This window comes from Cryptomeria japonica, chromosome 8, assembly GCF_030272615.1.
Source record: "Cryptomeria japonica chromosome 8, Sugi_1.0, whole genome shotgun sequence".
Taxonomy (NCBI): Eukaryota; Viridiplantae; Streptophyta; class Pinopsida; order Cupressales; family Cupressaceae; genus Cryptomeria; species Cryptomeria japonica.
In genome coordinates, this window is record NC_081412.1 from 621,099 (window position 1) to 693,187 (window position 72,089).

The 72,089-nt window shown below is 34.4% G+C and overlaps 1 protein-coding gene across 1 annotated transcript; it reads right to left on the reverse strand.

Moving 5' to 3' along the window:
* Positions 1 to 38,830: 38,830 nt before the first annotated feature.
* LOC131028857 (uncharacterized) lies at positions 38,831 to 45,398 on the reverse strand. Its single transcript, XM_057959223.2, has 6 exons — positions 45,112 to 45,398; positions 43,329 to 43,461; positions 41,664 to 41,767; positions 41,357 to 41,528; positions 41,064 to 41,204; positions 38,831 to 40,915 (listed from the first exon to the last, which is right to left on the reverse strand). The coding sequence occupies exons 1-6, from the start codon at positions 45,162 to 45,164 to the stop codon at positions 39,095 to 39,097; spliced, it is 2,424 nt and encodes an 807-aa protein (XP_057815206.2). The 5' UTR covers positions 45,165 to 45,398; the 3' UTR covers positions 38,831 to 39,094.
* Positions 45,399 to 72,089: the final 26,691 nt, after the last annotated feature.

Below are 72,089 nucleotides of genomic sequence, written 5' to 3' on the forward strand. Positions count from 1 at the left end.
TCAGGCATGAATCAAGGCACAAGCATGATCTCCAATCTTTGATGTCTCTCCCGTAGCTAGAAGTCTTTCTTTCGATTAATTTTTGAAAAAGGGACATGAAAAGTCCTCCCTCCCCAAGATTTCTTGTCCTCAAGAAATGCAGATTAGGATGGTTAAGTCTCTTTATGATAATGCATTAAATCACGAGGTAATGTTCATAGTATAGGAGTTGCAAACTCTTGAATCACTTGCAAAAGCAAAGATGTCATCCACAAGAGAGTATCAAGAAATGATCTTGCTTGAATATTGAAATATGAGATAATGACCAAATGATGATAAATTGGGATATGTTACAAATTTATAATGACCTTGTTTATATAGACAAAATGTGATGTAGTATGAACTACTAACATGACACAAACATTAAATGACCTAGGACAAGAAGTAAATTAAATTAAAAAGACAATATATTGATAAGATCTCATCTAGACAACTAAGACTTCTAGAAATAATACATAGGACCTAAGTTAACATGTGAATGAGTAGCCACTAGGTATGTACAAGGTACAATACCCTATTCAATCTAGTACATATACCATATATCTTGTATTTATTAGATGATGGATCCTCTACAAAAGAGTCTTATGCAAACCTATATGTTCAATTGTCTCCATGTCAATATTATGAATGACACTATAATACCCATGTGATCTAGATATCACACCTTTCCACATTCAACTTTAATGAAATAGTCAAAGTAACCAACTATTCATATGTTGGTGATTTAAAATATCAACAAACTTTCACAAGATCAAATGTTGCTTTATGCATTTCCACCAATTTTTTGTTGTACTCATGTGATCTCTAGATGAGTATGATGATAATTGCCTTGAATTCGAGTGGATCCTATCATCATACTTGTATCCTATTTTTGAATGAGTTCAAAAATAGCTTTATAAAGGTATTTTTGTCTTCAATGAAATCTAAAAGAAGCTTTTAATGGTCCGAAAGAGGGTTAACATGTTATATTAAGTATTTCTCCATAAGCTTTTGAAACAATTTTTCCCTTTTCTTTGGTCATACTTTTTTGTATTAAAAAAAAGGGTATACGCTCCTCCTTGTGTAGAGTCAATAGCATTTTAGCTTAAGTGTTGAAGGGAAATTTTTTTCTTGGCGGGAATTCAAAGGGACAAATTGGCCAAAGCTCAAGGTAACTTGTGTTGAGAGACAGAATCATGGGTTAACAAGGAGTTAACTAAAAGTTGAAGAAATGGAAGCCCTAACTTCATGTTATTTATGAGCAATGGCAGCCAAAAAGAACAAGTTTTTATATGATATTTTGAGTTAAAGTAGCCATGATGTTGGATGTGAAAGTAGGAATACTAGTCATAGGATTAGCCAAAGGAAGAGAGGAATTGACTTGTGTTGAAGGTTGTGAGTAACCTAGGGTTTCAGCACAACTCTTGATAGGCGTGACATTAGAAACAAAAATATGTGCAATGCCACACAATATATCTATTAAATTCTTATCACTTTGAATCATGTGCTTAAGACCTTTAATTAATGGAAGAGCTTCACTGTTTTTGTATTCTTGGGACATCCATTGTTGAAAGCTGTCAAATTGATTGTCCAATGTGGAAGGTTGATCTAAAGAAACTCTAGTTAAAGCTTCTTCTTCATCATGGAATCCATCAATGAGGTGAATAGGCACATGATTAAGATGGGAAGGAGTAGCATGATCCTCATTAAAGAAGTCACCCAAATTAGGCTCCATCTCCTCGGTAATGAAACCTTGGGAAGCCTTTATTCGAATGCTTCATCTAACGGGGATAGGATAGGTAGGACTAATAGTTGTAAAACTCATGCACTAGAGGGAAAATTTAAATTTTGAATTGTAGAACAAAGCTTACAAAATTGAGTAATGGAAAATTCAAGAAAATAATGATTACAAAATTTGAACTTTGTTGGGGGAAGAGGATGACACAATTTCCAAAAAGGAAAGGAAATTGGAATTTTAAAATTAGGGCCAAGGGAATACCAATTAGTTTTAAAATTAGAATTTTTAAAATCAGGGCAGACAATTATTTTTCTCTTAATTTTAAATTTTTTCTTGAAAGTTGAAATATTGAATTTTGAAGGTATTTCCGATTCTAGATTGTTCAAAAATTGATAAAATTAGCCAATCTTCCAGATTTAGGCTTTTAAATACAGTCATAACAAACTCCCAAAATTTTGGGAAAAAAGCCAAGGAACGTGGCGAGAACACACATGGTTCGACCAACTTTTTTTGAAATTTGCAGGGATGGATATTATGATGATTTTAAAGCTAACCCCAAAAAAAGGGCGAATTTTACAATCTCTAGATGGGCGAAATCAAGGCTTAAATGTGAAAATAGGACCCTATTAGGGTTTTGAAGAAAAAGAGGAATTAAATTGCAATTTTCAAAAGGGTCAAACCTAATGGATAGGGACACCTTGGAAAATGTTTATAAATCTGAATTGAAATGAAATTGACTTGAAATTCACACAAAATCCAATTAATTTTAAAAATTAGGGTTTGATGACCTAACACTTAATTTTGAAATTTGAATTTTGGGAAAAAGGGGGGAAATTGAAAATTTGAATTGTAGGAATGAAGACAAATCTGAGAACAATCAGAAATCCGAAAATTAAATGGAAATCCAATTTTTGCACAAGTTCAAGATGATTTTTCAAAATTAGGGTTTTAACAAGTAACCTCTTAATTTTGTAAATTTTAAGTGCAAATTGAACAAGACAAAGAGGAAATTGAATTTGACAAACAAAGCAATTTTCAGATCTATGATAACCACAAGCAATTTTTACAAATCAGAAGTTCAATTTTAATTTTAAAACTAGGTTTTTAATGATTTAACCACTAAGTTTGTAGAAATTTGAAACTTGTAAATGAAAAATATGCAATGTTGTTCAAAGGAAAGCATGCAAGATGTCGGGTTCACCAAAATGTAATGGTGGGAAAATGATGAGTGATAGATCAAGAGGAAAACTACCCTTTCCCTCAAAGAGAGATGAGAGTTTCACTATTGATTATCCTTCAAGCACTTTTCACCATTACATTAGGAAGAAGGGGATGAGATAATTCAATAGATTCAATATCTCCACACAAAGATGGTAGATTGAATTTTGAATGAATTGAGAATGTTAGGATGCTCCCCCTTTTCCTTGTTTGATTTAGAAAGGAAATTGATTGAATTATGTAGTGCAAAAGTGACAAAGAATCGATTATAACTTGAGATCGGAATATGGGATGAACCTGTGCACCTCGATTTGGAAATAAAATGTCGAGGCGAAGTCGCCTTGCAAATTTGAAATTAATTCTAGTTTTGGAATTAGCCAAGTAATGAAAGAAAGTACTTGCAAGTAGATGTAAATGAAAGATTGAATTGTAAATCACCTCAAGGGAGTTTGTAGTAATAATGTTGATAGAAATGCTTGTGTGGAATTGAATGTTGGAATCAATCTTCTCTTCAATGGTTGAATCCTTGACTTGAATGCAACGCCTAGCCTTGAAGGAAGACTTGAGAATGCTCAATGTTGGAAAAGAATGCTCCAACTTCGACCTCTCCAACTTATGCAAATGAGAGAGCGAATTCCCCCTTAAATACATGTTGGTGGACTTTGTTACTACTTATCAGATTGCCATTAGTTTTTATATTCAAAGTCATACTATATATTCTAGTCGGTTAGCACTACCGAATCATGCAGTCAGTATAAACAAAGAAGTCGGTATGCAGAGTCTAGTCGGTTACATAAGAAAGCAGTCATAGAACGTAGTATATACCGAGCTGTCTATCGAGTATCTTTTTATAGCTACCGAGCAGTAAAGTTAACACACCGAGTTGATATTCACCGAGTGAAACGTGTTACCAGATACATTGAACCTGGACATTCATATGAAAACATGTTACAAGATCGAGGCACATCTAACCATTATTACATTGGAAATTGCACTAGAAGATTGTGTATGATTGCGAGGTCAATCTAACGATTGAAATATTTTCTTTAGTTATTCATTCAAGGAATCTTGTTTGTAAGATTGAAGCAATGAATTAGATCACCATTCTAAGAGATCTATTTATACAACATGAGAAAAAGAGCAAGGTGTGAGTGTGCATGCATAAAGGAAGACTGTTACAGAGACACAGAGGTCACTGAGAAGGTTTTCAGAGAACAGTCGAAGAACAGAGTAAATAGATGGGTTTACCGAGTTACTATATGGGTTACCAAGGTATGCTATAAGCAAGGTAATCTTATTCTAAGGACATAGAGTCTGCTATAACATTTCAGATGTAAAGTTGCAGATGTTTGTAATGATTTTATTGTAATATTGTGAAGTTGAAAGAAAAACCTCTAATAGGGTAAAAGACTCTAACCAACTCTATAAATTGTAAAGCCTCTAACCAGGTGCAACATTCAGAATAAATGTTGTAAAATCCTTTAGCAAGGTAGATCTAATAGATCTTGTTACTCCTAACAAGGTAAGCTATCAGAAATAGCTAAATGTAGCTCTAACCGAGCATTCTTTATTATTGCAATAGTGAAGTTGTGGGTGCCATCCCCACCGTAGTTTTTCTCTCTAACCAAGAGTTTCTGCGTAACCAAAATATATGTGTTATGGAGTGAATCATGTATGATTGTTATCTGTTTGTTTTAACTTTATTTTATGTTACTGCAGTATTATGTTTATGCATAATAGTAAAGTTATTATTCAAGAAGAGTTTTAAAGTACTGATTCACCCCTCCCCTCTCAGTATATTAGCTTTCCATATTGGGCCTAACAGACTTGAATTTCATCATGGGTCGAGATCGGGAGAGTTTTCCCACTCACTGCACAACCCACAATGCATGCTCAGGTCCTGCCCCAAAATAGGGCGGGGACAGGGGCACCCTATCCTACCCCTTTCTCTAGGGCAGAGTGCAGACAAAGTGATGCAGAGGCCAAGGAAGAAGCTATTTTCGCAAGCCGAGCACTCTCCTAGTCTCCGATCAGGCTAGACGATTCGAGTTCACTTGTGTGAGGACCCTAATCCTATAAAAAATTGCCAAGGTCGCAATTTTATGACACTACAACTATAAATGTAACCAAGCACTATTTGACAATCCAAACACAGAGAAAATCTATCAAAATATAGTATGTATAACTATATTGACTACATAGAATATCAATACAAAGACAGTCCTCAAGACATAGAAGTAAGGTCAAGAATATGATAGAACAATATGATGATGACAGAGATTCAAGAAATATCATTGTCACTAATACATTTGGGATCAAATTTCGATGGAGGTTTCCGACGGACAAGGAGCATTGTGTGAAAATTTGATTTTTTTTTTTTAAATGCCCGTGTTCGTCGGAATTCCGACGACCTCGAGCATTTTATTAAAAAAAAAAAAAACACAAGGCATTTTCATTTTGAAAGCAAACCGAAGCCGTCTTGCCTCCCTGCCCCCCCCCCCCCCCCCCCCCGCCGGAGTGATCACTGCACAAGCAAGGTAAGAACTCTTTGTTTTTCAATGAAGGCAACTAATTTTTTTTCGCAACTGGTTTTTTTTTTCGAATTAATCCATTTTGTGCATATCCTACGATCTTAAAATTCCATGAAATGACATCTCTTTGAGGTATTTCGTCATACAGTTCACATGCCATGTGTATGCTACCCCATTTTGTGTTTAAAACCCCCTTCAATTATGCTTTGATGCTACCCCATGATTGGAATTGGTTGTTGTGTCTTCGGGTTCAGGTGTCCAAGCAACTATTACTTCCCAGAACTATTGCTATCCCACCCTACCTATAGTTTGATAGTTGTACAACCAAAATCAAGAAACTTGCCATTCCATATATGGATGGAAGCCGGAACCGCTAATCCATGAACAGGAAGGTGGGTAAACCATTACCCGGGGATAGATAGAAACTAGATACCGGACGAGGAAACCAGGGGTGGGTGGATATCGGGATTGTGTGTGGTAATTGAGTTGGTTCTGCGCCTCAAAGTTAGGGTGAGGGCCGAGGAGGGAGGAGAGGATGTGTATGCGAGGGGAATGAGGGAGATTAGTAGTATGAGGTTTAGGGTAGAGATTGGTGATTCCATTTTCAGAGGTTATTGAGGAGGGGAATGTGGGGAATAGGATTAAATAGGTTGTGATTGTGAGAGTGGGTGAATTGGATTAAATAGATTCACCTCAGAGACTAAGCAGATTCACATAATGATAGGTGGATTTTCCTAAAGATGAAGGGATAATACTTAACAAAAAGAGGACTTAGGATGATGACAAGGAGGATTCATTTAAGGATATGGCATATTCACCTAAGGGATAGTGTATTCTCCCAAGAATATGGAAAAATTATTGATTGGTGGAATGACATACTAGATCAAGGAATGATACAAGGGTAGATTCACCTAAATATAGGGTAAATTCAGCTAAAAGGGTACCCATGAGATTGTGGTACTGAGTACCTATCTATGGATGGTGTATTTGGATACAAGTATGATGAAACCATGCTTGTGTATGATGAAACAAAGTCCAGATCTCTATTATAGGTCCAACATAATCTCTATTATTTGAGACACCATTTTATTAGCATATCCAATTAGGGTAAGTTATGGGTTTAATTATGGATCATGTTGTCTATTTCCATGCACTATTGAACTTATTTGGATGTATTGTGATTATTTTAATTTTGAAGTTATAAATAAATTATGTTTGTACCTTAGAAAGGGTAACTCCAATTGATGTTTGGGCATTTTATTTGAAAACTTATGGTGATTATTGCCCTATGTTATGTAATGGAGTTATTTTTACACTAAGTAATTAACTAGAAAAATGAATTTGTATTGTTGTACAAGTATGATGAAACCATGCTTGTGTGTTTACATGTTTGTGCATCCTATTGAGAACCAACCTCGCTGTTGAGGAACTCAATAAATGTGGTGTTAAGTAGAAGAATGGAAAACTCAAGAAGCTATGGTGACATATTGTGGCATTAGTAGGGATTATCTCTATTGACCACACCTTTCAAAGATAGTATCCCCTAGTTCTCCTCATAGAATGGACTATTGGATGGCTCATAGTGGTATCCTATCCTACATTTATCTTGATGGTATTGTCGATAGTTGGTATGTGGTTCTTGGTACAGGTTTCCTCTTACCTTATTATCTTATTTATATCTTTGTTCCAACATGTGGAGATTGATTTTTGTCATGCTATGATGATTTTCATGTTTGCATGTGTTTTGACATTATGCAAATAGATATGATGTCACACCATACTTATGTTTTGATATAGTGTAGGTGATGGTTACATGTTGTTGATGGTAGCGATTTGGGTTCAAAGACACAATTCCACACACACACACAAATATTTGAAGATGCATTTTATATTATTCCTTCTTAGTGGCGATTAGTGTTGGAAGATTTGCACACATGTAGAGAGGAACTCATGTTAGATACAATAGGTTGTGTTTGATAACATATGAATGTGCCTAATGATGTATACATATAGCTTTGGTGTGTGACATGCATGCACATTTTTCCATAAGACACATTGCTATGTGGCATGTGCCCTATGCATGTCTTCTTTGTGAGGCACGTTGCTATGTGCAATGTGGCCCTAGGTGTGTCTTCTCTATGAGGTGTATTGCCATGATATGTTAGGATTTGTAGTGTGCAGGCCACAAATGCATGCATGAGGGACTATTATTATAGTCATGTTTTTTGGGCATGTAGCCTAGGCATGTCTTCTCCATTAGGTACATGGCCATGCCGTGTGGGAGTTTTTGTGTTCATGCCACAAATGCACACATGAGGGACTATTATTGGAGTCATGATGAATCTTCACTCTATTTAGCCACAATTTCTAGTCGTATAGTTATGTAATGTGCACTTTTAAGGATTGTGAAGTTTCCTTCAATTATTGATGATCTCTCATCTTTGTTGCATGGGCCAACAATTTTATTTTATCTTGTTTGAATTAGTTTAACCACTATTGTGAGTTTTCTCTATTGTGTAGTTATTGTGGCTATGTTTGATTTGCTATTGGAATTGAACACATTTATTTGACTTATTATTGTTACTATTTTTTCTTTCTTTCAATATTTATGATCTTTGGTAGTTTAGTGAAACTCTTGCTATTTTTAAATGTTGCCTTCTTTGTTGTGATGTGATTCCTCACCAAGATCGACATAGATAACCTTGGATGAGTGTATATAAGGAATCAAACATTGGGAAAATTTGAGGATAGGGGTAAGTGTTTGTTGTATGGGTAGCTACGATCCACTTGTACATTCTTAGTGATTATTGACGGCTATGTCTTGGAGCTGGCTAATCCCATTAAACAAACAAGGGGGAAGTCATACATAATCGTATGGATCCTCCCTAGTTGTGTGTGGATTCAAGACGACCATCATTTCATATGGTTATTGGTTACTTTGTGAGACCATGGCATCCTCTTAGACCAATATGTGAGCCTTGTATTGTTATCCCTGCAATGTGGATGAATAAGTGTATGTTTAAATAAATGCTTTGCTTAGAATACTCAAAAATGTCTCTCAGAAAGTTTGCAAAATGCAAACTTTTAGTAAGAATTTGCAGACACAATGCTCAGAAATTCACACAATCAGCTACATTAAATACGTTCTTTATTAAGTTCAATGGTTTTGGTTCGATTTGCAATTTTTGTGAAGCTTTTGCACTAAAGTTTCCATAGCCTGATTTTTTTGCCTGTGAAGAAAGACCATGTCAAATAATATCAGTGAAGAACAAAATAAGGAGACAATTGCTAGATTATGGTCTAACTTGAAAAGAAAAGGTGATGAGAAATGTTATTGTCCCTGCAAAATTTGTAAGGGCTTAAAGACTAGAAGACTTCTAATCAAAACAACTAAGAAACATTGTAGGTAGCATGGTCACATTGAAGGGGGACACGATTATCATCCACTGGTAAGTTGTTCATTATATCGTTTTAATAATTTATATACATAAGAAACCACTTGATAATGAGATCATGATCACGGTTTATTTATGTATATCAATTTTATATAGGTGGAGCACCCTAGAGCACATGGTATAGATCAACAAAACCCTGAGAATATGGTTTTGGAAGTGGAGGAACATGGAGGTATGAATATCGAAGCTGAAGATAATGATCCCATGGAAGATGATGATCATGCACCAGAAAACACAATTGAAGATGATGGTACAAATACATTGATCCATGACACATTTAGTACTGGCACAACTGATCATGATGATTAGGATGACCTTGATGTTCATGATTTACCTCTTCTCGAGAAGGCATATGAGCCCCTTTAAAAAGGCTCCCAAACAACTCTTCTCTCTGTTGTATTGTTGTTGGTGAACTTGAAGGTTATGAATGGTTTATCCAACATAACAATCTCTCGTATGTTAAGGTGTGTCATACATGTCATTACAGTTAATAAATGGTGAATCATGTACCATTAATATTCTTTATATTAACACCTCAAACTTTTTTTTTTGTTGTAGATTGATAGGTGAGTTTTTCTTACCACTATCAAATATTCTACCTCGCTCATACCGAGAATTATCTGCCATTATGAAAGATATTGGAATGGAGTATCAAACAATAGATGTTTGTCCCAATGATCATATTATATATCATAAACAACATGAATTTGGAACAAAATGCCCTGAATGTCATATTAGTAGATATCAAATAGATCAAATAACAAAAAAGGTGCCTCGCAAGGTTCTTCATTATATTCCCATTATTCCATGTATGCAACGATTATTCAGGTGCACTAGCTTGGCACAATTTATGGATTACCATGCACGCAATAGAAGTCGAGATGACATTATTCGAATGCCTGCGGATGGTTTAGCATTTATGGACATAGAGGAAAAGTGGCCACACTTTAAAGAAGAACCTCGTAATCTCAGGGTTTCATTGGCAACGGATGGTGTCAATCCATTTGGAGAGTTGAGATCTGTTTACTCAGTGTGGCCTATTTTTGTTATCAACAATAATATCCCTCCATAGATGTCAATAAAGAGGCAACACATAATGTTGGCAATGATTGTTCCAGGTATTTTATCATTTAATAGTCATCTACATTTAATTATAAATATTGCAGTAAAATGGTCATAATAATTATGTAATGTTTTTGTTCATTCCACTAGGCAAGTACCAAGTTAAAGATATGAATGTATATATTGAGCCTCTTATCGATGAGTTGCTGGAGTTATGGAATGGTGTGACCATGTATGACATCTCTAGACCAATAGGACAAAGACAATTTCAATTCCATGCAATGCTTGTATGGACAATACATGATGCCCTAGGGCTAACACATTTTTGTGGTACGTTATAGTGTTCAAGTTGCGCATGATAATTATAATTATAAAAATTAACAGATTTAATAGAATTATACATTATCTTGTAGGTCTTCAAACAAAGGGAAAATTTGCATGTCCAGTTTGTGGTCCAAAGATGAAATCCCGTCATTCAAAAAGTTTAGGAAAGCAGGTGTTTGATGAGTATAGGCACTTCCTTCACAAAAATCATAAGTACCGGAATACTGAAAAACATCTTTTCAATGGGAAAGAAGAGACTACATCAAAGCCACGAAGAATGACTCCTCACTTATGGAAGTTGGAATATAATATAATTAATCATCAAGGTAATGTCATTCCATCTAATGGTTTATGTTTGGAATTTGAATTTTTCTATCGTGTATTGTTTACTGATGATGTAATTGATGGTACTGAAGGTCGTCAAGGCATGGATGGCCACCTTCCAAAGGGACTAAAAAGTTATCCCAAACAATTCAGTAGGTTGCCTTACTACGAGCAGCTACAAATTGTGCATTTGTTTGATACAATGCATATTGGAAAGAATATAACAGAGACATTATGGAAAATATTGGATGGAAGGCGTGACAAAGAAAAAATTGTCAAAATTTGTAGTGACATTATGGAATCCAATCATGCAATGAAAAATGTCATTCAATCAAATAGCAATGGAGATCAGATTAATATAAGTGCCCTTCCTTGGTTATTAACAGAGCAACAAAGCAATTCTATAAAAGAAGTCATACGAAAAATTCGATTTCCCACAAGATTTGTTGTGAACATAAACAATCTCATATCAAAGAAGAGTGAATTTGGGCCAAGGATGAAAACACATGATTGGCATACCTTCATTAAGGTAATTTGCGTTCTTGTGTATTTACTATATATTTGTATACTGCGCATGTACTTTTCATTGTATTATGTTAGAAAACAATGAAAAGATCATTTTATAATTGTTGCAGTACGTTCTACCTCTATCTCTCCCAGACCACTTCAACAAAAATATCAAGCAAGTCATATATGATCTTGGAAAATACATGAGGTAAGTAGTGATGTTTGTTCAATTTGTTGTATAGATATTATATTTGCCATTTGTTTTACTTGTTATGCAATATATTTGTATATTATTTTGTAAAGTCTCATTTATATATTTTTGCGTCTTCAATCTCTTTAATTAGGTGGTTGTCATCTAAAGAAATCCACGAGGAAGATATAAAATATTGGAAGAGAAAAATCCCTCATCTAATGTGTGAAATGCAAAAGTGTCTACCTTCAACTTTTTTCAATGCACAAGAACACTACCTCATACACCAAGTTGAGGAGATCGAATTGTGTGGACCTGTACACACTAGGTCAATGTGGATGGTTGAGAGGCACTTGAAATTTTTGAAGGCTTTGGTTTGACAAAGAGCACATCCTAAGGGTTCTATGGTGGAGGGATATATGGTATACCAAACTATGGTGTACATTACTGAATATCTTCCTAAGTTTGCAGCAAAAATCCACATAGATCGCATTTGGGATCCCAACCCCATTAATAAATTCGAAGGGGAGCACTTGATGGGGAAAGGTAGATTGAAGAAAGTGAGAGGTAATTATAAGATGTTATTGTAGTAAATTAATTCTTCATCTTCTAAATAAATCAATTGTAAGTGGTCTATTAATTATTTGTACAGTTGGTCGGGAGTGGGATGCGCTACATTTGTATATTGCAAACAATCTTGATTGGATGACAGTGTGGATTGAACAATGTCAACATTCTAGTCGCACATTAACATGGGATGGTGTCGCTTCATTGGTTAAAGAACCTCATCGTAATGAAGATTCCAATGTTACACAAAGGAAAATTGATTTAGCATATGGTTTAAGAGATCAATAGGTATGTATAATTTTATTAATCACCCGTATGTTTATCAACTCATGATGCAATAATTTTAATATGTTAGACATATTGCAGGTCAAACACCACAAGGCTATGTGCTGCAATGGTCATAAATTTCACATCAAACAGTTGGATGACACGAAGAAAACTTGTGATTCTGGGATAACTGCAGTCTTTGAGGTGACCAATATTTCATCTAGAAACGACATACATCCTCAAGTGTCTCAAAATCGATACTATGGCATTTTGGATGATATATTTGAGTGTGACTTTAATTCCTTCAAATTAGTTTTGTTCGTCGTCAAATGGTATAGGCTACGACTGAATATAAATGATCCTAATAGAACTGTTATCGAACATGATAATGGATTTACAATGGTTAATACAAGGTCGTTTGAACGAGTTGGGGATGAGCCCTATGTTCTTCCAAGTCAATGTGAGCAGGTTTTATCTAACATGATTACAGGTTTCAAAAATTATTCTATTACCCTGATGGTATTGTTTCTTCATTGGGACTACTCACATGCATTCAAGGACTGCTAAACTATCATATTCACATAATATTGTCTCAATAATAAAAAGAGAACCCTAGGTCATCTTTACCATTATATGCTTTTGATCTTGCAACTCTGCGACTGCAAATAAGATTTTAGTGGGATTCTAGGACTTCTCCTATGTTTTGATTTTCGCTTTCTCCATTAGGGCTATATTGTTCTAGGGTCTTAAACTAAGACAGTGATTGTCTCCTGTAGCTTCATCCTAGTTGTCATTTGTATAATTTGATGCCAATAAGGACTGATATGCTGCTCCTTTCAGTGAAGTGTCATAGTTCTTTGGACTACTCATACCATATTCTAAAATTTTATGAAAACCCTACAATGAATGACTCCTTGACTATCATCGTTGTTTGTATCTTACCATTGTGGATTTGAGTCTTGATTTGACTATATGGCTTCTCTCAATAGAAAACCGTTTAAGGCATTTGTAACTTCTAATCCATGACTTCTCATCAAGCTTTGGCACATTGAGATTGGAACAAGGATCCTATACACCATCACTAGAGGTTATCAACAAGAGAAGATTCACCTATTAATCCTTTGAATTGATAATTCTTGATTGCCTTTTTGACTCATCATGCTTTGTAATGGTGATTATCTTATTTATGGCTTGATGGATATTGATCTCTCTCTCACAAGTGTTTCAACTAATATTTGATGAATACAAACCCTTCTCTTTTGTTGAGTGCAAATATCATGAATGCATTTATTTTTCTTAACTATCCATAATGACATTTTCAAATATCTGAGACTACACTTAGGCCTGTTGTCTCTTGATTCTTCATTGGACTGTGGTTTCTTTGAGAGTTCTTTGTAGTTTTATCTTTGAATGGTCACTATCTTATTTGTAGCTTTGTATTTCCTTTATGGTGGCAGACCTCATGCAATGTTTTCACCTTTAAAACCAACACTAAACCTTTAAACAACCATCTTCATAGACAGTTTGATATCAAATTGTGATACAACATTAATCATTTCACCACTGTTATCAATTATATTTTTGCATGCTCAGTGTCTGTGCCTTCATTATGCTTGAGTTGATGACTGCTACAACTTTATTACTATCAAATCTACTTCATGATGTCTTGTATGCATATGACATAATGCTAACCTATTTATCAATGCTATAGACTTTTCACTTTGTGTCATGGAATCCTTTTATCTTTCATCAAGATCTGGGGGTGAAGAAAATAATTATGACACTAAATACCTATGACCTTACACTATGAACTGCCCTTGCACATCTTCTAGAACTTCATGGGCTATGGAAATACTGTGATTTTGACCTTTCACAGCCTTTTGATTCTTTTTGGGCTGCTAGATGGTTGTCTCTGATCTGACTGTAGACCTTGGTGCTTCATATTTATTGTTCTCTCTTGAAAAGACAAAGATTAGGACCTCTATTCATGCTTTGACAGTGATACTTGACACTGTCATCTCCATATCATGGCCACTGTCATTCATCAAATCTCATATATTGCTGCTCTCAGTGTTATACCTATCAGTTATCCATGTTGAAGACTCTCATACACCTTCTAACACTATCTTAGACTTGGCTTTTTCTATTTAATACAACATAAGACTGTAATGAGGCTGCTATGTGTCATTGATTTGACAATTTCTAATGTCTGGTAGATGTCTTTGATGCTCTCAAATTGTTCTTGAAGCTTATATGGCTTGGTTCTGATCCTTATAAGCTTTTAGACTGATTTAGGCACTATGATCTCACTGCAAATTTATCATTTATTGGTTGTTCTTTTGTTGATAGTGACATTTATCACTACTTTCATCTGAGGCAATCACTTCTTGACAGTCAAAAGGTTGCCCATCAATTAGTTTTCATTGTCTTTAGCTTCTTGAGACCTCCTATTTATTGATAGAGAAACACAATATATTCTTCAATAATCAATCAAACCTACTCAATGTAACCCTATAACTTGTAATTTTATGTTGTGATTGTCTTTGTGTTTTGAACAGTAAAAAAACTCTTATCATTGTCTTTTTAATTCAAAACCCTTCTTCATTAGAAGCTCTAAGTAATCTATTCCTTGCTATACTTATGATTATCTATTAATGCTATTCAAGAATTGGGGAAAACCTAGACACTATTATCAATGTCTAAACCTTCTAACAGACTACTCTACTAGTCCTTACTATCATTGTTATTTTGGTGGAGGCTGGACTATACTTCATTTGAAACAAACAAACCATCCATACAAATCATGCTTTCTCAAAAATGTGAAATCCTAGACTAGAGTAAAGAAGGTAGCTAGCCCAGACATGAAATGCTTTGAATGTTCCAGACACGTAGCTACTCTTTGTTAGAATTTCCCTTCTAATTTTGCAACATGTCATGTTTCTCCTTCTACGTGGCTGTCATACTGCACCTTCGACTAGAGCTTACCAAATTGAATACTAGGGTTTTCTCCCATCAAAAGTGGAGTCCTCTACCAATGAACTTGAGATCCTCATCTTTACCATAGGTTTATCTTGAATTTTGATTGACCTTAGTTAGAATGGGCATTGAATAGTCTAAGAAAATTACCTCCAAAATGTTAAACTCAAACTTCAACTCGTGAATTATAAGGCCATGCAAGTTTTTATTTCTCTTTTGATGAGAGAGGGTGAGAGGAAGAGATAATGACCTAGAAAGGGTAGAGAAAGAGAAGTAGAGAGGGAGAGAAGAAGAGAGGGATGGAGAAAGAGACCTAGAGAGGGGAGAGAGAAGAGAGATAGTAGAGAGGGATAGAGAAGAGAGATAGTAGAGAAATCTTTTTCTATAAATTTTTTTTTTCCAAAAAATCGGCCTACCGTTGGAATTCCGACATCAAAGGGTAAAAATTCTGACAGAGGAGTGTTGTCGGATGCACAACATCCTCATCGGAACTCTCATGGGGCCGTCGTAATTCCAACATAGGAGTGTCGTCGGATGCACAACATCCTCGTCAGAATTTTTACCCTTTGATGTTGGAATTCTGACGGAAGGCAGAGATCGCAACGGTATTCTTTCTGGGTATGACCATCCATGGCGGCCATCAGAAAGGTTAGAGAGGATGTCAGGATTGCGATGACCACAAGGATAGTCAAAACTTTGGCCAAAAAGTTTTTGACGACTATTTTTGTCGGTAGTGCGACGAAATTGCGTCAGAATGCCGACGATTTGCCGTCGAAATTTTGACCCAAATGTACTAGTGTGTCTTAAGAAGACAAGATACAATCAATGCACAATCTATAAGGTTTTGATGAGCAACAAAAGAAATGTAGCAGTCACCTTCAAAGAGTAGTCATAGCTACACTATGACCATTCACAACACAAGCAATCATGAGAAGCAAATTGAAAGTTAAGAGTAACACTTGCATTGACCTTTAAAGACAAATACAGTTCTAGAGAAGTGTATGAGGCTTTGAAAACCATGAACAAAATGCAGATTTAAAAAACATAGGACTGTCCAAAGGTTCTGAGACATCACTACTATCATAAGCATGGGTAGAAATGTCATGGAGTATAAGGAGCAACTTGAGATTCTATGAAGATAGATTGTCATGAAGAGATTATAAACTTTGTAATCTCAAAAGTCAACAAGAAATGAGTAATGCATCTTCAAGCAACATTTGAATTTCAAATTCAGCCCTACTATCAATGTAAGCCTAAAATTCAAAATTTAGTGATGAGGGTGTCCAAAGACAAAATCCCACTTTTTGAGGGAATTTGTAAGCCAAATTAGTAGCCTTATCCTTGATTTGAAGGCTTCAAGTGTGTGTCATCAACCAAGGGGCAGTTTGGGAACAAATTAACTCAAAATCTTTAGTTTTGACCCTAATTTGGTGGAGATTTCAAGTATGCTCGCCCAACACAAGTGATTTTCAAATTCATGGTCAGTTAGCCACCTAATTTCAAGGAGAGGATCAACCAAAATATCCTACAGCTCAGTTAGTTCAACAAGTCAAATGGAGCCAATATTTTGAATTTCAAATTATAGGAGCAACTTCAATAAAAGGCAATTTTAGTTCATATTTTTAGTTAGTTCTTGCTTCTTCATGTGTGTACAACTGTGAATTTATCCTTGTAACTCATAAATCTTTTGAATTTGTCTATGATTTCATTGTATTCAGTTGTGTTATTTTCTTGTAATCGGCAATACTTGAAATTCAAAGATATATCTATGTTTTGTAATCAGCTTCCTTGGAAATTTCAATGAAAAATACAACTGTTCCTACTCATTATTGTATCATTAACATTGTATTATGTTGAATTTACATTGTGAATTGAGTTTTAGTCCTTTGCTATTTCATGCATCAATATAATGTTTTAGTGAGCATTCCTTAGATTTGATCAGGTTGTATATTGTGTCACAATTTTATTTCAGCCAACAGTGTTGTATGGTTTATTTCATCTCATATGCAAACTGAAATCAATAACCTTTATATGAAGTGCTTATGGTCATCTTAGGAACAAACGAATTGTGAACTCAATTAGTGTCTTTATTAAATCTATTGTAATCAGTCATTTTAGAACAACAGAAAATAGAATATCGTGGTGCAACACCACTTGAGTAGATTAGATTTGTATTTACACATTTCTCTACCCTTTTTCCTTGTCAAGAATTAGTAGTTGTAGGAATTTTAAAAGGGAACCAACCCTCTCTGGAGGTCTACTTCCATTATAGGGTACCCACAACCTAGAAGTAGTCCCATGTGTCACATGTTAGCTGAGTCTAGGCTTAACTAGGGTGTAAACCTTAGTGATAACAATACTATAGGCTAGGACCCTTATGAATTTGGACCACTCATCTTGCATACTTGGTGTAATGAAGTCGCAATAACCAAAATTTTCAAACATCATCTAAAACAATGGTGCAATAGTTGAAACAATTATTTTAGACTACAACTCCAATGGTTGAACCATTTTATAAATAGCATGGTTCATGATTTTTTTGAAATATGTGCAATATGGAAACTATATATGATTGATAATAGAAATCTAAAATTGAAAACCCTAAAAATTAGTACCATTACAATGGTAAAATACGTGAATAAAAACAAGAAATAACCATACAATTATTGAAAAATATCCCAATAGCTACATGAAATTGAAGATCACTCAATCTTATGATTGAATGCATCTATTTGGACTACTTTCCTTTGAACTTTATCTTTATAATGTCCCTTTTAAGGAGATGTGACCAATATTTGTCAATTATGATGTTCACCTCCTTCCAAACTGGTGTTATAATGCTTACCTTGGACTACAAAGATCCTTGCCATGGTGCCCCAATATTTATTGCTTGAAAGATAATTTAAATCAAACTGTATATGGGTTAGAGGAAATTTGTCGTAAACATATTGGGCTTGAAATATCCCTTCAAACATTGATGTATTAGCTGGACTATTGACACTAAATCTTCCCGAGAGATGAAACTGGATAAGGGAAAATGATCTTCCAAAAAAATCCCTATTATACTACATTTCTTCACTCAAAATCAATGTTGTAATGATTAGAAACCATCTTATACTAGCTAAAAATACCTCAAAAATGATAGTGGTCTAGGAACTCCACCATATGTCTATAAATTCTTCTCCAGTAGCTAGGAAAGTGTGGCAATTGCTTAAGATGTTGAGGGTAGTAGATCCAAATCCTAAAATCACACTTAGATTGTCCATTGGCTCATATCTTCTACAACTAATACTCATCCTAGCTAGGTCAAATTGATGTTCCTTAATCAAAAAATTATAGTCAACATTTATCCCCTCTGGTGGCTAACTTAGTTAGCATGATCAAAATAAAATGAATACCATCAGAGTTGAACACCTTACCTTTTGATGAGACTGTTACTATTGTAGACACCTAAAATTGTCCTAGCCTGATTAAATAAATATTTTTATTAATTTAAATTCCCTTTTTTCCAAATTAAATAAATTAAAAAAATTATTTTAATTTATGTGGTACTTATCTATTAATTAAATAAGTTCTTTAATTTATTTAATTAATTCATTTGACCTTTTTCTCTTTCTATTTATTTAAATGACAAGTGGCCCCTTTCAATCCTAACCACTTCCTTTATTTTATTATTTCCTTCACCTACCCTTCAATCTTAGCCAACCATCTTTTATCTCACCTCTTAATCCTATCCCTCCATTTTTAGGATGCTCTCTATAAAAGAGGCTTCCTCGTCTCTCTTTCATATCAAATCTATGAGCATACCTACATTCCTGTCAAATTGACTTTAGCCTACATCATCACGATCAAGTCAACAACATCACAACTACATCTATTCTTCATTGAGCTCTTGTGCAAGCATAAAAATCTAAGAGTAACCATATCAAACCCATCTGAATGTGTGAAGGTATCATTTGGTTTATTTTATGATTTTGCATATTTGATGGTTTTTCATTGATGTTTTGTTGAGTTTCATTGTAGATCTATGGTTTTGTGGTTGGAAATAGGGTTCAAATTCAACATATACAACTGTCAGCAAACTCTCTTTCATCCATAAAGCCATGGCAACTCAAAGATCTCATTCTTCATCTTGAAATTTCTACATTGATTAGGGAGCATCTAGGGTGTAAGGGGAATCTTGCATCACCAAAAATATTTTTTATTTTGATTTATGTTACATTTGGTGAAAAACAATTAATCTTATTTCCATTAAAAAGTCTCAAAGAGTGGTTTAAATCTTTTGAATTTTTAAAAAAGGCTAAATATAACAGGGCCTCTATTATTAGTAGGTTTGCATGTGAGCACGTAGGGACTTGAAAAATTCCCCAAAGCTATGTATAATTGAATTTTGTATATTCTAGATTAGTCTTGAGTCAAGATATGATTTGTGGGAGAACATATTAAAGATTTAATTAATTCTTTTTTAATTCTTTAAATTTGGGGTTTAAGGCTTCACATGATGTTTTGGGGCCCTAAACTAAATGGACTAAATGTTGTTAACCTATCAGGTTTGATGTTATTATATGAAAGTAAATTTTCATTTCCATAGCCATGAACTATGGATATTATAAGCATAGGTATTTCATGAATGTATCAAGCATTTAGACTACCTTGCAATTTCATGTCATGTGGTCCTTACCAATACTTACAAGTACTATCAATTTAGATTATGAACATTTCTAGAAGAAGATATGATATCTATTATAAATACCTAAACACAAAAACATACATTATATTCCTATAATGATAGTGGTATACTAGTACAATATCATTGCCACAAGTTAAGTTATATACTATTCTTTATAAGATCAAAGCTAAAATTATGAATTGTCTTTTTTACTTTTTTTAAAGGTTTCATTTTATTTGTAAGTTGGGTTTTACTTGTAACTTTTAGATCAAATATTTTCCAAATTGACATTCCATAAATGTAATTTTAGTTTATTTAGTCATCATGATATTCTCTCTCTCTCTCTCTCTCTCTCTCTCTCTCTCTCTCTCTCTCTCTCTCTCTCTCTCTCTCTCTCTCTCTCTCTCTCTCTCTCTCTCTCTCTCTCTCTCTCTCTCTCTCTCTCTCTCTCACACACACTCACACACAAACACATGATCTCTCTCACCCATCTTTATTTCCTTGCCTCTCCTTTTATACCTCTCTCTAGATATCCCTCTTTCTGGATGCAGAGAGTCTTGGAGCTAATCCTATTCACCTTCTTGTCTTTCTTGTCTCACTCAACTCTCTAACTCCTCAAGCACATCCAATGGTACTTGGTAGGGGTTTTTCTATCTAGACCTCCAAGGTATAATACACTTTGGCTTGCCTCCAAGGTATAGCCACTGATCTTTAACAACCAACTCTTCCGATTGAGGATTCCACCTCAATCTCTATCACACTCCCAAGGCTCCAACACCCTCTGCAAAGGATCTTACTTCTCCAACCTGTTCTATATGAGTAACATGAACTTAGATAGTGTCTTTGATATCTTTTATGGGTTTGAGAACCTTTAAAACCATCGCCAGGGTTTCCCAACCTCTCGTTATCTCTACCGGCTCCAAATAGGCCTAATACAATTAGCCCTCCTATTGCGGTTTTCAGGACCTTGTTTCAAATATTCCCAGACGAGGCCACAAATAAATTAAAGATTCAAGTACCCTTTTCAGATTTATAGATAATATTGAAAATTTGCATCTAGGTTCTTCGTACACATATGGGAACCAAAACTCTCCTATTCTCAAGGGTTTAAACCTACCCGGGTGACTTGGAAAGATGGCTTTGTAAAGCTTCACCAATCAAATCACTTGCACAAATAAATTAAGAATTATTTAAGGAAATTCATAGGGCTTTCCATCCATGTCTCAATTTTGGCTCCACCAATCCATATGTTCTCTTAAAACACACATCTCTTGTTGTCCTGGACTCACCAACTCCTAGCTGTGAGCCTAGGGTTTCATTGTAGCTCCTCCACAAAGGCCTGCAAAATAAAACAACCTATTCTAAACCTATTTATAGACCCTAACCTATCATTCCACATGATTACAACTGGTGCCATCAATGGATTCTCAAGTTAGAGCCATTTTGCCCTTAAACCCTACTTTGCAAGGGTTTTACACCTACTCACAGAGAATGGACTAGATCTTTGCAACCAGACACAATCAGACTTGCTAATATACCTTTCTGGAAAGATTATTCAACAAAATCTCATGCTCTGCAATAAGATACTTCTGACAGGTCTGTACTGGATTGTACAATGCAACCAAAAACAAAGAAAATTGTAAAAATGGTGAAAAGACAAGATTTCTTCTTGCAAAAAAAACTTGCTTTTGCATTCCAGATCCTCCAACCCGTACAATGAAGTTTTTTTGGCTTATATGCTCATGATTTATTTGGTTGAACTAAATTTTCAACGCCAGTCAACAAAGATGCAACTTTTGCAAAATGTTGCAAAATGTTGCTCAACAACTTTTACATCTTTTCATCCTGATAATGCAACTTTGCACTCAAGTGCATTCCAAGGCTCAAAAAGGCCCTCAATGCATTTTAGGAGACTTAAAAATAATACATTAAACCCCTATTACATGTTACTCTGTAAAAAAATCAACATTACAATTTCCTAGGGTATCAGCATCCTAAACATATCAAGCTTGGACAACTCAACCATGGCTTCACTGAGTCTCAAATGGTTGGTCCGTTATTACAACTTGAAAGAGAACACAAAAACTTAGAACAAACCAAAATTTCTTGCTTGGAGTGATGTGTGCCTTGCACCATTTCCCCTCTATCTTTCCCAGTCTATGTATCTCTCTACCTCACCCTCTTTCTATTCCTATATCTCTTTCTTTCCATAAGCTCTAATCAAGTTTCTAGAACAAATGAAAGCAAGGTTTGGAGATTGTTGTTGTAGTTGGAGATATCATGTTCTTATACATTGGAAAGCTTTCAAAGATTCAGTGTAGTCATTTAGTTACCACAAGACTATTGAGAAAATCTTTATCTATGATATAATAGTGCAAAGTAACCTTTCAAGGTTCTTGAGTAATTTCAACATGTACAAGTATAAAACTACAAGGAAAGTTGTTAGAGTGAATAAAATCACTCAATTAATTATTATATTGTCCCTATTCACACTAACATATATTGATAGGAATATGGTATCTCAACTTGCATATACATAAGGTTACTATTTTTAGTAAGTTTTCATTTGAGTACAGATTGGTCAAAAAAATTCTCAAAGCTTCGAATTGGCTAGATAAGCATGTTGTTAAATTTTTGTTGTAATTTTATGTCTAGATTTGAAGATATTTAAGTTTTTATTTTTGATAGTTGTGAGCGAAAGTTTCAAAGTCAATTGTGAGGGCCTTAGAGGCTCCAAAATAGCTCATAAGTGACCATAATTGGTGTAGCTAGCTATAGCTTAGTGGAGCACATCGCAAGCCTTCTGGAACTTCAAATGATTCATCAATCAAACACTTGGTTAAAAATTCATGGCCTTCGAAAGTTGGGCCTCCTAAAATAGGAAATATAAAAAACATGTTGGACACATAAATGAGTTGTAAAAGGGAGTTACATGTGTTAGTGTGTGAATTGACACATCATAAGTCATCTTGTATTAGAGATAAGTTGGGTACCACTCTTAGATGTTTTAGCCCATGGCATTGTAATACCATTTGATGATTTTATGTATTGTATCTCCTATATATTAGGTGTGTGAGATGGAGGTTGTGTTAAATGTTTTATACTAGTTCAGTTACCTTTGGATCTTCATTATTGATACTCCTGTGAGAAGCTTTCTCTACAAGTATATTTTAATCTATTATAAATTATTTAATAATATATTGGACGTCTTTTGGAGTGTGGGATTCTTCTCTCGAAAGGGTTTTTCCCACATAAATCATTGTGTTGTGGTATGCATGCTATTTATATTTATTTATGTTAAGTTTTTGTAATTGTTGTAAATATCTGAAAATGTTTTGCATTACCCTCCTCTCAAAATTAGTGTAGCAAGTTGTTCCACTTCTTAACTTTCTTACAAGTGGTATCAGAGTTTGATCACCTATGGTTTAGTTGTGAGTGTTGGAAACCAATAACACCGAGAGAGGGGGTAAATCAGTGTTATACCGGAATAATAGATTTTAGCCTTAACAAAACATTCATGCACCAACCAGTATAAACATAATTGAAAGAAGTAAAGCAACTAATAAGCCAAACACATAAATGAGAACCATAACACACATATTTATACGTGGAAAACCTCAATGGGGAAAAAACCACGATGGGATTTGTGACCCACAATATCAATCCATTGGCCATATGAAGAGATATTACAATATATGATGTCTTGCACTTGCAGAGCACTTGCAGGAAGGCTTACAGCCTAGAGCACACTGCTCAATCATAGTAGGAGCCTCACTGACTACATAAAATTCTAGACAACAATCTGAAGAAGTGTGAATTGCTAAGATAACATCTTCTATGCCAGAATACAGTTCTGGTTTAAGCTCTGTCTGTTTCAGTTGAAACCCTAAACCCCTTTTCCAGAATAACCCTTACAATAAATTCCTCACATACATAATCTCTTTGATATATTTTGCATCATATTACATTTACATATACATTACCATGTTCCTATCCTTCTTATTCAAAATGATCTAATCAATCTGCCCTATATATTGTATACAAATTTATGCCTTATGTCGGCTTACAAAGATATACACAATATCAGATTACATGTCGACCATATATCACAAATGAATACATATTAAAGCAAGTTGTCGATGCTGGATCCAAGATGAGTCGGCCTCCAATACCGATAACCTTTTCTATACCATGTCGGCCTGCATTGTTGGTGACCAAAGAAATCTTCCTAATCTGCTGGTGTAGAATCTGTGAAGTGCCTGTCACTACACCATATGAAGTTGAAACCCAAAATCATGTTGCCATCAATGACAACATAGTGAAACCAACCAATAGAATGTCAATTGCCAACAATCTCCCCCTTTGGCATTGATGGCAACACTCATGTGAAAAATGGTCATGGTTTCATCTGTTGGTTTCATCCTGCCCTGCTCCCACTGAGTTGAATATGCAAAATACTCCAAATCTCAAAAATTCCAAAAACTCTGTAACTCCCCCTAATGTATGCAACCCTTTTATCCTTTTTCACATCTATACTACTCCCCCTTTGACATCAATGCCCAAAAAAAAATGTCAAAGAATAAGTATTGTACACTGAATACCTCCAAAAATGTCTTACCGAAGCTTGACCAATTTCAAGATTTCCAGATAAGCTTTCTCTAGTAATTCCAGATAAGTATCCCAACCAGTTTTGAATGTGTCGGAGATAGATACAATTCCAGTCAATAAATATGCAAAACATTCTTTCTCATTGAACTCTGTCGGTGTGGACTTTCCCAGCATATCCATGTATTCCTTCTTATGAACACAGAGTGAATCCAATATTGGACTCACTAAACCTCTCAGACTTCTAGCTCTCCGAATGATTTTATCTCTTTCCTTTTCAAGAGCAGAAATTTGGTTCTCCAAAGTCAAAATTTGACCATCAATTGATGTTGTCAATGAAATTAATCTATCAAAAGAGTTAGCAATACTAGCAATTTTCTCCTATATCTCTTTTATCTTTTTATCTACATTTGTTGTAAGTATCTCAGTATTGCAACATACCCTATATACATTAGTAAATTGTTTCAAAGAATTTTGAATTAGAATTAACTTCTCCTTAATCTTTTTCTTCTCTCTCAATGATCTGATCAAAAACGGCTCTCTTAGCCTGAGTGAATCTTTGAAGTGCTTGTGGGTTTGATATCTGTTGTAAGGATTGAAAGTCTTTTGATATGTGGTTAGTTATTATCTTGAGCTTATTGGAAGGGCTTGCTTCATTTTCAATCTCACACTCTGGGACCAATATGTGCAAAATAGTTATTGACTGATCCATAATCCACTTGTTTGTGGTTCCCTCATTCATCAGTTTTTGAGCAGCCATCATCATCAGTTTTGTGGGGCTCATCTCTGTGATGGTTTTATTTTCAACTTGAGAAGTGTCAATTGTCAATAATGATGTGCCAATAATTGGTTCCCTATCGGATTGCCCTATTTTTTCGGATGATTTATCCTTTATTACTTCCTCACTTGCATCGGTGGCTTTGCCACTTGGTGCAATCTGTGTAACTATCGGTTTCTCTCTAGGAATAATATCCTCAACTTGTACATTAGTATCCGAAGGACAATTATCCTCAATGTTAGTATTATGTACAATGTTCTCAGTATTAACCGGTGTTTCAGTATTTATTTGTACATTTGTGTTTACCGGTGACTCAATTTCCACTATCTTGATATTTTTCAAAATTGAGGGTGGAGTACCCATAATCCCTTTTCCTTTCCCTTCAACTAGGGTATCTACAGTGTCGGTCGTGGTCTCCGATGAAGTAAATAATCCTTTGTGTTCTCAAAAAATTTAATCCAAGCTTTCTGAGTTTCCTTTATTACTTCATTCATTCTCCCTAGCATCAGGCTAGCTATCCTATGTTTGTTATTGAATACCTTTTTGTTTTTAGCCTCAATTGTCTTATCCATTTCATCTGGAGTTATACTAACACAAACAACTAAAATTTCTTGCATTTTAATGTGCTTATCCTCTTGCATAGCAGATAACCTCCTAGAATCTAACATGTTATATAACTTAGTCGGTATTTGATTTTCTATCTCTATTAAGGATTTCTTGTAAATATCTAAGTATAACAGGACTGGTTCCTCTACCTCTCTTAGAATCAGTGTCATCCTTCTTCTTCCTCTTGATAGTACCAGATTCAACTGTACGTGTAGCCTTAGGTGATTGCTTTTGAGACAATAACTTGATTGTGACCTTTCTAACTGGTTGATTCTATGCTTCTAACTTAGGTTCTTCCGATTTATTCCTAACAACCCTCTTGAAGGCTAATGGTGTGTCATCCTCTGATTCAGAATCTGCAGTTACAGGTTCAATGTGAACTACCGGATCCTTCCTCTTTCTCCCTTTCTCTGGGACAAAATCAATAAGTGCCTTTATGTCCTTTGAGACCTCCTGTACAAATTTGCTTTCTTTTCCTTCTTGATTTTCCCTTCTCTTCCGATTGAACTTTGTTTCAACCTCTAGAGTCTTTTGTTGTGTTTTTCCACAAGGCTTCTCTGCCTCATCTATTTTTGCATCAATCAGAATTTTTGCATAGGCATCAAGGATTAATGCATCTACCTCATAGCACATTTCCTCTATCCAAATCTTCTAGGGCTTGACTGCCTCCATGAGAGTCACATCCTTCTTAACCATGAAACATATGTCGGTAGAGTATTTCTCTACTATATGCTCAAGTATTCTTATCCTAGACCTCATATATTTTTGAAAAGCCTTGAAATAACCCCATATCTTACAATCTCTTTGACTTCCTAATGCAGCAATTGATTGTTTTAACTGTCTCCCTATCAGGATGTCAAAAGCTCATTGCTTCCTTGTATCCTGCAACCATGCTACCAAACTTGATGTTGGTGTAGGTGATAGTGCTCACTTTCATCAATCTCTTGTCAGATGTGGCACTAGTGATCTGCCTCATGAAATCGTTTGACACTTTCTTATCTAGATGTTGCCCTACCGATGACAAACCAGTAATTGCTTGGATGGCTTCCTTAATGATTTTATAAGGTCTGTCCAGCCATATGAATTCCCCATGTACTCTTCTCAGTACATATCTGATTATTTCATCCTTAAACTCTGAAATATCCATTTATGTAAACCCTAGATCTTCAATGTGTTGATATGTCAGTTTAATCTTTCCAAATTCTCCCATTAGTTCATTCATATACATCTCCTTGATATTTGACGTTCCTAAGTCCTTTAAATGACAGTGAATGTATACCCTAACATCTTCTACATACACCACTCCCTTCGGAACATGAGAAAATGCTCCAACCGAATCTTCCTTTGTAGCCACATGTGGATACCGTTTGAAAATTGGCCTTGGGCAGTTCTTAACCTCCACTGCAGTTGGATTTGCAACAAAAGATGATCCTGTTTCTATGTTTCAAGAAAAATACCTTTTTCTCGCTCTCAGTAGAAACCTCCAACAAATTCTTCCAAACGCCAATGTGATCGCTCAAGAAGAAATCTGATTATCTCTGAATAGCCTCTGATCACACTTAGTCGCTCTGAATTGCTCTAAATGCAGGGTGATTAACAATGAAGTGTATTCGACCTTTTATCCTTCGAGAGAAAACCCTAATCTTCCATTGACATAAATACTATCAGTGAAAGATACCGGATCTTGCTCAGAATAGATCCATGCCGGATAATCCTCTCCAATATCTGGAACATCTTCCAAAACCTCTTCCCGAGGCATATGCAACATCTTCATGAATTTTGCCTACCCCTAAGGCATTTGCCTTAGTTACCAGATGAGCTCACTATCGGTGTAGGAGCAGCCTCTTCTATCGGATAGGTAACTGAGACATTCCCATCTGATGATTGTTCTTTAGTCTTCCTAACCCATCTCTGAGTGTGATCATGTCGGATTTCACTAACCTTCTCTTTTCCTTTTTCATTTGATCCTCCATTACTAACAGGTGGATTCCTGCTTCTACAGAACTTAGCAATATGTCCAATTTCATTGCATGCATAACATGTAACATTGTTCTTCTAAATTGCTTTGCTAAAACCAGTGAAATTGCTTGACTTTCACTAATTAGCCATATGTCCAAATTTTCCACAAGCATAGCATTTTACATTCATTTTGCAATCTTCTAACTTATGACCAATTTTATTGCATTTAGAACATTTACCGGGACCAGAATCAGGGTTCTGATTTGCTTTGTTTCTACATTGCCTAGACATGTGACCAAATCTATTGCAAACAAAACATCTTCCATTGAATTTATAAGCATTGAATTGTCTTACCAGTACCTTATGGTTTTGATCTTCATTAGCAGTACTGGAACTCTGTCCTTGCTCAAATCCAAGTCCACTGGAATCTCCAATCTGCCTCTGCCTCTTCAACAACTCATCAAGTTGTGATGAGCTGATCTTGAATTTTTCTTTGTACTCACTTACAGTAGTTAAATCTTATCTTAGTATTATCATATGTCTCTCAAGCTCTTGCTCATTACTCTGGGGTTGTACTAAATCAGTTCTCAACATATCATTTTCATGAACCAACCTACCACATTCTTCAAACTTGTTCTTCAGGGATACAACAAGATTTTCTTCCTTTTTCTTTTTGTCCTCAATCTCCTTAGACATCCTCATAGTTACAGCTTGCATTTCATTATTCATAACCATGTTCTCCTAACTCAATTTCTGACATTTAAGTGCATTTTTCTCTTCATCATCTTGATTTTGCAAAAGTTCCTTCCTCCTAGCTTGAATAGATGATAGCCTCTCTTGTAGGACAAGAATGAATTCCTTAGCAGAATTCAACTCATCTTGTAGCTTTAAGTTCTTCAATCTTTCCGCATCATAATCTTCAATTGCCACCTCAAGCTGCTTTTCCAAAGCCATATTCAATGATTTTGGTTTCAAGATTTTCCTCAAGTTGTTAAACATCCTCCAAGGCACAAGGCTCTGATACCAATTGTTGGAAACTAATAACACTGCTCGAGGGGGGTGGTGAATCAGTGTTATACCGGAATAGTAGATTTTAGCCTTAACAAAACATTCATGCGCCAACCGATATACCGGTATAAACAAAATTGAAAGAAGTAAAGCAACTAATAAGCCAAACACATAAATGAGAACCATAACACACAAATTTATACGTAGAAAACCTCAATGAGGAAAAACCACGATGGGAATTGTGACCCACAATATCAATCCACTGGCCATATGAAGAGATATTACAATATATGATGGGCCTGCACTTGTAGGAAGGCTTACAGCCTAGAGCACACTGCTCAATCGCAATAGGAGCCGCACTGACTACATAAAATTCCAGACAACAATCCGAAGAAGTGTGAACTGCTAAGATAACATCTTCTATGCTAGAATACACTTCTAGTTTAAGCTTTGTCTGTTCCGGTTGAAACTCTAAACCCCTTTTCTGGAATACCCTTACAATAAATTCCTCACATACATAATCTCTCTAATATATTTCGCATCATATTACATTTACATATCTATTACCATGTCCCTATACTTCTTATTCAAAATGATCTAATCAATCTTCTCTATATACCCTATACAAATTTATGCCTTATGTCGGCTTACAAAGATATACACAATATCAGATTACATGTCAGCCAAATATCACAAATGAATAAACATTAAAGCAAGTTGTCGATGTCAGATCCAAGATAATTCGGCCTCCAATATCAATAACCTTTTCTATACCATGTCGTTTTGCATTGCCGATGACCAAAGAAATCTTCCTGATCTACTAGTGTCGGTGCCGACGTAGAATCTGTGAAGTGCCTGTCAGTACACCATATAAAGTCGGAACCCAAAATAATGTTGCCATCAATGACAACATAGTGAAACCAACCAATAGAGTGTCAATTGCCAATAGTAAGTTGTTGCGTTTTTTGAACTAATTTAGATTCTAGTGGGAGCTTGTGCAAAAGATACTTTTTGATCTTGTGACAGAAATTTTTTAGATGGCAAGTTCATTAGGGAGAATAGAGGTGGAGAAATATCTTGGAAGTAATTTTGAGATGTGGAAGTTGAAGATGGGAGATCTACTAATAGATTGAGATCTGTTGGATGTTGTTATTGTGAATGTCAAGGGTGTAATCAAATTGTTCTTGGTAGACTCGGTTATAATTAATGTCCATGAAGAGGCCTCTGCAAAGAAGCTATGGAATAAGCTTGGTGAGATATATCAAGCCAAATCTTTATTGAATCAAATTTTATTGAGTAAAAAATTATATTCCTTGAGAATAGAAGAGGGTGGAAAGATTACAAACCACCTAAAAGTATTCAATATGTTGGTGGCTCAATTGGCATTTGTTGGTGTCAAGATCGATGAGGAGGAGAATGTCATATATTACTTTCTTCTTTGTCTGATTCGTGGGATTCTCTTGTTATGGCTATCAGTAGTATTTCTATTATTTTGACGTATGAATATGTGGTGGGATCCTTGCTTGGTGAAGAGATGTGGAGAAAGGTATCCATTAGTTCAAAGGAAACCCTAACCGTTCAAGGAAGACCCAAGGAAAAAGGGAAGAATAATGAGAAGTGTGATAAATCCAAGTCTAGAGGGATATCCAAATCTCCTGGAAAGTTCAAAATCATTTGTTAAAATTGCGGTTAATCAAGATACTTTTGTAAGGATTGCAAAGAAGAAAAGAAGAAAGATGGTGAAGCATTCATTGCAACTTTGGCCACTCATGCAAGTAATGATGCATGGTTCATTGACTTAGGTGCATCTTTTCATATGAATTCCAATAGAGATTGGTTTTTTGAATATGAAGAATTTAATGGAGGTAAGGTATACTTGGATGATGATTCTCATTTAGATATTGTGGGTCATGGTAAAGTTAGAATCATTTTTTTTTATGGTAGAGTAAAAATAATTAGTGGTGTGTTGCATATCTCTGGACTAAAATGAAATTAGTTATTTGTGAGCAAACAAATAGATGTGAGTGCGCAAGTAGTCTTTTTTTATGTAGGGTGTGAAATGGTTAGAGGTGTCATGGTGATTGCTAGAGCTGTCAACTTTGGTACATTGTATAAGATAGAAGCATAAACTATTGAGTTTAATAGCACTTTTGTGAAAAACAAATCTGTGGATACATTGTTGGAATATTTGAGGGTTTCGCCTTCAACAAGTGGACATGGCTTTTGGGTGCCTAAGGGTGATCTTTCTTCTAAATCAAAGTTACCTGTAGAGAAAACTATGTTATGACACCAAAGGCTTGGCCACATTGGAGAAAAGGGTGTAAGGACCTTGAAAAATAAAAACTTTGTTAAGGTTTGAATAATTGCAATCTTGACTTTGATTTTTGTGAGCACTTCATTTATAGAAAATAAAACCGCGTTCAATTTTAATTGAGTTCTCATAAATATTATGGTATTTTGGATGTTATTCATTTTAATGTGTTTGGTCCTGTAGATGCTCTTTCTATTGGAAAATCCACATATTATGTTTCATTTATTGATGATTTTAGAAGGCCATGGGTATATTTTCTAAAGAGTAATTCTAAAGTTTTGAGTCGATTTAAACAATTTAAAGCAATGGTTGAGCTAAAAAATGGAAAGAAATAAAATGTTTGAGGACTGATAATGGTGGCAAATTTCACTTAAATAGTTTTGATAGTTTTTGTAAAGACTGTGACATTAATAGACATAAGACAACTCTATGTTCTCCACAACAAAATAGAGTTGCAAAAAGAATAACATGACACAAATGGAGAAGGCTAGGAGCATGCTGAGTGGTGTTGGTCTAGAACAATTTTTTTGGGCTAAATCTATTGCCACTACTTGCTACATGATTAACAAGTCTCCTACATTGACTCTTGTTGATAAAACACCTGTGGATGCATGGTTGGGTCATAAGCTTTTATTGAGACATCTTAGAGTTTTTGGTTGTGAGGCATATATGCACATATGCCAAAGAAGCAAACAAAGTTAGAGACCAAGGCTATGAAATTTATCTTCATTGAATGCAATCATGATGTGAAAGGATGCAAGCTTTGGGACCATGTTGCACAAAAGGTAATATAGAGTAAAAGTGTTATTTTTAGATAAATGAAGCCTCCTCTTACATTGCAGTTAAAACATGGAGATGTGATTCAATTTCCTTCTACACCCGAGAGAGTTGAATTGAGACTCCTAGACAAGAAAGAAGTTGAGGAGAGCTCATCTAGCTCTAAATCTTCGGAAGAGGGGGAAGAACCTCCAACTCAACTTGTGTGAAGGTCTACAAGACAAATAACTGTAAAGCGGAAAATCGCGGTCGAACCCTAGTTGGTCTCCCCTCTTCTAACTCCAAGGAGAGAGAAGGGAGGTTCGCTAGGATTCGATGGGTTTTCACTTAGGGGGAAAACTTTACATTCAAAAGAGGGGTTGAAACTCATAAGATCCAATCCCATGTAATGCAAGATTGGATGCTAAATGAATTTCAAGGGTTAGGAAAGCAAGGCTACCCTCTTTTGTAAAGATTAAGGAAATTAAGCTAAGGATGCATAGAAAGTCATAAAGATTCGCTTATAAACTGAGTTCGGGTTATAGGATGAAGCTGCGGACCTGGAATTAGTAGTAAAATGTCGATACGGCGCTGTCCTGCAAATTTGAGCAAAAGTTGTCGGGACGATGGCGCCCGGCGCCACGGTCCTCCGAAAAATCCGCGAAACGAAGGGGGATTTGTTCGTCTCTGCCCAAGGATTCCAGATCTTCAATTTCAGCCGCGTACCTGCAACCTACACACAGAAAAGCGAAGATGATTGGGGGGTTAGGGATTAGGGGTTTGCCTTTAGGTCAAACCCCGGTTTTGGAATTAACCAAGAAATGAGCAAGAGCTGTAAATGTAAATGACTGTAATGTAAAACAAGTACTAATACCTTGTTCTAAGGATGTTTGTATCCTTATGTGCAAAGGTTTAGATGTTGTATGTTGTAGTATGTAGCATGTAATAAGTGATCTCCTCTTCAATGGTTGAATCCTTGACTTGAATGCAACACTTAGCCTTGAATGGAGACTTGAAATGATCAATTGCTTGAATGCTTGAATGCTTGAATGCTTGAGTATAGTTTCCACGCTTTTTCCGTCATATCCAATGAAAGAGGAAAATGTAGTTTATATACTTGTCATTTAGGGCTGATAGACTGATTTTCCCGACCTTAGGCCGACCAGGGAAGTATATTTCCAAATTGCAAACAAAAAGACCCGAGCCCCTTAGGAGACCGGGCCCAAAATAGGACCCAAGGACCAGGGCGCTGGGCGCTCTGGTCCCACCTCCCGGGACATCAGGGTGCAAGGAGGTTCAGGCCAGAGTACTTGAAAAATGCAGTTTTCAGTGTCGCGAGCGAGTTTCGGGGTCTCCATTCAGGTTGCGTGTTGCATCGCCATCGTGAAGACCGAAATGCAGTCGAAATTGCAAGTGTCGCAATTTTAGGACGCTACAATAACAACCTGAAAGGTATTCACCTGATGATTGGAGATGCATTTTTTCTTTGAATATTAATGTGGATGAACTTAGATTTGTAGAAGACGCATTAGGTATGAATGATGTAGAATCCTGGAAGATTTCTATGTATAAAAATATGGTAGCTTTGAAAAAGAATGATATATGGGATCTTGTACCATTGTCTGAAGGACAAAAAATTGTTGGTTGCAAATGGGTGTTTGAGAAAAAGATTGGTTGAGATGAAGGTATTGAGAATTATAAAGCAAGGCTGGTTGCGAAAGGCTAGTCTTGAGTTGAGGGTGTTGATTATGGTGAGATATTTTCTCCTGTTGTAAAAAGGACATCCATTAGATTTTTTCTTTATATTGCTACTGCTTTTGATTTAGAGGTTGAGCAAATGGATGTGAAAATTGCTTTCCTTCATGGTAATTTGGAGGAGGATATTTGTATGAGATATCCAGAGCACTATGTGGTAAAAGGTAAAAGTAATTTGGTTTGAAAATTGAAGAAATATTTTCATTGCCTTAAATAGAGTCCTAGGATGTGGTACTAGAAATTCAATATGTGTGTTAAGCTTGGGATTTAAGCACTCTAAATTAGATTATGGTGTTTATTATAAATTCAATGGTGACCATTGGTGATCATTTCTTGTACATTGCATTATATGTTGATGATATCTTATTCATTGGTAAAGGAAAATGTATGATTTCAGAATTAAGGTCTCAACTTGGTGTTAAGTTTGAGATGAAAGAGCTTGGTGTAGAAAAACAGATTCTTGGGATGGAAATAAGAAGAGGTAGGGTGAACATAAAGATTTGGCTAGGCCATAGTAAGTATGTGAATTCATATTTACAGAGGTCTAACATGTAGGATTGTAGACCATTATGTGTTCCCTTTACAGTTGGAATAAAATTATCTATTTCAAGTTGTCCTACATCCTCATCAGAAATGGAAGACATGAACATAGTGCCTTAACAAAGTGTAATTGGAAGTTTGATGTATGGTATGGTCTACACTAGACCAGCCATTGCTCGAGTAGTGGGAGTTCCTTTTAGATATATGCCTAATCTTGGTAGAGTTCATTAGGATGCACTTAAAAGAGTGTTCAAATATTTGAAGAGTACTTTAAAGTATTCTTTGTTAGTATGGTAGGAGAGGATATTTCCCTTGATATTCATGTTTATGTGGATTCAGATTGGGTAGGTGATATTGATAGCAATTAATCCACTAGTACTTATGTGTTTACTTTATTTGGTGGTGCAATCTGTCAGATGCATAAGAAACATGATGTGGTTGCTTTATCCACTACTAAAGAAGAGTATATGGTAGCTATTCATGCTTGTAAAGATACCATTTGACTTACGAGATTGGGTTCAGCTATTAGAATAAAACAAGGTACAGTGATAGTTTATTATGATAGTCAGAGTGCGACTTGCCTAGCTAAGAGCCTAACATTTCATGCTCGAAGCAAACACATTGATGTTCAGTATCATTTTGTTAGAGATATGGTCGAAGATGGCAAGGTGAAGCTAGTTAAGTTAGAGACTTTGATGAATGTTGCAAATTTTTTAACTAAGGTTGTGAGCATAGATAAGTTCAGATGGTGTTCAAATTTTATGGGCCTTATGGCCCTTAGCAATTAAAGTATTATGTAAATACTCCCTTTTATCTTGCAAGGTGTTCGACAAGTGAAATAATGTTAGGAAAATGGTGTCTCAACCTTGCATATACATAAGGTTACTGTTTGTAGTAACTTTTTATTTGAGCACAGTTTGATCTAAAATTTTCCCCAAAGCTTTGAATTGACAAGATAAGCATGTAGTAAATTTTTGTTGTAAGATCATGTCTAGATTTGAAGATATTGGTTTTTTTTTATTTTTTATAGTTGCAAACAAAAGTTTTGAAACCAATTTTGAGGGTCCTAGAGGCTTCAAAATAGACTAAAAGTGATTGTAATCGATGTAACAATTATATATCTTGGTAGAGAACGTTGTAAATTTTTTGGTGTTTCAAATGGTTCGTCAATCAAAGACCTGGTTCAAAAGTTATGGACTTCGAAAGTTGAGTCTCCTAAAATAAGAAATATAATATGTTGGACACATAAATGTGCTATACAAGGGAGTTACACGTGTTGGTGTGTGTATTGACACATCATAGGTCATCTTGTATTGGATATAAGTTAGGCACCACTCTTGGGTGGTTTTAGCCCATGGTTTTGTAATACCATTTGATGGTTTCAAGTATTGTATCTCCTATATATTAGGTGTGTGAGATGGACGTTGTCTGTAAGAGTCTTATAACAGTTGATTATCTCTAGATATCCATTGGTGATACTTCTACAAGAAGCTTGCTCTGCATGTATATTACAATATGTTGTTGATTTTTGAATTATATATTGGGGGGCTTTTAGAGTGTGAGGTTTTCTCCCGAAAGACTTTTCCCCACGTAAATCATTGAGTTATAGTATGCATTGTTAGAAAAATGGTGCCTTAACCTTGCAATAACAAAATGTTATTGTGGATAGATGAGTGTGGGGGGGGTGGGTAGGGGGGGGATGGTCCCCGTGACAGGGGGTTCGAGGATCGTGTGCTTCAATGGGGGATTTTGGGTGCAATATCCCTGAAGCCACATTTTATGTATAATTTGTTATTGTAAATTTTGACCATTCATCATTAGGTCGTAGATCTAAGGGAAAATATTTTGTGTGCATTGTTTTCCCTAGAAGATAACACTATTTTATGAGGTTATTGTATTACGACTATGTAGTGTGATGTATTTGAGAGTCTAATAGTTGTTGAGTTGCCTCTAGATCTCTATATGTGATACTCCTATAAGAAGCTTGCTCTATAGGTATATTGTAATCTATTGTTGATATTTAAATAATATAATAGCCGGCTTTTGGAGTGTGGGGCTTTTCTTCCAAAAGGGTTTGCCCCACGTAAACCGTTGTGTTATAGTATGCATGTTATTTATGTTAAGTTTCTATAACTATTGTAAAGATCTGTAAAAATTTTGCATTACCCTCCTCTCAAGGTTAGTGTAGGAAGTTGTTTAACTACTTAAGTTCCTTGCATACATGCTATTTATGTTTATTTATGTTATTAAGTTTTTGTAATTGTTGTAAAGTTGTAAATGTTTTGCATTACCCTCCTCTCAAGATTAGTGTAGGAAGTTGTTCCGTTGCTTAACTTCCTTACATAGGTCATATCCTCACCTAGGGCTTCTATTAGAGTTTTTGAACTTTTATCAATGATTTATTCATTTTATATTATAACAATTTATTAATATTAATTACATCAATAGAATCTTAGGCTTCATAGAAAAACAATTACTTTTTCTCTCTTCTATGATGGGGTGTTTTGGTTGTAGATGACCTCTCAGGGTTGTGAGGTTTAATCGTGAACTCCAACTAAAGTAGGATTGGATTGTTTGTTTTCACCCAAAATGAACTCATTAGACTATTATTGCTCCAATATAAAATAGGAACACCGTGACTACACTAAGACTGAAAATATAGTTAAACCTTAATAAAATGATGACAAGAAACTCTAACAAATAGTTAAACCTTGGTGCTCAAAGGAATGATTTGGTTGAACAAGCTATGAAAAATGAGTTTATAAGTTTGGTTTAAGATGTGCAAGATGTCATTAGAGTTTGTGTTCTCCAACACACAATATAAAGTGTTTTCGGAATGTATTAAAAAAAATGGAAGGTTGATATGTAGTTTTGCAAAAATAATACCAAACTACACAAAGAGTTAGGATTCCCAATTAAGGGTTTTGAATTAATCTTGTAATAACTGCAAGTGTACATGGCTACTTTCCTAATTTGTTGTGCATTGGAAAATTAATGAGTTATTAATGCAATTGTGTAGCAACTACAAGGTTAAATGTATACTATGGTTCCCTACTTTTAAGATTTGACAACTTTTGGGCTTTGAGTGTACACTCTTAAAACTATAAGACTACTCTAAAAGTTCAGATTTTAGTTGTCATTTTGTGAATAGCTACACAATTCATGAAAATTTTGGGATCCTAATTTAGATTACTTTTGATACTCAACCTTAGAAATTTTGCTAGTTTTCAAAAACCAAATTCACACCTTATCACTTAAGATATCACTCAAGATGTCAAACTATTTGATATACAACATTTTTTTATTTATTTTTTTTGGTTCCATTGATCATCTAAAATTGACTCCATAAACATTACTCAATTGACAAAGCGCAACTATACAATCAAACCCCAATTTTCCAATGTACTTTTGACTTCTTATTGTCAAGCTTTTGGGGTTACACAAAACCTTCATTTCATAGCAAGCAACTTAAATAAATTTTCAACAAGTTTTCACTACACACCTAAACTTCCACTCACTAGGACTACTTGATGCTTAAAATTTCATTCTGAAAAGCTAGAAACTTTCACAACCAAATGTTTAAAACTTTCTGTTATCAAATAAAAAAAGATCTTATCATATTAAAAAATAACAAATAAATTTATTAAAATAGTTGTCAATTTGCATACAAAGACTAAAACTGAATAAAAGCAATTAAGATAATGCAATTTGTAATATCGTGGCTATCAAATTGTTTAATGCTGTAATTCATATTATCTTTTTTACATTGTACTCTTGTTCAATAATCAAACATGATGAGGGAATCCACAATACTAGCACCGGTTTGCGCCAGATGCTGTCACATTCACATTTCAAAGAAGCGAAACATTTTGGCTTCAAACATTGCATCATTAAATAGGCCTGTGAATATGTTTCTCGTTCACCAAATGACACGCCATCGTGCCCAACAAGACCAGTTGGGGAACACACAAATTCATTCATCCAGGATCAATGACTAAGAGTCATCATGCCTTAAGAGTCATCATGCTTACGATAGGACAGTGCAGGCAAGACAATGTTCGTAGTATGGAAGGTGGGATCACTTGACAAAGAGAGACACAAAACCCTAAAGAATGCCAAAAATAAGGAAGAATCGTTTAAAATTCATCTTACCAGGTTTGTTAAATTTGAATACATTTCAGTGGCCTAAAAATCTACTATTTGAAGCCTTAAAACAGAGGCTGAATCCTCTAGAACATGGTCCTCTACACTATTAACAATCACATGTGAAGTATGTTATAGCAAAAGTAACATAAATCTCTATGATTTACATCACAGGTTACTTAAATGATAGGTCAAATAATGTGTATATTATTTTTTTTTAAAACAGCAGATAGTCTCGATTGGGGGGGTCTCCCATCTGAAAGATTTTAAATCGGAAAATACTAAATAGTCTCACTTTAAGAGCTTCCTCTTGTATTACTAGTAATAAAGTGTATGCAAGGAGCTGAAAGCCCAATAATAAAGTGTATGCAAGGAGTCGAAAGCCCAATGTAGGGCAGAGCCAATACTAAACAGAATCCACTGGTAGCTTTGTCAGGTCCCCTAATATAGTCTAAACAGATTAAATCAAAAGAGCCACCATAGGAAATCCATCAAAACTGCATTTTCATATCCAAGGTCCAGCTTAAATCAAACCACATGCTTCTTCAATCAAAATACTCACTTAGGACTCCAGATTCAATCCAGATAAATTACAATGATACATTCTCCACTCATGGGGCTATACTATAGGCAGTAAATGCACACATCATAAGTATGAACTATGATACAATCTTGAATAAATAGAAAAGTCTTCTTAAAATGATATTGGCACTCTTTTCTAAGGCAATAGGCTATGGATGTGACAGTGCTCTTATTGAATTGGGCTGATCATGTTTCTGCTCTTTTCTCATCGACGAGTCCTTACAGACATGCGGGTTTTTACATGATGAGATTTATGATTTACCACAGTAGCCGGTTGTTCTGAAACGTTAGCAGGGCGCCAACTTAGTTTACCATTCCCTTCATATCTGTACACTCCCTCGTCATCTGAAGCTTGAGAATTGGTGTAATTTCTGTAGTTTTCTGTGCCTTCTGGATAAATAGATTGATCAACAGATACAGTGCCTCCATTGGTTTTTTTCAAGGGCATCCGATGAGGAGATTGGTAACTTGCATTTGGTTGTGAGGATAGCATTGGTACTTCTCTATTACCTCGAGATTTAACATCAGTGACATCTCTTAAAGCCTCCATCTCATCCTCAGATTCATGGTCATAAAATTGAAGGGAATATTTATTCCTTGGCACAGATTCTTCATGTGAAAGCTTGATTGGCCTTAATGTTTTAGGTATAGAATCTTGATTCTTATAGTCCCTTCTACCAGTACCCTTTTCATATCCATCATCCTCATCAGAGTCATGAGTCTGTCTCTGATTACTTCTGTAGCGAGCATACCCAAGTTGGGTATCCTCAGTTTCAAGACTTCTGGGTGGTGTCAATGTACTTTGATAAGTGGCTCTTTCAGAGTTATTCTCAAAATCAAAGGTATTCTTCTCAAAATCACCTTCATCATCACCATAATCATCAAATACAGGCCGAGCATCTTTATTGGAGGAAAATTGTTCACCTGAATTTGACGTCCCTCCAGAAGTAGATCTCTCAAATCGGGATTCAATCCCACCTATGTTCATCTGTTGAAAATTTGGTTTTCTGTCATTCTCGAGAGTGTTGAATTCATACTCTTCTTGACCATCACTGTGCTCATTTAAGTTCTCATGATTAGATTTATTCACATAAGACCTTTCACCCCTTGACCAAGCAGCTTCATCCTCTGAAAGTTCTCCTACACTCTCAGTATCAGGAACTTCTTTCTTACTATAATGTATTCTTTCAAAACCTGACCCAGAGCTGAAGACATCATTTCCCACATTTCTTGCCCTTGGACTTTCAAGGTATGTTACTTGATCATTTCTTGTAGAGAAAGTGTCTTCAATAGCACTCCCAACTCCATGAGACGTTGCATATTTTACTTCATTTGGCTTCCTCAAAATTGCTTCATCAAGCCCATCTTCACTTTCAGACATTGACTCTCTTGAATCATTTGCTCTGTGATTTAACTTTTTATTTCCAGCTTCACCTTTTGCAAGTTCAACAGCTGCCCGTGCAGCTGCTGCTGCATAAGCAGCTGACTCAAAAGCTGCTTGGGCTGCACTGGCTACATCTAAGTACTTAATCCTTTCTTGTTTTGAGCCTGGAGACAACCCATCAAGTTTTGTGAACTTCACAAAATCATGATGGGTGTTGCCAGGTGTGTTTTGATAGGCAGCAGCATTTTCTGTGCTTACACTGTAATCCATCTTACCCTCCATTCTTTTTTTGGCATAGAAATCATCTTCAGACATGTTTGAATCAACATCAGTTGCTAAACCCGGACTAACAACTGACTCCTTTTTAACACGCAAAAAGTTTGAATTGTAAACGTCTGCATTGGCAGATTCTCCATAAACTTGCTTTATAGAAGGAAACTCCTCCTCACCCTTGGTGCTCACATGAGTCACATCAACTTTAGGAGTTGTAGGAGAAGGCTGAGACATATAAGTACCCGAAGCCTGTTTTCTGATTGTATCTGGCACTTTTGATGAGATAGACGATATTTCAGCTGGTTTATCAATACTGTCTTCTGGTTTAGAGGTCATCTGTTTTGTTTGAAAATGTGATCTTGGGCCATCCTGCAAATTTCAATTTAATAAGTACGTGACTATAGATGCCAGCGAACAAAAACATAAGAGAGACAATGTTGTGTAATTCACAAGACAACAGACAACTCTCAGAACAGATGACATATACTTTAACCAAATATTAAGCAAATAGACTCACCAGAATGTCTTCCGTTGGCTTCAAATTCTCTACCTCACTTTCTTCAAAATTCCATTCAATACCATGTTCAGAAGCAATTTCTTTCATCAACCTCAATTTCACCTCTGTACTTGGTGCTCTTGTGGATAATTTTTCAATAATCTGAAGAAATGAATAACCAAACATTCATGAGCACTGCGTGGCACTTTCATGCTTCAGATTCATAATTTGGAAATTGCATAGAAAGATATCAATAGGAAGTAAAGGCATATCCAGGTCAAAATATAAAAGAACTTGACAAAGTTAATAAATACCCGCTTGTTTACTCCACAATCAGGACGCAACTCGACTGCAGATTCAGCAAATTCTTTTCCGTATTTTGCAGCAAAAAGAGAGCGAACATCTTGCAGTTCTGGCAATTCTGCACACCTTGGTGCAGCAAAAATCAAGCTAGCTATTGATTCTTTCAAGTCATTTGGACACACCCTAAAAGTTTCAAATTTATTGTCAGAAAGTGGCAAAAATAAACCATGGAGAGAGATTGGATTGTACACGTCTTTCAGGAAACAGCTAACTAGTACAAATCATTTGGCTAATCAAAAACTTGTAATTTTGACTTACTTTTGCGCCTTAATAGTCAATATTCTTTCAGACACAGTTTCACAGTATCCTCCAATAAGAAGGTATGCATCCAGTATATTTTGCTCTCTGAAGATTTGTTCCACCTACAAGCATTAAAAAGAAAAACCGTTAATTTAGTAAAGGTAAAGAACAACAGATTATTAATTTGTAGCCCATATACACAAGCATTCAAGTACATTTTGCTGGGTATCTTTATTTCAGAAGAAGATTATTCTTTCCATAAACATTTAATTTAAGAATTATCTCCAATATTCTGTGTCAACTTTTCCGCATAGAAGCTGGAGAAAACCTACAATATGTAAACTTGAAGTCTAAAACTGAAACATATTTAACCAAATCTAAAAAAATGCTTTTCCATCCTTGCATAAGGGGTAAAACGAACTGCATCATCAAGTATATCAAAATATCACATGGGAGGTCTTTAGTTTTCAGGCACATTTATAATTCATGAGTCATGTGGATTTTAATGTCAGAGCCTGCAGATTATGACTTTAACTGCTCATCACTTATATCAATTCTTCATTGGGGCAAAGTTCAGCATCTTCTACTTTATTTAAGAATCACATGGCCCCCATCTTCCTCCCCATTTTCACACCCAAAGGCCAGGACACAAGAAATTTGTATCTTTATAGACAAATTTAACTATTTATTTATATACGTAAACACTTGGTACTCTGAATGTAGGTCAATTGGCGAGTCTTGATTTAATCCCAAGCTTGGTCACAAGGTTAAAATCTAGCGGGTACAAAATTTAAACAATATACAAGGTAAAAGGAAAGAATACCCTTCTGGACTTCCATGTGGGGGGTGTCAATCATCAAAATTATGCATACATATACATAATCTCTTCTTTGCTTCCACAATTCTCCATATTAGAAAGGTTGCAATCGTAGACTTCAGTTATGGGCAAAATGGAGCCAATACATGCAATTGGGGCTAATGTAGTCCAAGTGATTCCCTTCTTGACTTAATTACAGTGATTAGACAAATGTTTGTGGACTTGTTTTTATGCACTGTAGACAGGCAACCTTGGAATGAATTGCTCTAGGGACCTTCAAGAATAACCACAAGATGTATTAATCGTGGGATTCTCCAGCTTAAACCTTAAAATCAGTGATGCCTTAAAAATCAAAACTTGGGCTCTCCCATTGTAAACTTCCATTTATCCACAATAAGACCACAGACTAACAGACAATAATATTTATATTTTAGAATTTTGAGGTTCTCTTTGCAATGGAGCATTTTTATGAGGGTCTTTAAGAAAACATATCAACTGTTTTGAGTCACATAAAGAACTCACCATCAGGGAAATACTACGTGACTCTATCATATGCATCTGTAATTTAGAAATTGTGTTCAATTTTTCCAGAAGACTCATAAATCACTAAATCTTTTTGTTGGATGTTTGATACAAAACCTAATCAGACTGCATGAATGACGGACCTCCTTCAGCTCAGAAGCCAAAATGTGAGTGGTTATATCTGAAATCTATGCCAATTATTACTTCTAGGTGCATTTCCGTTAGTAACTAAAGAATTGAACCTCACGATCACTGCCTAACAATTACACATGAAGTCCAACTGCAAAATGTTCTTCCTGCAGTGAAAAATATGAAATTTACAAAACTACTTAAAAATTATTTACCCTTAAGCGAGCACTGGCTTCCTGGCCCTTCTGAAGAAGCTCTGCCACATCTCTCCTCGACTGTTTGCGCTGCAATTCCCTCTTGTTCTTCAGTATTTTGATACGAGCAACTGTCAGCTTCAATGCAGTCTTGCTGCACATCCAACCAAAAAAAACCTTGTTTTAGAAGATTGTTTCTTAGTTGTCCATATTTAAAATATAAATTCTCCAAGATTTAGCTTCATGTGATTGCTCTGATTTAAGATTTCATATACAAAGTCATGATTGCAAATATCTTAATGAATGAATCCAAGAAAGCTTTCTGTGCTTTTTGATGCAAGGAATTGTCAAATTCAACAGAATCTTGCTGACATCCACCCAAAAACCCTTGTTACTGACACCAGCCAAACTGAAAAATAAGATATAAAGTGACTTTTAGCATACCTCCTGTGAAACACCCATCAAACATACCGTAGGCCAGAAAGCCCATCAAAGTGTATACAATTGTTTAGATAATTGATTCTTAGACAAACACTCAGTAAAGTGTATATAGTTGTTTCAAAAATTGTTTCTTAGAAAAACACTCATCAAACATATTATAAGCCAAGACCCCATGGAGTAGCGTTTTCTAATGTTGGGGGCTACTATTTCTTTTTTTCTTTTTTCTTTTGGGTAAAAAGGGTTCCATGGAAATTCATTTCTATTGCAGGGATTTTTAGACTCATCTCCTACAAAATAGGAGCTGCTAATGTTTAGGATGGGTGATTTGAGCCATGGATACAAATGAGAGCTCAAATTATGTAACTCTTGCTTATTATTTTTTTCCTTTGTTGCATTGATCACATTTTCTTTTATGTTTTTCTTGAGTTGTGCCCCTACACTCCCCTTGTCCTCCCTACATTTTATCTCTTTGGGTCCCTTGAACCAATTTTGGTCTTCCACGAGCATTAATACATGATTAAATTAAATTAAATTCCCTCCAAATCTCATGTGTCGGATTGAAAATTAAACAGCATTTAGAAAAGTTCATGAGACCAACTGAAATAAACTGGTACTAAATTTTCTAGGAAGGCACTGCAAATATTTTAAGAACCCCCACCGTGGTAGCACGCTGAAAATGCGTCGACCTGTTTAAAAGGTCATTTCCTAAAACCTTAGCCTCGTTTGATTGCTTAAAGTTATGATTTCATATAGCAAATAGCTGTGCAAATGCGTATCTGACACTCAACAGAGTCTAACTACTCACTCACCCAAAATCCCCTCGTAACTATGACACCCAAAAACCTGAAAAATTGGCATGATAGGACTAATATCATAATTCTTGTTAAAAAAACTCTCAAACATTTCAACTTACTACTTTTGGAGCACCCATGAATCATTTTAAGGTACTTGCAAAATACCAGTCAAGCATACTGTGGGCCAAAAACCTATCGAAGTACATCTGCTTTTTTAGAGGATTATTTCTTGCCGATCCAAGTAAAGAATAGATTCCTCAAGTCTCATCCTCGGGCAAACACCCATCAGAACGCATTAACCTATTTGTAAGGTTGTTTCATAACTGCCCAAAAAAAGATATATCCCTCCAGCATTACCCTTAAGCAAACGCCCATTAAAGTACATCTATGTGTCTTAGTTATCCAAATCTAAAATGAATTCTTCAAGCCTTAGCCTTATCTGATTCTTTGGGTTTAAGATTTCATATACCAAGCTATGGCTGCACGTAATCGTGCAAATGAATTGAAGATGATTGGAACATTTTTAACATTTTGACAACAAGAAACATTACAGAGAAACATGAATATACCATTTTGAAGATCTGAAAGCTTTCCCCATCAATGCATCCAACTTCCTACCCATCTCTCTGAGTGTCCACTACTTGTACGCTGGAGAATCAACTACCTGACAATCCGCCGGCTCTGGATTTATTTTATCAAAGCCAGGGTGGAGCTGAGAATGGTTGAATTAGCACCAACTATATATATCTAAAAAAATAAAACAAAGCCGGCTTTGTAGGAACCTTCCAGCCCATATTTGACCTCCCAAAAAAATTAGAAATGAAGCAACGGCGTTTTTGCTGACTCACGCGCTTAACACAGACCAAACAGCCCTCCAAAGCTACCTATTTATCAAACGGGCAAATTTTTTTACATTTCTGTCAATGCTACCTGGACGAACTTTCCACGAAGGTGTTAATGTTTTAAATTTTACTGTACATTTGTCCACAATGGCCTGTCAGAAATTTTGTACATGCATTCCTACCTGTGTGCGATGTACTCCAAGCTACCTGGATTGAACCTATGCCTTCCACGTCTGAAAAATTGCAGCAACATTAGCGTGCATTATTGTCATGCGGACCCCATAATCAGGAATTGGAAAGCTCTCCGCGTTAAGTCCAAAGCTGTCGCTTTTGTAAAGGGTCTATGAAATTGACTTGTTTTCGACCTCCACCCACGACGTTTCGTGAGATGCTAAATGACTTGTACAAGTTGGGATTTTCAAACTTAAAACTTGTAATATATTTATTTATTTATTTTACAATTCTAATTTTTTTAATTTATTAATATTATTCATTTAATTTATCTTTTTTATACAAAATAGTTATTTCTAATAAGTAAAAAGGTAAAATAGTTATGAAATCATTAGTTCCATTAAACATTTTTAAAAAAATTGAGCAGTGACCACTATACAAAATAAGTTAAGCAATGATATGAGATTGTGGTTTAGTGACTAAATGTTAATGTCTATATGATTTAGTGACTAAATGTTAATGTCTATGTGATTTATTAAATTGTTACTCACTTGATTTTGATGACAAAGTCAATAGAAAAACATGCATAACAAAGAGAATTTAAGTAGAGTGAAAAGGGTTATACTCTCTTTTAGAATAACTGAATAGATGTTAACTAAGAGTGTATGGTTTTCTATGTATAGGTTGTTGGAGCAACCAAAATTTGCTTGCAAAAACAAAACTCTACATAAACAAGCAATATACATAATGAGAAACACCATAAGCATCTCTTGCAAAATGTACAAATGAGCCTTGTTTATAAAGGCAAGCAAGAAAATGTGAGAAGGTGAGAGTCAAACTTTGACTACCCCTCCAAGTCTGAAACAAGTGTAGGACTCCATGGACAAGTGTTGGGACATTTGTTGAGTCTACATGACGTGAGACAAAAGTTTTGATAACATCTAGCTGACCTTAAGTGTAGTATGAATAAGACTCCACTATGTAAGCTAAAAGCTTACTAGTTTGGCAAAACATCTTTTCACACGAACACAAGTATAAAGTTCTGTCGAACAATATGTAGGATTTAAAATGGTGATAAAAGAATTAAAAAATGTTCAACCATGAGTAACTTCAAGAGTGAAGGTCTAGTCTTATGAATAATACACCTAACAAACATATGTATTTTTCTAATAGAAGCAATAATTATAATATCTCTCGTAGGCTATATAGAGAAAATAGAGAATATGGATGGTAGGTTATCAAAAGCAATAATGAGATAATTAAACAAAATAAAGAGGATGTAGATGAAAACAATAATTTATGGATAAATAGGTAGGGTATCAACCTACATGGATGCCCAATCACCAATCAAGAGTTTTAAATTTATGTAGGGGAAAAGTTTGATAGAACATGTAGACAAAACAACTTAAGAGGAAAAAGCAATATTATATGACAAAGTTTAACCTCACTTACAAGCATGACCAATTGCAATATTTCATGGTGGAGTTTAACCCCATTTATGTGCATGACCAAAAAAATTAATATGGACAAATATCAAATAGAAAATGAAGTTGCTCATAGCTTGATTGAGAATGGGATCACACTAACTTAGATGTGAGATTGGGGTATGAGATTTATAGTATCATAGAATGCTCCACATAAAACATATGAGCTAACTACCTAGACAACCTATAGGGGATGTATGTGTCTATCATACTTGAAGAAGAAAATGTTGAAAAAAATGAGGAATTTCTAATCAAAATCCACAATAGAGGAGTGAGCCTTTGGAAGCAAAAAAAAAAAAAGAAGAAGAAGATTCAAGTTAGGGATTAATTACACATATCTCCTTTCTTTTGGCAACATCTCACTTCTCTAGTCATCATTTTTGGAGTCCAATGAACTATTTTTTTTCTAGTGGATATTATTCAAATATATCTATTATCTACATCTTACTATTCCTAACATTAGACAAGTTTTGTGTCCTCCTTTGGCCCAATTGTTTAGTTTGATGTGTAATAAAACTATATGATTTTAAATATTTAGAAATACTTGTATTATGTCATTTTAAACTTTAAACATGAATAAGTAGAATTAGAGGACTTAAAATATAAAAGGGTGGCTAGTTGGTACGCATGTCCCAAAACAATAAATATACTCAAAACATGAAATATAAGTTCAAGGTAGAAATAAGAAACTTAAGCATAAATAGTAATGTAAGAGGTGGCAAAATGGGATCACCACATCATGGCACCATCCAATAGGAGTGTTCATCAAGTAGATTAGGAGCATCCCACTCATCCTTTGTAACCTACAAATCTTGCATAGCCAAGGGGGTGAGAAAATTTCATCCTAGCAAGGGATTTACAATTATGTCTTGAGTGTCACTTGATTGCGGTCCAAAATTTTACCACGAGGAGGCACAGGCCAACCTCACTACTACGTATAGTAAAATTGGGTACACATGTGACTTCAAATTTGATCAAAAGAAAGTAACAGTTCATTATTGTAGATGTGTTAGGAGTTGTTCTAGTGGTGTGTTGTTGACTAACTTCCCCTCTTCTTAAGGAAGGATAAGATAGATCATGAATGGAAGAGTATCTGTAAATAGGCCAATGGTCTTTAGGAATGCACATGAAGTGACCACACAAGGGGTGTTTTGTAGTATAATTTTTTGAGAATTTTTTGGTAGAGTATTTATTTGATTGTATATTCATTTTAGTTCTTTCAAATGAGCATTCTCTCACTAGGTATTTTCAAGAAGAGTTTCATGGTTAAGAAAAATAATAAGAGGAAAAATTGTATAGCCTTTCTTAACTTCCCCAAGATCTCTTTAAACAAGTTCAACCTTAACTTAGGTAGCGTACGATAATTAATTGCTTTCAAATGAGCATTCTCTCACAAATGTTTCTTCCATGTTTGTTACATTTTTTGAAGCTAGAGAATCAAAATATTTGATAAGGTTCATGTTTGGAGCTTTGATTAGACCATGATGACATCATGAAATCAATATAGTTTTGGATGATGTGGTCTCTTATGTGATATTTCATCCTAGTTTAGGGCAATGGTTGGGGTTATACTCTTCTATAGAAATTCAAAGGATCATGTTTGTTATCACAACCATAAGCCACAATAAAAACCTTCATAAATACCAAGAAAAGTGGGGAATTGAATTTTGGGTGATGATCCATCACCAAACATTGGTTGGGGTTTTATAGTGTCAAGAACTCTATTGAAAGTGGAGAGGAGAATGCCTTGATCCAACAAGGATAAAGGTTTGTTGTAATTCATTTTGTAGGCTCACTGGAAAGCAATGTTGTGCAAGAATATAAATATTACAAAATATGTGTTTAATATATTTGAAATGTTAAACATTGTAATACTTTCCTATGAATTTTGAATTCATCATCCTAATGGATTTTTCAGTTTCTTGGCTCTCAATGAAGGAGCAATCCTTGAGCCATACAAATTTTCTTATTTTAATATATGGATATGGATATGGTCCACACAATAAAGGTAATGTTAAGGGATTTACTTATCTCGATTAGTTATAGGCACTTTATTGGTTTCTTCCATGTTTGTTGAAGTTTTTTGGAAGCTAGAGGATCAAAAGATGTCATGTACATAAAATTTTGAGCATGAAAATGAACTAAATAAATTAACCCATTTACTCACAATTAAAATTAAAAAATTAGATTAAACAAAAGAGTTAGTAAACACTGATGATAATATGCAAAGTTTTTACGAAACCAACACTTGTTGCACCATGGCATGTTGGTCGTGCTCAATATTGGTGGATGATGAGGTATGTGAGTACTTTCTCCTAAAAAATAACTTTACGTAAAGGAATGTTATTTAAATGGCTTAGGATAAAATCCTATTTATAGTTTTTAGGGTGAGGGAATGGATTGTTATGATCAAAAGGAAAGATCTAGGGATCAAGCTGGTTGAGACCCTTGGAAGGATGAGATAAGGAGAAGTATTCTCACTTGGTTGGTGTATTGAGAGGGAACTAATATTGAAGAGGATTCCATGGTGGAGAATCCCCTTGGAAAAGTTAGATGGTCATGATGGAAAGGGTACTTGAGAGTATCCCTAAGGGATGGGCAAGTTCTTTAATCTAGGTGACTTATGCAAAAGCTTATGTCACATGTGCAAGGTCCATATTCTAGTGTCAAAAGAACCATGACTTTATAAATATTGAACGATGTGCGGGATTGAAAGGATTGACTTGCATTTGACACGTGCACGTTGGGGATTAAAAGGTTGATTGACTTTAGCCCACTTAATAGAAAGTGAAAGAAATAAGAAATCAAATAAACAGATATATTTATTTAATTTTTGGGATGAATATGGCAGGAATTAGATAAATAAGTATTTAGATTTATTTATCTTAGGTGCATATAGAACAAGATGATTAAGTGATTTTAAGGTAGAAATGAGTTATGGGTGAATAGTGATGAATAGTAGATGAACCGTGACTTTGTGAATTAAATAAAAAATACTATTTAATTAATAATAGGTTTTATCTAATTAATAATGAGATGAAAATTAGATAATTAATTAGATAAATAAAGATTTATTTAATCACTTATAGAGGAAATGGTCAAGTTATTAGGTAGTTGATGATTTGTCAATTTTAGGTGTCTACATGTTGTCCTTCTTTGGAGTGGTTTTACTGAGTAGCATAAATTCAAAGAAGAATAAAATTGGTTGGAATAAAATGGTTAGGATTCCCTAAGGTCATTCATATGATTGACTAGAAGAAAAAAATGACGAGGATGATGATTCCCCTCAACAAGAAATGTGGGTTTGAAGAACACCATTGTGCTATTGAAAATAAAGATAAAAGATAAATGGGATATAACTGGTTAAAGGATTTATGGAAGGAATGACTGGTCATGGAGGGAGGAGGGAATGTGTGTTTATCCTACATTGGATTAATCGCTCTTTATTTGATATTGTATAATAGGTTATGCATCAAGGTATAAGGAACCAAGATGACAATTTTCCCCATGCATAATAAAAACAAGTCACGTGCAACCTATACCATATAGTATGATATGAGAGACCATGATACCATTGTGGCATGAAAATTACAAGGAATGATACAAATGCAAGAAAAATTATAATGCATACGAACAAGCAAGAATGCATGCACAAACATTTGGTATAAAAACAAACATGATGTTGCCCAAATCAAGTTGAAAATCTAAGCTAGAAGTTGATGGATAATGGTCCAAATTTTTGTTGATGTGAGAATGATATATCTAATAACAACACAAGGATCAAAAAGGATGCATCCTAATGATAACAATTTGATTTTGATCAAGGATTGCAACACAACTAGGAACAAGACCAAGGATGTGATTAAAAGATTCAAATCTTAGATTACTTAGTTACATTGTGTAGATTCGTTTGGCATTTGGATTTCTAGGAGTAGTAATACTAATGGGGGGATTATTTTAGATCATGTAGATGGTAGCCTATAACTTGGTACCATTGACAAGGGAAAAGCAACAATAATTGAGTTACACAAGTATGTTTCTACTTTATCTATCATTGATTGTTCATGGAGATCGAAAGGTCGACATAAGGGTTTTACTTGAAGGAAATCTTTGATGTAAATTTTATTTACTTTGTATTTATATGTATTTGAAAGAGAACTCAACCACATAGAGATTTGCAAGTTCCTTCATATTTATTGCTTATTTTTATCCTTTATTAAATGTAATATATATAGTTTGTTGTTTATCATATTTCTTTATATTCATTACTTTGTATATTGATGTTGTATTCTTGTTCCTAGTTGTGTAGACTATGTGAATAACTAGTTTGGACCATAATTTTTTTATAATATCCTTAGCATTTTTATGTCATATAGATTATGATGCATGAGCATCGCGCTGGATTGATCACTGATCCCATTACCACATCAGCAGGAGGTTAAACTGAATATGAACGATTAATGTGTGATGGAAAGAATCAATTATAAAGAGACAGTTTGGAAGAAACAACAAAGAGTGGAGTTGGTCGATTAGGATGGGTTTCGAAAGGAAGAAGACCTATAGGCGTAGGGAAGGCGATTCATTTGGAATGGAAAAGGCCAGAACTTGCAGTATAAGAGAGGATTCAACACTTAGTGTGAGGGAGAGTTAGATGGAAAGGCCGATAGGCCAACCTCCAAAGTTAGCAGCGAGTAGAAATAGTAGGGAAGTCAGCCAACAGTTGCATGGCCAGTTAGTTTGTTTATAAAAATCTATTATTTTATGTAGTCACTTTTGTATGCTAAGTAATAATAAAAGATAACCTTTTTGGTGTTCACATTTGCATTGTCAGTTGTTATTGATGATTCCCGTTCTCATTGTAATTGGGTGCCAAATATATTGTTGTTATCGATTTTTGTTACTCTATTTTTTGTTCCTATCTCAAATCTGACATGAAGTCTGTAGTTGTTGTTTGTTTTCCCTTGAACTTCCTATCATTATTGCCTGAGAATGGAATATGTGTTTGGGGTTTAGCTAAAGTCTCCTATGTCAATTAGTTTATTAGAGCTCAAAAGGTCTGGGGAAAGATAGTTTTGTGTTTGTGATTGTGTAGGTTGAGAGGACACCTGGTTGCTGGTTGTCAAGAGACTAGGTAGATAAGGGAAGAGACACCTAGGTGAGGCAAGGACGAGATGAAGCAGAGTGAGAGAGACCTGATTGAGGGAATGTACCTTTTGAGAGATTATTTGCAAGGTGAGGATTCATGGAAGAAGAAAGAGGAAGAGAGGAAGAGAAAACAAGAAGAGCGAAAGAGGAAAGAAGAAGAGATGAGACAAAAAGAGATTAGAGAAATAAAGCAAGAGTTGGAATGAATGAGACAAGAGATGCAAAACAACATAGAAGAATTGAACAACAGAATTGAGATGCAACAACAAAGATGGCATTTGACAATTAAAAGAAAATTTGTGTGGCCTATTCGAAGGCTAATTAAACAAAAAAAGACAAACAAGGACAACAATACAGGTAGAGGTAAATCTGAAGGAATTTTATAATTATGTTGTGGTGCACTCCTTAACAACAAAGAAAGATGAAGAGTTTGGGCATAAGTCTGGTGTAGACATTGGGTGGTATGATGGAAATGAAGAAGTCCAAAATAGTTTGGTTAAGGCAGATTTACATAAGGCTACGAATGACTTTGTTGTAATTGATAGAACAATATATGATATGGAAAAGAATAGAAAACCAAAAGATTTATTGCTAGCACAAGGACGTTTGGAAAATTTAGGGGAAATGAAGACCTGTGTAGAAAAGGAGGTGAAGTGGAAGATTACAGCTCATGGTCAAGAATTCCTTGTGGACACAGACAAAGAGGTAGACAGAACAATTATAAAAGATATTGTGAATGATGGAGAGTTGGCGAAAGGGGTGTGTGAGTTTGAAGACATGGGGATCATGGATTCCCACATTATCATTTATCTTGTTGAATGGTTGTAAGGGAAATACTGTAGGAATATGGTAAACAACAAGGAAACATGCAGTAAGCATCTTTGTTGGAGAAGTGTGACATGGATTCTCAAGCAACTATGGAAGAAACAAAAGAAAAAACATAGAAGCAAGTGTTGATTAATCTCCCATGTGCAGGAGCACATGATCTCCTGGGGAGTTTGATGCAACAACATCGCACTAGATTGATCACTGATCTCGTCGCCACATTAGCAGAAGGTTAAACTAAATATAAATGATTAATGTGTGATGGAAATAATCAGTTATACAGGGGAAATGAAAAGGTCGAGAGGATCCAGATGGTTTGGAAGAAACAACAAAGAGTGGAGTTGATCGATTAGGATGGGTGTCGAAAGGAAGAAGATCGATAGGCATAGGGAAGGCAATTCGTCTGGAATGGAAAAGGTCAGAACCTGCAGTATAAGAGGGGATTCAATAGTTAGTGTGAGGGAGAGTTAGATGGAAAGGCTGATAGGCCAACCTCCAGAGTTAGCGGTGGGCAGAAATAGCAAGGAAATCGACCAACAGTTGCATGGCCAGATAGTTTGTTTATAAACATCTATTATTTTATGTAGTTTTAAAAGCATATAAAATGTCTTGTGAAATATGAGATAAAAATAAGTAAATTAGGGTCAATCCTAGAATTCATCAATGACCACTCCTATATTGATTTCAAAGAAGGATAAATAGGAAAATTCATACCCAAATACCTTACCTACTTAGAAGGACCATCCCACTACCAACCATCCCTTATAACATAATTAGGAGGCTCTTCTTTCTAGATCAAAATAACTATTTTTGAATAGAAATTATATATTATAAGGTAACATAATAACTGTTTATCCTTGCATAAAAATTTCAAAATTAGTTTTCTTCATAATAAGAACTAAGTTCATGTTATCTATAAATTGACTTTCTAGTAAAGTCTCATTATTAGGCAAAATAAGACCTTTGAGAGGAGGACCCAAAGATGAATGTCTTAATACATTATGTAATGCCTCAACTAAAATAATAAATATTGAAATGGACAAAGAGAAACCCTACCTGATAGATTTTCCCAACCCAAAAAAGAGAAGATAAACTTTCATTCATACTGTTTCTTGTGCTAAAACACCTTCAAAAAGGACATTAAACTCATCTAAAAAAATCCTTGCCAAATAGTCAAGCTCTCATAACATCAATGATAAAATACCATTCAATTTTCTCATATGCTTTCTCAAATCCAATTAAAGTCATGCAAATATTTTGACAAGAATCTTTAGCCCGATTCACGCCCTCCTAGCTTATAAGGAGATTCTCTAGAATGCATGTCCCTTTAATAAACCCTATTTCATTAGCATAGAAAATGTAATAGGCCTTCAATTCTTAATGAAAGAAGAACCTTCTTCCTTAATCAACAACTTGATAATTCCTCTATTAATGTATTTACCCAAAGAGCCAACTCTAAAAGCCTCATCGTAAAGTTACAACAACAAAGGAGAGAGCTAATCATTATTAGACTTATATAACTCAATAAATAACCCATAAATTTTATAATCTTTACCATTAAAGGGAAATAATATATTAGAGAATTAACCCGGTCATTATTGAAGGTTTTTTCGAGTTTCAAAACATCCTCAACTTTAAATTTCCTAGGAATTATATTTCTAATTATGTTTCTTTCCTCATCGATGTAGAGGTTAGACCCAACAAAAGTGTAAATATTCTTATAAAAATATTAAAAGAACTCTTAATTTGATCTTCATCTTCTAATAAGATACCATTAAGATTGACACCATAAATTATTTCCTTCACAAACATAGATTTTAAAAAATTAAATAAAAAGTTGTATCCTTTATCACCAACTTTAAGCCGATTTGTTTGTTTTCTCTTTTTATACATTATCACATCTAAACTTATGTTAGAAATCATGAAGCTCAGTTTGAATTTATTCATTACCAAGATCATTTTGCAAGCTTACCTTAAAATCAATTACCCTTTCCTAAATACAACTAAATCATCCCACCCTTGTAATTGTTGTTAGGTCTTTTTTTTTCTAATATCTTTAATAGAAAAAGTACACTTAAAAGCACAAGACAAATACATACTCTTAGCGTAATAGATATTCCACAAATTTAGAACACCCTTACTACAAGAATTATATTTTAACCAAGAAAAATTTAGAAGGCATAAGTTTTTCATATTCTATGTAGTATGTGTGAGTATCTTTGGGACAAACTGTGTATGATTTTTGTATAATGTTTCAAATTGCACTCAACAATCCATGATCAGGAAGAGGAAGAGATGATTTAGATTGCAAAAAAAAGTCATAAAATGAGGAGGCTATGAAGATAGAATCTAAAAACAAGCAACAAGTGTGAAGTGAAAGGATGGGGAAAGCTAGAAATCATAACAATTTTAGAATGAACTATAATTAGCCTATAACTATTACTATAATTAGAAATAGATAATATAATTATATTTAAAAATTCATAATTTACAAATTTAATTATAATGAAAAAGAAAATGCATTAGAATTAGAATTGAAAGGAAACCCAAGTGGGATATAAAGGAAAAGAAGGAAGAAAAAATGCATTTCTTCCCTATTTTCCTTCATATTCCATTTGGGCTTTTTTTATTCTAATTCTCTAGTTTATATTCTTCTTTCTTATAATAAAATTTGTAAATTATAGATTTTTAAATATAATTATATTATCTATTTCTAATTATAGTAATAGTTATAAGTTAATTATAATTTGTTTTAATTTTATTATATTTCTAGCTATTTAAATTATTAATTTTGTTCTTAGTTTTTGTTTTCTTGTCTCATCCTTCCACCTTACAGTTTCATTTTTTAGTTCTATTCTCACAAGCCCTTCTTTTTAAGACTTTATCTACAATCAAAATATTATATTCCTCTTCTGGATGATGGGTTATTGAGTGTAATCCAAAACGTTATATAAGAAGTATGCATAGTATATCCAAAAAACGCTTGCACAAGAAACATTTAATTTAAATAGACCTTAGAAAGAATTCCTATTCTATGTAGAGGAGGATGAAAGCCAAAGTGCAATTTCACATAGTTATGGTAAAAAAATGGTTAAGGATAAATATGCACCACATTATTGCCATAAGAGGAAGATAAATAAAAGAAAATTTAATCAAAATAAAATCTATCAAGGTCTACAAAAGACTTTCCTGCTACCAATAATACCAATCATTTGAACTCTCTTTTTACCTCCGCTCATATGATCAAGCAAATTCAACTTGCTCTTCATATTGGACAAAAAGAATATTTCATTTCTCTTCCATGCAAAATTTAGTTAGATCCCAACTTATCGTATCTACCTTCAATCATATTAAATTTTCTATCAATAACCTAGAGTATCCTAGTTAGGTTAGAGCATGTTTATAACCACTAAGTGGGTATTTATTTTTAGTCATTAGGAGTGAACATAATCCAAACAACTTATTCATAACATTCAATTTGACCCAAAAAATTATAACACAAGGAGAGAAACCTTTATCAATAATATAACTATCTAATTTATCACTTAATAAAATACTTTTACTTCGGTACCCTTTACTATGATTGAAAACTATCCAGATAGACCCAAGACAAATAAACTTAAGAGCATTATCTAGAGAATAACTTATAGATTCAACTTTCAAAAACAAGGCATCCAAATTAAATCTAATTTTCTAGCCAACATTTTAACCAAAAAAATTCCTTCCATAAAATTTTCTAGCTAATTATCTATATGAAAATAATAGAGGGAAGGGGGTAAGTCATCAATTAGAAGCTCCTTTACTCCTACAAAGATTTTCATAGCTAGGAAACAAATTTACTTCTTGTCTAGTACTCTCTCCTTTATACAAGCTAAAGCTAAGGGTTCATAATCTTCACACTTGATCATATTTACCTCCTGAAAGATATATTGAGGATTGGGTCTTACACTTCTACTAGAAACAACATTATTAGACTTACCATTAGTCAAAAGATTTAAATCATTCAAAAAAAAGTTAGGATTAACCTTCCCCTTAAGAAAATCATTAATTTCCATCTCTTTATATTCATAGCAACAACGTTTCATGGGATGATATCAAGTAAGGTCTTGAAGGGAGCAACTACCTTGATAACTTCATATTTCACATTTTCTAATTTAAATAAATTATTATTATTTTTAACACCAAATTGATCTTTATCAAATAACCCAATGCCAGAAAGCAATTTTTTGTTATTCCTTAATTTTGGGTAGTCAAATTTCATATAACCATACTTTTTATAGAAAAAAAAAGAATAGAGCCTCCAAACCAACAATTTTATAAGAAACATCCCTATCATGTTACTAGTTCCCTATCCAAGTTTGAATAATTAAGCACTCTTGTATTCAAATGAGGTTGGAAAACCTTGTTGTTTTTAATTGCAATGACTTCCCCAAAAGATTTAAGCAACTTAAATAGCAAGCAAAACACATTACAAGGAAAATTACATATTTTAATCCACCAAGGAGAGGAGTAAATAACTACTTCTTTACAATGGACTATTGGATCATACAAAAAAGCCCTAAATATATATTTTCCTGTATTCTAAAACTTCTTCTCCGCTGCTCTTTTATGCATGTTTGCGTATTTTAAGTATATGAAGAAAATACATCTCTATATTTTATGACGCATGCTAGTATATAAACCCAACATCCCCCCCCCCCAAGAATTAGGAGCCAATCATTAAAAAACTTTCTAGTTGGAAATCTATTTTTGTTTAAATAGATAAAGAAGCTACTATCCAAACTTTTCAATCAACACTCTTCCTTATCCACTACTTTCAACATTTTCTCATCAGGACATAATTTCAAGGTCTTAACATGAGTATTACCTTATTTGATGCTTCCTTGTTGCTTCCATCCATTTTCAAAAAAAGATGAAACTTCTAGAACTAGTGGTGACTCTTCCAATCCAAAAGTTTCTTTGTAAGATCTTGAATCACAACCTCCAATATTAACCCTTGCCATACTATTACCAAAAGAAAATGCCCAATAACACCCCTGCCAAGCTCAACAATGGTACAAATCTCAATAAAATCCTAAAAAATAATTTGCAAGAGATGGGAATAAACATAAAGTTCAAAAAATAAAGATTAAATGACCAAAATAAAACCTAAGACCCAAACAAATGCCCACGAGGACACAAGTAGAACCAACACAACATAAAATAACCAAAAGCACAAAGAAGAAGCATCGAGGAGGAATGAAGCATGACTATGAAGATGTTTCTTCCTCTCCCCAAGGTTTCTTCCTTCCCAAAGTCTTAATCCTTAAGTAATGACCATAAGGTTATGCACCCTTTCTAACAATAATTTAATTTGTTAACTAATATTATTAATAATGATTAATATTTAACTATTTCTTTTATAATTATTTAATATAATAAATTAAGTAAACATTAGATGTATATTTTTATTAATATTTTATTGAACATGACAAAAATTTGAAAATTTGGTATATATTTTAGTATTTGTAAAAAAAATTAATTAATTCTAATAGAATGTAAAAATAGCATATATATATTTTTCTCATTTTATAATAAAATAATTATAATATTAAATTTATCTTTTATGGTGTTAAATTTATTTATTACTAAAATAATATTGAAAACAATATAAAATCTTGTATCAGATATTTAATAAGAAATTGAATACCTATTCATTAGAGCTAATGATTCATACACATTAATAAACAAATAGAAAAGAATTGTCAATTAAATCATATTATATCTTAATCAGTTTTGATTTGGAAGGCAAATTTGTTTTAAAAAAGTGTAAAAATAGCAAATAGTGTGCGATGCTCAGCGAAAAGGTAGTCATTAAAATCTAGGGCATGTTCTATTAGGGGTAACGAATAAAACGAATAAAATAATATCTTATCATCAAGAAAACCGCGGGCTGCTTTTTGTACTTCAAATCTATCTCTAATTATTTGTCAACACGGAGGATAAGAACCAAGGGCCAAGGCAGATGTGACGTTCGAATGTTTTTTTTAATAAATATTCTTCAACACTCTTTGATAATTATTAGGTTCATCAAACATTGTATTATTTCAAAATGAGTGAGTATCTTTAAAAATATTAATGCAGTACACATTAATATAATTATATATTGGGTTGATTTACAATGATTAGTTAAAAGGTTAGTTAATTGTATTAAAAAAAAATTGTAAGGTTCAAAATCAAGATTACAATAATGATTTAGGATGATTTAGGTTAAGTCTACATCATCAAATTTGATCTAAAGTGATGAATGAGAGATCTAAGAATCATAATCAAATCAATAGGAAACACTTGATTACAAATTTGATATGTGATAATGTCACAAGTCAAATTTTTGCAAGAATATGCCACTTATAGGCTACTTGTTGCATTTAGTATACTCTAATTATAGTGGGCTTAGAACATAAGGTCAAAGCGCACAAGTATCTGACATTTAACATTACATGCAAAAAATATACTGCATATTACTCTGACAAGTAGGATTTGGGTTTCAATGTCAAACTTCCATTGTTTAGGTTGTGTTTGGTCAATCTTGCAACACTGTTATTATTTGTAACTATCCTATACTCTACTCTTTTATACTTGTTCACTTGTGAGTATGCCTGTGTCTAAGATAAAGTGGTGGAAATCACCTTAAGAGAATTATCATGTTCAAAGCGAGGACTTGGAAATTCCTTGTTGATGTGTTAGCCACCTTTCTTGATAGATAAAGATAGATTCATTGCAATCAAGAATGTAAGTTCCTAAGGTGGTGATATGATAAGGTATGTGTTGATGCAAACTGTATGATACTTTGATATGCCATAATACTCTCCAATAATCCAATTCAATACAAACTAATGACCTAGGATTCTCCTTAAATACATGATTCTATATGCTCAATTCAAAGTGTTTTGGCATGCAAGTTGACGAATAATGCTTAATTTAGAAAACAATGGCCACAATAATGAAAATTTTAAAATTTGAAATGGTGGGATGCGATTGCAATACAAATTATTCCACAGGTCAAGTTGGCACCAATTGCCTAATTTGGGAGGGTGGAAATCTTAGGGATTTAATTTGATATTTTTTTAATATAAATATAGTGATGTTCAAAGTGTTGGATATAGGTTTAGGATCAACTTATGTGAAAAATATACTATTTTAAGAACTGCAACATTATATTTATGACAATGCCAAAAGTAGGTTTGTAAAATGGAGTAAAAGAGGAACGTATACACTTTTACCCTTACATTTTATCGCTACTTTCATGTGCATGTGAATTGCATGAGATATGCATGCCAATGTAAAATATGTAGTAAATAAAATTGTTAGACAAATCTAAGATATTAGGTAAATATGATGCCTCTTCATTCCTTTGTGTTATGGTGGAGCAATATCTTAAGACCTACATATAATTTATTATTGAATAATAAAAATAGTGTTAGTAGCATGTGTTGAACCCAAGGCAGGATGAAGAGGGGGGGTGAATCAATCTTGAACAAAAATTAATCCAACACATAAACAATTAATCATCAACATAAACACAACACATCAACACCAAGATTTTCTGCGTGGAAAACCAAACAGGGAAAAACCACGGTGAGAACTTGCCCACAAAATGTATCCACTATGTATATCAGATTACAATGAATGGAGCACACTGCTCTAGACTTGCAAACTAAGGCTAACTACTCTCGGGGCAAGATACAAAAAGAGAACTTGCAAACCTGAAGCTAAATACAACAAGGCAAAATACAAAAATGAATTGAAAAGAAGGATCTCTTGATCACAAAGCAATCATTGAACTTTGCATTAAGATTCCAACATCAACACACACAACTCTGACCTCAACTATCAACAATCTGTCACACACCTCTACCATAGTCTCAAAACAACTTGCATATCATTCAAACACAACTCTTCTCTACTCTTCACTGAATTTTGCACACTTCCTCCCACATCCTCTACATTGTTCTTCTCACTCTCACTTTTTCACACAACATCTCATTGCATACTTAACTCAATCACATTCATTCCTTCTATACAAGATAGATCATCAAAACTTGAACAAAGTTGGCCTGAACCAAAATATACCTTCTCGACCAAAAAACACACACACTGATCCACTTCAAGAGAAAGAGGGGACCAAAACACATCTTCTAAAGATGAATTCATTGATCTGGAATCACCGAAACATAACTAACAACATACCGACACGCTATGCATCCATATAAGCAATTAACAATCAAAGTATATCCTCCAATACAAATAACTCTAATTCGGATCTCCACACGCTACAGTGAGACGCATAACACATCAATCGACCTTCCATAAATCATATCCAGATCCAAAGATAGGTCTAACATAGAATATCACATCTGCTATGAAATATACCACAACTTTTGGAGAGCACAAAGATATTTCCAAACCACAAAACCAACATATCCATGATACCAAAAACATAACCAAATAACATAACAACATCAAACAATGTCAACAACACTTTCTGAACCCGAACACTTCCGGAACAACCAATAGAATAACTACAACATCAACACAACAAGATATCTCTACACCACGGACTTTCTAGACCAACACCTATCCAGAACAACAAGTTTGGCATCGATGACAATCACAACACATTCTTCCAACAATCTCCTCATTTTTCATTGATGGCAACTTGACTAAAATCAACATGCAACCAAAACTTAACCAGTCAGCAAAACAATATTGCTCTGTCAAAAATACTGGAAATACTTCTCTTTCTCTCCCGAACTTCTCTAACTCTATCTCTCCCCCTTTGCCATCAAGGGCACAGGCCACAACAACACTACACATACCACTCCTCCCCTTGAGAGCAGCCACAACATCAATCCAGGAAAAGAAATAGGCATGAAAGCTCCCCCTGGAAAGATGCATCTCCATAATGCACCTAGCTAGAAGAAGGAGGGGCAATAATCCCAAGCTTCTCTTGAAGAAACTCAAATCTATCCTTTGCCAATGCCTTATTGAAAATATTTGCAACTTTCTCTTTTGTAGAAATGTACTCCAATCAAACTTCTTTCTCAGCAACTTTCTCCCTCGAGCAGTGATATCTAATTGAAATGTGTTTTTTTGTTGAATGCATAACTGGATTCTTAGAAATGTTTATTGCACTTGCATTGTCACACATAATAGGAATTGCTTCATCATATGTTACCTTGATATATTTAAGAGTCTGTCTCATCCACATTACTTAGGTACAACAAGATGTTGTTGCAATATACTCTACTTCAATAGTAGATAGGAAAACTTGATCCTATTTCTTACTGAACTAGGAGACCAATTTGTCTCCTAAAAAGAAAGAACCACCACTAGTACTCTTCTCGTCATCAATACTTCTAGCCCAATTTGCATCAGTATAAGCTTTCAACATAAAATATCCACCTTTTTTATACCAAAGTCCAATATCCACAACACCTTTCAAATATCTAAAAATTCTTTTCATAGCTTGCTCATGTGTCACCTTCAAATCTGTTGGAAATCTAGCTACCAGACAAATAGCCTACATGAGATGTGGTCTAGACATAGTCAAATACAACAATCCACCAATCATTGATCTGTACTTCTTATGTTCAACCTCCAGATACTCATCATCTTTTCTCAACTTAAACCAAATGGTTAAAGGAGTTGTAACTAGTTTACAATCATCAAAACCAAATTTCTTCAACATCTATTTCACATACTTCCTTTGAGAGATAAAAATTCCATCTTCAGATTAAATAACTTGCAACCCAAAAAAGGACAACTCACCAATCATTGACATCTAAAATTCTATTTGCATCTCTTTAGAAAACTCTTTACACAGGTTATCATCTCCTCCAAATATAATGTCATACACATAAACTATAACAATCAACAACTGATCTCCATCAATTTTAAATAAAAATTATTGTCTACAGTACCTTTCCTAAAATCTTGTCGAAACAAGTACTTTTCTAATCCTGCATACTAGGCTTTAGGTGCCTATTTGAGTCCATACAACACTTTCTTCAGTCTGCACACCATATTTGGTTCTTCTATCAGTTTGAATCCATCCAGTTACTCATTGTAAACTTTTTCTTCCAAATCTCCATTCAAAAATATTGATTTGACATCCATCTGATAAACTTTAAAGTTATCGTGAGCATAAAATGAAAGAAACATACGAATAGCTTCCATCCTTGCTACCCAAGCAAAGGTTTCTTCAAAATATATGCCTTCCACCTAAGAGTATCCTTTACATACCAGTTTTGCTTTGTTCCTTGTAAAGTGTGTCCTCACTCATTTATCTTGTTCCCGAACACCCATTTAGTTCCTATCACATTTTTGTCCACCGGTCTAGGTACCAGTTCCCAAGTCTTGTTCTTCTGGATTTGATTTAGTTCTTCTTCCATTGCCTTTACCCAAGTTTTGTCTTATCTCTAATTATCTGATTTTCTAGAATGATGCTTCTGAACATACTTAGCGGGAACTTTTGTCGAGTCTTCCTCTTCTTCTTCTTCTTCATTTGCTTCATTCTCCTTGTGTTCATCTAGATCACTTGTCTTCTCTATAATTGCTAGAACAGTCTCAACATTCTATGCTAGAAAACATTTACTTTCTCTTTTATCCTTGATATAGTATAAATTTCCACATATTCTAACTCCTTTTGCAACCCTTTTACTAGTCTTTTCTTTTTTGTTCACACATCTAGTACTCCTGAACAAAACTTCATAACCTTTTCTACACATCTGATAAACACTTGACAAACTATGTCTGAATCCTTCAACATAATAAACATCATTAGTCTTATACTTACCATCAATAGAAAAATTTCCAATACCTTGAATAGCTGCTCCATCTTCTCCGAAAAAATTTCACTAATCCACGATCACATTTGTTGAGATTAATAAACCTGTCTTTATCACCAGTCATATGATTTAAATATCCAAAGGCAATAATCCATGTATTCAGTTCTATCTTAGCATGCAATGTAGTCTTGATTGTTCTCTCTTCTTCTGATTTCTCAAAAGCATTCTCCTTTCCTTCAATTGCTAGAAATAAAGATTCTTCATTCGAGTCATCATCAACTTCATCTTCAGATGTATGTTCCTCTATAGAACATAAGTCCTTTTTCTTTCTTTTGTTAAATTTGCATCTTCTAAGTTTATTTTTCTTCTAATCATCTGGTCTCTTATAGTCTTCCCTGTAAGTGCAATTAGAAGTATAATGTCTAATTCTACCACAAGAAAAATATTTCAAAGGTAACTTACCTTTGTATTTTCTAGTGCCTCGCTGTAATCTTCTCACAAAGTTTGCTTCAACTTCATACAAATCTCTACTGCATTCTAGGTCATCATGTTTTTACACATTAAATGTTGCTTCTTTATTTTCTCTTTTCTCTTCCTCCATTTTTGAGATTTTAAAAGCTGCTAAGGTATCGATAAGTTGATCAATAGTATACTTGCTCAAATCATTGCTTTCTTGTATGGTACACCTTGTTGGCTTGTAGGATTTAGGAAAGGGACCAACAAGATCTTTTGAACAACATCACATCCATCCAAGTGTCCATCAACAACTCTAATACCATCAACAAGATCAGTCACTCTATGAATATAGTTTCCAATGCCTTCATCTTCAAGCATTCTCAGATACTCATACTTTTGTTTGAGATTCATCAGCCTAGCCCGTTTTGTCTGTGGATCACCTTCATATGCCAAACATAACTTGTTCCATACAACTTTAGGTTCTTTCAATCCTTTTACTCTTCCAAACACTGAATCACTTATACAACTGAAAATCATAGCTCTATCCTTCACACTAGTCTCCTTTACCTTTATATCATTTGAAGTCTGAGGACCACCTGATGGGGGTGTACATCCGATCTGAATGATTTCTCATATTCCATTTTGAAAGGTCTCCAAATGCGATTCCATTCTCTCCTTCCAGTATGGAAAATTTGTACCATCAAAGATTGAAACTTTGTAATGTATGTCCTGCATCATACCAGATCTACCTCAATTGGTTAAGCTTACTCAAGAAGAACCTTGCTCTAATACCAATTGTTGAACCCAAGGTAGGACTGGGAGGAGGGGTGAATCAGTCTTGAACAAAAATTAATGCAACACATAAATAATTAATTATTAACACAAACACAACACATCAACACCAAGATTTTCTACGTGGAAAACCCAAACAAGGAAAAACTACGATGATAGTGCCTCTCCTGGACTTGCATTTTGATTTACATATTGATAGACCTATTTTGACATATGGTTGATGCTTAGGTGGTTACTTATGACTTTGTTACTATCCTAGATGGTATCAATGATGCTAGCTACTTTATGGGGATTTAAGTTATTTGATATGACTCATTATGTTTGGAGATTCATATGAGTGATGATGCTAGACATACTATATGATTATATGACTTACGATGATATGATGGATCTAACCCTATTTTATGATTATGACTCTATGTGATGGTTTGATGATACATTGTGTGATTGTCTTCGTGAGTAGAGACGACGCCATATCACTCATAGCGAGCGTGATATGTCGTTGCAATTCTCTATCACTTGTCTGTTGATTATGATGTATATATATCGTATATGTTGTGTTTAGCGTTGGATGTAGGTTTGCAGGTACGTGACATCGACTCCACTTGGCTTTATAGGTCTGAGCGTGTCTCTATTCCAATGGCAAGTTGTCGGAGATGACATAGTTTCCCTCACACACTCTAGCTCTAAGTTGTGTACCTTATTGATTGTGTCACGACGCAAGTTGAGGTTAGAGTCTTGAGTTGTGTTTGTTTCCTTTGGCGTAAGATGTTTTGAGTCTATGTTATCCCTAGTTGGAGATCTGTGATTATTTAATTATTTAATGTTTATTTTTTATTGATTAATGTTTAATTATTGATTTAATTTATTATTTGATTTAATGTTTAATTGAGGTTTAATTATTAGTTGTTTAATTACTTTTATTTTAATTGAGTTTTATTTAATGTTGCTTAATGAATCTTTATATTTATTTTTATTTTATTTTATTTTAATTGTGACTTTTAATTTTCTATCATTATAATTTAATAATTGTTATTTACTTTAATTGATATTATTTAGCCTATGCGTTGGTATTTTATTATTGAAGGAATATTATTATTCATGGATATTTATTTAGTTTATGTGGCGTTTTGTTATATTGTTATTTGTGAGTAATAATTTAATTATGGGTGTATAAACTATTATTTAATTACTTGTTTTTCTACCCCTCTTTGGTTATTGGAAATAATATTAATCTACCTACCCTTTTATTCGATTGGTTGGATGGGGAAGTAGGTAAATAAAAATATATTTATTAAATGTCTTCCTTGAACTATGCAAAGGTTGGTATAATATATTGGTTTTGGAAATATTTTGATTGGTTGAATTTTTATATAGTATTGGGTTTAATTTTTCATTAAATTCAGCTTCATGATCATTCACAGGGGTTGAAATTTTTGGGAGCTTTTGGAGATTTTGTTTGAAGAGTTTTGCTTTGGCTTTGGATTCGGTTTGCTGGAGGATTCTTGCTAGATTGGGAGTTTTCTACTTCAGATTTCATTTTCCTTGCTTCATTTTCCAGGTTGACTTCGTTTTCCTACACTCAGCATTTGATTTTGAAAATATTGTCTACAAAGTGTTTGACAAAGATTGTTTGGGTAATTTTGAATGGAATTAATTTGATTCTTAATATCAAAAATCTACAAAGGAAAAGATTGGATTGTTTTACACTTGATTTGGGAAAGTTTGGTTGTGATTTTGCTGGGTATGGGAGAATACTTCCTAGGGTTGTATGAGATTTTAAATTTTGCCTTATGGTTTTGTTTTGGTGTTTTAAAAGCTTTAGTTTCCTATGTATACCCTATTTCAGGGCCTTCGTGTGTTTAGGGTCCTATCGATTCAGTGGTATGGAAGAGGTTGTGTCTGCAACTCTTCCTGTTCATTGCTTTTGTCGGTTGAAGTCTAGATTTTTGCTCGGATGCCCTTATTTGAGTCTTGGAACCCCTAATCTATTTTGTTTATGCTTTTTGGTGAGTTTTGGTGAGTTTTGGATCAATCACAGGTCTATGTCTAAACCTAGACCAATCTGTATACCTCTTTGTTCCATTCTGCAAGTAGGTTCCTTGATACAAAAGGTCTAAAATAAGTGATAAAAGTGCTATATTGGGAGTCAATAGCGCCAAAGTAAGACAAAAGAACCAAAACAAGATCTGGTGATTTTTGGATAGGGTTTTTGACCTTCCATTTGACTTTTCTTGTTACTTTTGGACTCCAAAGGATAGGGTTTGTTGTATTGATGATTTTTGGGCAATGATCCATGCTTTTGTGATGTATTTGAATCCTATTTGGACTCCAAAAATTATTTTTGCACTTTTTTGTTGAGGTTGAAATGTTTCTACAGCAAGATGCATGCATCCCTTGTTGTTGAGGATGAGTATATGCAACTCCAGCAAGAGGTTATGTTGTGCCTAACTGCTAAGGACTTTGTGGTATCATTGGATTAATGTTATTGACCTATTTATGTGTTCATATCACTTTTGAGGCACTCTTATTTGTTGCATTATGATGCTCTGAGCTTATGGCATGATATTTGTTATAATGCATTTGTTTGTATGATCATAGCTACCTTGATGATTCAATTTGTATCAGATTTGTGATGAAATTTTTTATGCTTCCCATGTTGAGTTTAATATTTCCGTAAGATGTATCTTGTTATGTTTTTACTCTATGGTCTTGGTCCATGTTTGGGAGAGTGGGCTCTTGCATGTGTTGGACCTAGGTTATGAGCATTAGATATCTAGGAAGGGGGTCTAGACATATGGAACCACATGAAGAGTTTATGGTTTAATTTTCAAGTGATAACAATGTTAATAATTAGGATGGGTATTTAGGAATTCACCTAATCAAGATAAAGAATATGTTTGTGTATGCCCCAATCCCAAGGAGATGGTTTGGGATCCTAGATTGGGAAGACCGTTCGAGCAGTAACCCATTCTCCCTTGAGTGACTCCAAGGTGGAGATGGATGCCACATGAGGTTATCATGTGATGACACTCTACCCGACATGTGTCCATTATCCATATACCCTTGTTGTTGATTATTCCTTTGGAGGTTGATTGCTTGACTTAGCCATGTGATTTATTTTGATGTTGTATTCTTATGTTGGAGTCTTGTAGATTCATTTTGTTTCCTATGGTTGTTAGGTGTCAACTTAGGTCTTGAGTGCGAGTTGGAACCTTATTTCATCTTCTAGCATGGGGGTTGGTTCCTATTTGGTTCCACATGTTCGGGTGGTTTGATGCCTTCTTTCATTGGGATGTTCCATCTTTGGATGTTAGTGTGCGTGGATTTGGATATATACTATTTCATCATGTGCATGGATTCTTTGGAGCATATTCTATTAAACTATAATTGATTTCATGTGGTATGAAAGATGCAAATGTAAAGAAGACTATGTAATCATCATATTGAGACTTGTGGTATGATGATTGTAGAATGAAAAGTATTGAATAAAATTGTTGTAAATGGATATCTTATTGTATATGTTATTCTTTATTAGAGAGGAATTAAATGATTAAGAGATATGAATGCCATGTCTTGTTTATATCTTGTGGATGGTAGCGATTATGTTAGTAATTGTGTATGCCTTGAATGGAAAGATATTAATCTTCAATGTTAGTTATCTTGAGATATGAAAAATAAATGAGTAGTTGTGGATTGTATGGAACGTATGACTCTTTACTATGCGGTTGTCCTATGGTGCTGATTTCTATGTATTAGAGATGTTACCATATTACGATGTCTTGTAAATGAGGAACATGAATATGTATCTATGTGCTTGCCAATGTGCTCTTATGTATTTGGACTCAATGTAGTAGAACTATGCTATCGTAATAAGATGATGTATTAATATGTGGTTCATATTAAAGATATGTTTATCATGTTGAGAATTAAATCCTATGCTGAAATTAAGGGGATTGAAATATTAGATTGTATTTATTCTTGTAGAACCATATGACCCTTGAATCTATTTAATAGCTTGGAATCCTATTTGGAAGTGGATAAGTACTCACTATAATAATCTTGCTTATGATTGTGAATAGTATTTCTTGATGAGTTGTGCTTAAGGAAATAAACTGATTTCATATGTAGAAGAAGGATAAAAGAATTTAGATACATGGTGTGTTAAGTGATTAATAAGTAAAGATGGGAATTAGGAACATTTGATTGGTACTTTAAAAAGAACCTAAAGAGTATGAAGGGGGATAGAGTTATGCATATGTGTTAATTTTTAATCATAGATGTATGGGAAGTAGATGTTTAGTTGGAAAATAGAATATGATGTCCTAGATGATTATGTGATGTGTTAGAATTATGTCAAGTAGTGATGTTGAGATACCCTGAGGAATGGAGATGCATTGTATGGTTTTATTATGGAGTTATGTTAATGATTAAATGGTTATTCTGCTTTCATAACAATATGGTTTCAAGTTATATTCATGTGATCATGTATATAGTTAATGATCCATTGATAAACAATGGTAGTAATGTTGCATTCTAGATGTTAGTGATAGTATTGTAGTTATGATTTTTTGATTTTTTTAAAAAATTGTCTCTTTTGTTAGTAGATTTTTGGTTTATTTCTCTAGGGTATTTTGGCAGGCATTACAGAGCACTTGCCCACAAAATATATCCACTATGTACATCAGATTACAATGAATGGAGTTCACTGCTCCAGACTTGCAAACTAAGCCTAACTTCTCTCGAGGAAAGATACAAAAAGAGGACTTGCAAACCTAGAGCTAACAACAACGAGGCAAGATACAAAAATGAATTGAAAAGAAGGATCTCCTGATCATGAAGTTGTCCTTGGACTCTACATCAAGCGACCAACATTAACACACACAACTTGGACCTTAACTGTCAACACTCTGTTGCACACCTCTGCCACAGTCTCAAAACAACTTGCAAATCATTCGAACGCAACTCTTCTTCTCTGGTCCTCACTAAATTTTGCACACTTCTTCTTACATCCTCTACATTGTTCTTCACACACACTTTTTCACAGAACACCTCATTGCATACTTAACTCAATCACATTCATTCCTTATATACAAGATAGATCATCAAAGCTTGAACCAAAACATACCTTTCGAACCCGAAATACACACATTGATCCACTTTAGGAGAAAGAGGGGACCAAAACACATCTTCCAAAGATCAATTCACCAATTCACAATCACCAAAACATAACTAACAACATATCAAAATGCTAGGCATCCATAGAAGCAATTAATGATCAAAACATATCCTCCAATACAAATAAATTTAACATGGATCTCCACATGCTACAGTGAGACCCATAACACATCAACCGAATTTCCACAAATCACATTTGGACCCAAAGATAGGTCTAACATAGATTATCACAACCTGCTATGAAATATACAATGGCTTCTAGAGAACACAAAGATATTTTGGGACCACAAAACCAACATATCCATGACACAAAAAACACAAGCAAAGAAGATAACAATATCAAACATAAGGGGATGGGCTTTGGGATTTCTACTTGAGGACTTATTGGCATTAACATGATTTTCTCCTTTGTTCCATGTATAGTGCATAATGCATATTGAGTACTTTTTGTCATAGCTTTTTTTCAAGGTATTCAATCAATAATGCTTCAAAAGTCTTTTGGACATCATAGTTTTTTTATTTTTGAAAGTGTGTGGATGATAGTAATCTTATATTATTCATTAATATGTGTTATTCAATTTTACAATCAGGGAGGTTCATTGCAAGGAGAATCTAGTCCTCTTTGCAACAATGTTTTTCATTGGCTGCATAAAACTAGAGAGTTGAATTATATGGCATACATATATTTGAACATAGTGGTTAGTATTTTTTCTCAATAAGAATTTAGAAATTAAATATTTTTGGTTATACCATGTCATATATTTTGTTGTTTATGGTCTTAGAATATTTTATGAATGTTTATGTACTTGATATACATCTAAGTTGGTTGTTAAGTAATATGATATTTGGACCATTTTTATTAAGCATTTACCTCATGAAATTTCAATGAGTTCATATTACACAATTATCAAGTCTTGCAATTGTAGAAATGTTTTGGTACTATTGAAATATTTCTTTTGTATAACCTAGAATATACATTTTAAATGGTTGGTCCAAGAAATAGTATGCTTGAGAGGGTTCAACCCCATTTTCTCATGATAATTTTGAATACAAATCTTGAAATGTCAATGACACTTTTGTAATTGGCTACACCAAATAAATTTATTGTTTGTGGTTGGAAAATTTCACATGTACTAATATCCTTCAAACATTTTTAAGTTACTTGCTTCAAGGTATGAGCTTTGGACTCATTGAATGTTGACCTTCATGTTTTTTTTATATCATTACTATATAATGTGTTGGCATTTTGAGTTTGTTGGCATTTTGCATAGAGATTGCATTAATGATATGTTGTCATTGATGTCAATTGAACCGGTAATCGTATTCATGTTATTGTTGATATTGTTGTTTTTGATATTGGCTAGTAACCGATTAGAAGGGCTTTGTGGAAGACATTGTAAACCGGTGTGTTAAGTTTGTGAGTTGAACCGGTAAACCAATGTAAAGGGTTAAACCTTTCTATGTAATGTAACTGGTAAACCCTATCAATTGTCAAACCCTAACCGATCAAGTTTGTTGGTTTGTTATCTGATGAGCGGTAATGATGGAGACACGTGTGATCATTGTATGAGGATAAGTTCAAATTGTTCTGGCGTTTTTGGTTATTGTCTAGGAAAGGAGCAAAGTGGATTGCATCTAATGCACAACTCGTGATGAGTTACAAAGTTTGATGAAGCGATGATCATGGAGTGGTTGGAATTTTCTTGAAGAATGTGAAGAGATTGTCATGATTTCTAACGGTCAAGATTGTACCAACTTGTTTGTAATCTCGATGATGATAATTAGGTTTTTGTTGTGTCACCGACCTAATTGATTTGTATTTAAG

Bases quoted from the DNA above. Each gene is read 5' to 3' on its own strand.
- LOC131028857 (XM_057959223.2), bottom strand. From the start codon at position 45,164: ATGGGTAGGAAGTTGGATGCATTGATGGGGAAAGCTTTCAGATCTTCA. The intron at 43,462-45,111 runs GTATATTCATGT...TTGGATGTGCAG, and splicing joins GCTTTCAGATCTTCAAAATG to CAAGACTGCATTGAAGCTGA. The intron at 41,768-43,328 runs GTAAATAATTTT...TAATGCTTGTAG, and splicing joins AAGCCAGTGCTCGCTTAAGG to GTGGAACAAATCTTCAGAGA.